Source organism: Cornus florida, unplaced genomic scaffold (genome assembly GCF_030987335.1).
Source record: "Cornus florida cultivar Cherokee Brave unplaced genomic scaffold, ASM3098733v1 CherokeeBrave_3.0.0_Hap2_Chr05, whole genome shotgun sequence".
NCBI lineage: Eukaryota > Viridiplantae > Streptophyta > Magnoliopsida > Cornales > Cornaceae > Cornus > Cornus florida.
In genome coordinates, this window is record NW_026775575.1 from 70,262,117 (window position 1) to 70,334,205 (window position 72,089).

Here is a 72,089-nt window from a genome sequence, read left to right on the forward strand (position 1 = left end):
TTTAATCTATATTTTTTAAGTAGAAATGGAATGATCATTCCTTTTATTGAGAAGTGGAATGATTTTGATGGAATGACCATTCTTGGGGAATGGTAAGAAATAATGATTCCAACTTTAAAATTACTCACCAAGCACAAGAATGGAAATAAGGGCATTCCATTGCATTTTATTTGATTCCATTCTCACCCACCAAACATAGCCTCAGTTGAATTGAAAAATAAGTGCCATAAATGCCTTAGAAATGCAGTCATATTTCAAAAATTAAGCTCTAAAACACCCAAAGTTCTCTCAGACTTAGGTTTACACACTTAATCTAACCTAATCTGTTTTGGCACTTTGGTTGGACATAGAAGGGTCTGACAAAAATATCTTCTAAAAACCTGGTTCATTTTATTGATGATGTCTTGGAAGGAAGAATGAGTAGATTTGTCCAAAAATAATGTATGTTACATAGGACCTTAATTATCTTAATTAAGAGGGCTCTATCACACCAATTTTTAATTAATCCTACCAAGAATTTTAACAACGAGGGATTGTATTCGAAGGCTGATAGTTTTAAAGCGATCAATGGAATTCTAGGATATCTGATAGGGAGATTTCTAAGGGTAAAACAAAGAAGATGAATGATGGATTATTTGGGTGACTCATTAGCACCTGTGAAGAACACAAGACTTTTAGATGAATTTGGATAAAGGCAAGAAAGAACTCAGAAGGAATCTAATAAAGGTATTTTATAAGGTTTGGATGTACTAGGAACCAGCATCAGGAAAAAAGGAATATATCATCAATAAAGATGAGATGAAGAATTTTTAAGGATTTGCATTTGGGTTGAAATCTGAAAAGATAATAATTTTTGGGAAAACTGATTGACTATGGAAAAGAAAACCTCTATAGCTAAGACAAAGAGGTAGGGGATACAAGATCTATTGATGCATAATTCAGTACAAGGAGTATTGGATGACTTTCCTTACAGGAGAAGAGAAAAGGTGACCAAGGTTACCACCAATGTGGTGTCGGTCGGTTGCACGTCAAAGAAAGACTTTTTATTTAATTTCTGAAGTACTTTAGTAGTTTGACCCTTTATTTTATAAAAGATTAATGATAGAAATGTCATATCATGAAACTATTCCTTTCTTCTCCATCACGAATTAGAGAGTTAGTGGTAGTCATTATCATACCATTTGAATTTTCATGTCAGCTAGACTTCTTTCCAAGCTAGTCCAATATTCCATATCAAGATCTCTACCTTAAGCTTTTAAAACTTTTAAAGAATGTTCCCACATAAATCACCATTAATAGACACACAAAGAGAAACTATAGAAATGCAGTAGGAAGAAATCTCTTCAATTCAAGCACAAGTAAGAATGGCAACATAGGGTATCATAAGTCTTTCTACTCTAAAAGCTGAAGTTGTTAGAGAGGCTGCAATTGTAATATTTAAATCCTTTAACACGCCCCTTAACGTGTGGCCTCCTTTGGTTCAACACATGTTTCGATTTTAATTATCAAGGTGACTGTGAGTGTAATGTCCCTGATTTTTCCAAATTTTTGGTATTTTATTTTTATATTTATTTTATTATTTTTTGTACCTCAATTTGCGCACCACGTGGGTCTCAGGGATTTCCACTCGTTTAATTATTGATCTTATGCATTTATATACGTGTGTGTGTGTGTGTGTGTGTGTGTGGTTAGTGGGAAGAGATATTTTATGGCTTATATGTAATTAGTGTGGAGAAGAAGGTTAATTTGGTAAATTGAAGGGTCAAAGTGGAAGACTAAGTTTGGACTACTCATTTGGAAAGAAACTTAAGGCCAATGTTAGGCCTCATTTTTATCATCTCTTTCTATATCTCTCTTCCTTCTCTCTAGATTTTCCCTAAGTTAGAGGAGGATTTGATCTAGGCTGTTTTTAGAAAGTTGTTCTACTCGACGAAGACTAAGATTTGATACCAGTCTTGCATGCATTTGATGAGGTTCAAGTTCAAGATCTAAGGCTTTGGAGTTGCTTTGTGAGGTAGGGGTATTTAAATCATTAAGTTTTAACTTTTGTTGAGTTTTCTTATTTGATTTCTTACTAAGCATGTTTATAATGATAGATCTTAAAGTGAAGATGTTGATTATGTATTTATGTGGGAGAAAGCATGTTCAAAGAGGATGTTGGTTGTGTATACATATACTTGGTTGCAAAATTGTTAAAGAGCATACTTTTGTGATAACTTATTTTCTTGAGATTATATATATACATATATATATATATATATATATATATATATATATATATACACACATACATGATGATGAAGATGATGAGCATGTTTGGTTAAATTGATAGAATTGTAAAGCATGTATATATGTTTATTTTAAAGATGCATGATTTCATTCATGGTAGGGACATGGTTGGGAAATTGGTGTGAAATTATCACATGAATTGCATTGGAAAGTTTTTCGAAAAGAAGAATATCTTAAAGCTTTGAAAAGGAAAAGGTTTGTGAAAAAATGGTTTTGTGAAAAGAATCGGATTTCCCGAATCTGGGGCTAACTTGATCTAGTAGGAGTGTGTGCCGGATTTGGACGTGTAATATTGATTACTAGGGCCCAAATGGTTACCGGATTTGGAACTAGAGAAAGTTAATCAATATCGTCTCAGTAAAGTCGGTTAGCGATTTTCGGTGTGAGCTGGGATGGATTGGGACTATGTTAGGATAATGTCTCATTCATGTCATTGTTGCATTCATGTGCATGTTATAGTTTGATGTAGAATGTTGTTAAGAATGAATTATGTTGATTACGGTCCAGAGCCGGTGCTTTAGGCATTTCCTATTGAGTTGTTGAGCTCACCTCTTATCTTTAAAATTTTTAGGAAACCGGAGAAGATATGGCGAAAAACTTGCATCCACGGACTTAAACATAGTTAAGATTTTCATTTGTATTAAGATATTGTATTAAAGGCCAATTAGGCCTTAGAATTGTAATCAAACTCTTTTGCATTTGTCTATAACGAACATATATGATTTGGTCTTCAAATGATGTATAAACGGCTTATTTTGATGGATTTATGCATTACTTTGACGAGATATAATTTTCATAAACTTGTCTCTTCATGTTCTTTGAGTTTGGGATGCATATGAACGGGCTGGAAGGTTATCTATTCGATCACATTGCATTTGGGCATAATTTGATCGGTTAGATGGCGTCATCTAACCGATCAGATCTGGATCTTGTTTAATTAATTAAATGTCCTTATCTAACCGGTTAGATGACATTCACAGAGATTTTTCCACACTAGTTCCCTCATTTGATCGATTAGATAAGGTCATCTAATCGGTTAGATGACCATCTGATTGATCAGATCCCTCATCTGATCGGTTAGATGATTTCGCAGATCTTTGAGCATTCTGGAAAGGCCATCTGGGGGCATTTGATCGGTTAGATGAGCTTGATATTGCATTTTGACCCCAAACTTGATATAATGACATATTTACCCATGAACTTCACTTTAATCATTTGACGGCCATAGAAAAGGACTACTTTACCCTTTATGGGTTTTAAACCATTAAAAATTATACTAAATGGCTATTTTACCCTTGTTGAGGCCTAAAGTAGAAGAATAATATGAAATGACCATAATACCCTTGTATGTCCTCAGGTCCAGGTAAGGATTTGGTTAGCGATTCGGATCCAGCGGATTTGGGTCGTTATAGATTTGATATTAAAGCATTAGGTTCGAAAACCTAAGGACGACGGGTAGGCTTGACCTAGGTGGGGTCGGAGTTAACTTGGCAGTGCTATATGCTTAAGTGTTTAAATGTTATTATTTTTATTACATGGCTATGATTATAAAATGTTGATGTATTCACTGTTCATTGAGTTTACTATTTTTTGAATAAGAAAACATGCCTAACTGCTATATGCTAAGTGCTTATGTTCAAATTGGATTATATGTTAAATGAAGTAGTCAGTTTTCTAAAACATGTTTACTATGCTACGTGCTTAATTGTTCAGTTGGTTATTGATAATGAAAGTTTGATGTGCAAGGTAATGTGATGGGTAGTTGAGCATGGTTTATGCAAGCATGTTATACATGGAAAGTATGTTGATCGTATGGGGCATGATAATTAATTTTATATGATGGGAGTCATGCATGTGCCCAGTTATATGTAATGATTGTTATATATATATATATATATGTTGATCATGGTTTATGCAAGCATGTTATACATGGAAAGTATGTTGATCGTATGGGGCATGATAATTAATTTTATATGATAGGAGTCATGCATGTGCCCAGTTATATGTAATGATTGTTATATATATATATATATATATATATATATATATATATATATATATAGGGGCGAGCATGTGGTAGTCATTGTTATAGTTGGGCACTTGGTATGATGTTGTCCATTGTGTGGGTTGTGACTTGAGTAGATGGGGAGTTTATCGTCCTTAAGTTATATGTGATCTAGTTCACATCAAATGAATTGTGTGAGTGCCCTAGCTCGCGGATTGAGCTACTTATTGTGTTGTCATTTTGATCATCTTCTTACTTTTATAGTAATGTGTTGAGGACGACATGGAGAAATAGATCTGGGTGGAGTTGAAAGGCGAGTAGAGCAAGGGCAGTCCCTATAGGACGGGGTCAACGTAGAGGTATGGCTGTTAACCCACATAAGATGACGGATGAGTTTTACCAGCAAGGATTGTGACCTTAGTTTCTCAGGGTTAGCGTGTACTACTATTCTATAAGTGGTACCATAATTAATCCTTCAGCAGCAAGAGACGGAAATGGTTAGAAATCTCTGGTACATGGTCCTGTTTGATGAGTTTTTGCTGGAGATATCTGAGGGAGGTTTGGACCCATTGGTTGCAGGCAATTGGTTAGAACAAGTTGAGGAAAATTTCAGGGTAATGGCAGTGCCCAGTGATCGGTTAAAGTTCACCTTAGCCAGGTGTAAGTTCACTAATGATGCAGAGACGTGGTGGGGGACCATGACCCGTGTATACGACATTGTTAGTATGAGATAGAGTACTTTTAAGGATCTCTTCCTTGGTAGTTATTTTTTGATGAATAAGAGATGGGGGTTGAGGATGCAGTTTGATAGTCTCAAGTAAGGTGACATGACGCTGACGGAGTATAAGAATAAGTTCACTTCTCTTTCACGTTTCCTTATAGATATGCCGAGGAATGAGGATAAAAGGACTTGGAGGTTTGTGTATGGCCTAAACGATTCCATTAGGCCAGGTGTGACGTCGCTGGGATTAAAAAAGTATTCAGAGGTAGTGATAGAAGCACTTATAGTGGAGGCTGAGGCCAAAGACAGGTAAGAAATGTGAGGTATTTGGGTTCTCTAGTGCAAGACTTAAGTGTGGGCACTTCTTTTAAGAGTCGAGGAAGGAAAAAAATACATAGGTGATTCTTCCTCCTCATAGGGATAACAGGTGACACGTTTTGCAACCACTACTTCCTTACCTTTAGGGTCTTGTAGGACTAAGAAGGTGTGTTATTAGTGTAAGCAGCCATGATATTTCAAGAACGAGTGTATTCAGAATTTGCCAAATTCGGGGATTTGTTTTGGTTGTGGCCAGTCGGGTCATGTGAAGAAGGATTGTCTGTTGAGAGGTAGTAGCCAGTAAGGCAGAGGACTTGAATTGCTAGTTGTGAAAGGTACATTACTGTTTCAGACTTGAGTTCACGTTTTGACCTATTTTATTGTTCCTCACCTTATGATTTGAGAGTGTGTTGTATTGTGTCACATTGAATCTTTTCTATGTGTCAGATGGACGTGGATCATGCATATGGAATGTTGTGTGGAATTATGATAAGAGCAGAGGTGTCTGTAGTAGCATGTATATGTTGATAATGTATTGCAATGGATGGTAGAAGAGTGTAGACAATGGTCTTTGAAAGTCATTGTTTCTCCAGGCTTTAACCGAAATGTCATGGGATAGATTGTGGGATTGCAGATGACAAGCGGTTAAGTTATGACAGTTCTTTTAGTTGATATTGTTCTAAGTAGAGTTCTATGGTTGATTTGGTGAAACAAATAAGCGTTTGATAAGGTGATTGTGGATCAATATTTTTTCTTGGGGTCGGTTAAGACTATGTTGACTCGTGAGCATGCCATTCTGTGATGAGTTGGTGGATTATCATGGCAGATGAAGTGGGTGTTATGTGCATTGTGGGTATGGTTATGTTGATAGGATTAAGTAACGATGTGTTGTTCATTGCGAGATTGGGGATGTCACTTGGGGATAATTCTTCTCTGTGTAGAGTAAGACACGGTGTCCGGGAGGCGTTGGTTGCTCCTTAGTATTATTGTACAAGGCGTAGCGGTGTTCTTACATAGGAGTATTAGTGCAGGAAGTGTTTTGGCACTCGGGGTGCATATATTGCGTATTAGTTCCCTTTCATTCTGCATGGGCAGTGCAGTGTTCCATGTGCGAAGTCTTAGTGTTGGATTCTTTATAAGATTTTTGGTATGCATTGAGTGTATGATATTATTGATTTGGGACGGAGTCTTACTATGATGAGTCAGGGATTTACGTAATTTGGAGGCATGTGTGCATTGTCATGAGTTATTCTCTTTCCTTCTCCTGGTGTGCAAAGAGTTCAGTTTCACCTTGCGTGAGGGTGAATGTTCACGGTTGGACACTTGACAAGTAGTATGTGACAGAGTGCTAGGTATAACCAACCACAAGCTGTTAGTTTTTTCAGAGAACAGGGTTTACGTCCCTTTTGTTTGATTTGGTACTGACAAGGACATTGTTATGTGTGAGTTCCTTTTTTCCATGTAGAGGGTGGTGTATGTGTCAGCGAGCGGGCGGACATTCATAGTCCTCTCCGTACTGGGAGCCTTTGGTAAGGATTCGATTGGGATTGGCGGACTTACTTCTGTGGAGGGAGGTGTAGTTCTTGGTTTTAGTAGTGTTTGTTCAGAGAATGGTTATGATAGATGGGGTATAAAGTGTGAGTCGTTGACTGATGATTTTGTTTTTTCTAGAATTTGGTTACCAGTAGTGATGGCAAGAAGGTGTGAAGCAAATCGTATGTTAGAGGATGGTTAGGCGTCGTGATATGAGTCATGTACTCAGAGGTTTTCGTAAAAGGTATGGTTTGACAGTGTCGTGAGGACAAGTGTCAGTGTTTTTTATATAATTTGTGGTTAGTGATATGTGTGTGAGATTCCTTAGGGAAGAAAATGTGATTATTAATCTACATTTTGAAGTTTCAGGTATGATGTATTTTTATAGAGTTGTTTTGGATATGGTAAGAGTTGGTTCGGATGATATTGTGGGTTGTTGGAAATAGAGCGGAGAGCTTTGATGCGTGGTCAATGGATTATGGTATTGTGTGTAGTGGCATCTGGTGCCACATCGTATGTTATCTGATTTAGATGTTGATGGAATTCGTAGCATAATGTGTGTGTGCATAGTTATTGAGGTTCCTTAGTGTGATATTTGGATAGTGGAAGGACTATTAAGGTCATTTAGGGGATTATGTGAGACTGTATTTGAGGTTTAGACCTGATAACGTACAATAACGGCATTGGTGTTGAGGTTAGATTGATGATGGGAATGGTCTGGCCAACCATTTCTCCTGAATCAATCCTTCTTCAAAGGTCAATGATTATTTTAAATGATTAGTGACAGCAAGAGTGTGATATTATGTGACTCGTAGGTATGGTTGGAAGGGTTTTGTTTGGAATGAGTTTCATTCGAAAATGATAGTGTTTCCTTAAGGTATGGGTGGTTTATCATTGGTAATTATGTGTTTAATGCGGGGCTATGTACCCAACGAGCTTTAGGGGTTTGACCTTTTGATTCTTAAGTTGTATTTGGGATACATGTATCTTGAGTATCTGATTGTACATTTGACGGTGTGGGTGACTTTTCTTGTCACAGTCAATAGAGGGTTTGTTTTCCCTTAGCCCTTAGCTTTTTGTGGGTCGATAAGTATTATAGATTGCTTGATTGTGTGGTTAGTGACCGCTTGTGCGATCATAGATATTTGTGTAGCCATGTGATAAGTGTTGTGAGTAGTGTTTGTTGAGAGCGGTTTGCCAGGATTCGTGGCGTACCGTGTGGTAGTGGGACTTATTATTTTAGATCGTGTGTATCCTTTGGATAGTGAGTCGAGGTTGGATGTCATTGTGTTCGATGGTGTTATGACCATTTTCTATGTGAGTATTGGGGTACGTTGTGCTGTAGTGTAGGGTAGGTGGGTATTGGATCCAATCCTAGTGCGGGATCCAACAGCCTTGTGGTGAGACGTCGTGTGATGAGCACTTATATAGGGTGGTGAGCATTTGGTTGCTAGTAATGGTGGGATGAGAGTGTTTCTTGACTTTCGGTGTGGTGGGCTATTGGGGCCAGGTGCTGACATCTTTATGAGTTTTGTGATATGTTCATTCACGGAGTGTTTGTAAGGTCTGCTCTTTAAGGAGGGTAGATTTTGGGGACAAAATCCTTTAAGGAGGGTATATTGTAATATCCCAGATTTTTCTAGATTTTTGGTATTTTATTTTTAATTTATTATTTTTCATACCTCGATTTGCACACCACGTGGGTCTCGGGGATTTTCATTCATTTAATTATTGTGTATCTTATGCATTTATATATATGTATGTATGGTTAGTAGGAAGAGATATTTTATGGCTTATATGTAGTTAGTGTGGAGAAGAAGGTTATTTTAGTAATTTGGAGAGTCAAAGTGGAAGGCTAAGTTTGGACCACTCATTTGGAAAGAGAGTTAAGGCCAATCTTAGGCCTCATTTTCATCATCTCTTCCGGTTGCATCTTTTTCTCTACATTTATTTTTCTCTCTCTAGATTTTCTCTAAGTTAGAGGATGTAATAACCCTAATTTCTGGAGATTTATTTAAGTGTTTTAATTGCATTTTTATTTAATTATGTAGCTATTTAATTATTTTCTTTTATATTTAATTATGTGAATATTTGATTATTTGCTTTATTTAATTGTTTTATTTGGTTTTAATTTAAATTAATTAATTTGGCTAAATGTGTATGTGCATTCTTTTAACTGATTTCATGTGTGATGTGTTTATTTAATTAAATGGCTTTAAAATGCTTAATTGTTTAGTTAAATAGTTTGTTTATTTTATTTTAAATGGTTATGGATTTGGGTTATAGTCCTTGGACCAACTAGATTGGTCTTGGACTATTTGGAAGGGATCCTAAATGGGTTGGATATTGACCCATGGGGTTTAGTTGTGAGTGTGTGTGTGTGTATATATATATATATATATATATAATGTTTTATTATAATAATTATTTATTACTATAATTAGTTTTATTTTATGTTTTGTTAGACGTGTGTTAGGACTAGGGTTATATGTAGTGTGTGTGTATGTGTGTGTGTATATATATATATATATATATACACACACATATATGTATTCTGGGAAAAAGAAAAGAGAAAGAAAGGAAGAAAGAGGCGAGAGAAAGAGAGAGGGGCGAGAGAGAGAAAATGTGATAGAGGCAGACGAAGAGATCCATTCGTGGGCAGATCGGATCAACGGAGTGGATGGCGGTAACCTGAAGGCTGCCGATGTTAGAGAAGAAGAATAAGGAAAAAAGGGTTTAGCTTTCGATCCGGAAGCTTAAGACAAGTTCTTCGTTCTACACTTTTCCCTTAGATCTCATGTTCTATATGTCTCTAGTATGGCTTTAGGATTTTATTAAAGAATTGTTAAATCTGAATTCATGTGTAGATCAGGCTATAACAAGGTTTTATGTTTATATATATGTATGTTTGTATGTTCATGTTGAATTTGTGATCTGATCTATGCTAAACTTGGTTTCTAGGTAATATAATTGGTTATGATTAGTCAATAAATGTTTATAGGATTTAGAAACATGTTTAGGACCCGAAAATAATGAATTTTTGACCTAAAAGTCGTCCTCTTGTCACAGGGCTCAAGCACTGTTTACAGAGCTCGAGCGCTGATTTTGGGAGAACAGTGCTCGAGCGCTGTTTGACAGGGCTCGAGCGCTGGGCGTCCTGGTGTGGTTCAAAACACCTTGAATGACCCCAATTTGATTTGTTAAGGCTCCGAACACACAATAGGGACCTAATAACTATTGTATGTGAATTTAAGGGCATGAACTTTATGTATACATGTTAATTCAGATTTTATTCAATTGTTAAGTTGTAAATTGAATACTTTAAATTGTTCAAATATTGGAACTTAAATGTTTAGTATGGTATATGATTTTAATCATTGTAATTGCTGAGATTATATGACATTTGATTGTTGCATAGCTGGATTTAGTATTGTTATGGTTGATGTAAAGGACTTTATTAAATTAAAAGTTATTCATGTGATTTAATAAAGTTAAATTGCCACATTAATTGTAATATTAGATAATGTGATTTAAATCAAATCCATGGTTGTGTTGTAAGATCTAATATGTGATCTATCTTTGTTGTATTAGAGGTCATTGTTAGGATATGGTTATGCTATATTGTATGCCATTGTCAAGATATGGCTTTGTTATTATTTGTGCCATTGTTGGGATATGGTTATGTTGTCTGTTGGCCATTGTCAAGATCTGGTTATGTTGTCTGTTGGCCATTGTCAAGATATGGTTACAATATTTTAAATTTTGTCCTTGCCATTGTCAGGACATGGTTACAGTGATTTATATGGGGTTGTGCCATTGTTAGGATATGGCTATATATATTTATATATTATTTTATATGCCATGATACGGGCTTGAGGTATCGTGATTGATGGTTAGGATGAAGGCGTATATTGCCAATTAAGATGGGTAACTGGATACAAGGATGTGTGTGCCCTGGTAGAAAGAGGACTCGTGACCACCTTTGTGTGCGCTTTGCATGAGACACTCACTATCCGGTTGAGTCTGCCTTAGTCCAGTAAAAGTCTTTAGTGTGTTTATTATATACTTATTGACTATATAGTTATAACATGAGTTAGCTAGAGGTGTATTGTTTATCAGGTCTCTGTTTGGGTTATTATAGAAAGGACTTGTAGTGGGGTTTTGACCCACCTTTGTTATATCTTTCAAATCCTCGTCAATAGTAGGATTAGAGATTGCTAGTGCAGATCAGAGACTTGTCTTCATCATTCTTTCAGTGTCATCGACGTAGGACTCTATTTCATGATTATTTATTTCAGTATTAGACAGTTATATTTATTTCAGTTATGGGATTTTTATTAGGGGTCCATGTTGAGGATTCTCGAGATGTAATTTGGATAATTAATTATATTTGGGACTTAATGGATTCACTTAGAGAATTTATTATTTATTCGTTTATTAGTTAGTTTTCCTTCGGCGATTATTTCTTTATTATTAATCTTTTTTGTATTCTATACTTGTTTAATATTAACTGTATGATATCCCCTGTTTTTGGGCGTGTACTTGATCAACCTATGGCCTGAAAATTAGGCGGTATCACAGAGGAAGATTTGATCTAGGCTGTCGTTAGCAAAGTTGTTCTACTCGACGAGGGCTACGATTTGATACCAGTCTTGTATGCATTTGGTGAGGTTCGGGTTCGGGATATAAGGCTTTAGAGTTACTTTGTGAGATAGGGGTGTCTAAATCATTAAGTTTTGACTTTTGTTGAGCTCTCTTATTTGATTTCTTGCTAAGCATGTTTAGAATGATAGATCTTGAGGTGAAGATGTTGGTTATCTGTTTATGTGAAAGAAAACATGTTCGAAGATGATGTTGGATGTGTATATATATACTTGGTTGCAAAATTGTTGAAGAGCATGCTTTTGTGATAACTTGTTTTCTTGAGATTATATATATATATATATATACACACACACACACACACATGAAGATGATGATGATGATGATGAGCATGTTTGGTTAAATTGATAGAATTGCAAAGCATGTATATATGTTGATTTTAAAAATGCATGATTTCATTCATGGTATGGACATGGTTGGAAATTTAGGGTTAAATTATATATGAATTGCGTTGAAATTTTTTTCGGAAAGAAGAATTTTTTTAAAGCTTTGAAAAGGAAAAGGTTTGTGAAAAAATGATTTTTTTAAAAGAATCGGATTTCGCGAGTCTGGGACTAACTCGATCTAGAGGGAGCGCGTGCTGGATTTGTACATGTAATATTGACTACTAGGCCCTAAATGGTTGCCAGATTTGGAACCAATAATAGTTAATCAATCTTGCCATGGTAAAGTCGGTTAGTGGTTTTCGCTGTGAGTTAAGATGGATTGAGACTATGTCGGGATGGTATCTCATTCATGTCATTGTTGCATTCATGTGCTTGGTATAATTTGTTGTAGAATGTTGTTAAGAATGAATTATGTTGATTGTGATTCTTGACATTCCCATGTATGATCCTGACTTCTCCTTTCCATAATCTTTGCTTGTCGACTCAAGAGAGTCCAAAACGATGCTTTAGGCATTTCTTACTGTGCTATTGAGCTCACCCCTTATCTTTAACATTTTAAGGAAACTGAAGAAAATATGGCGAAAGACTTGCATCCACGGACTTAAACGTAGTTAGGATTTTCATTTGTATTGAGATATTGTATTAAGGCCAATTAGGCCTTAGAATTGTAATCAAACTCTTTTGGATTTGTATGTAACGAATATGTATGATTTGGTATTCAAATGATGTATAAACATCTTATTTTGAGGGACGTATGCATTACGTTTACGAGATATGATGTTCATAAACTTGTCTCTCCATGTTCTTTGAGTTTGGGATGCATATGGACGGGCTAGGAGGTGATCTATTCGATCACATTGCATTTGGGCACAATCTAATCGGTTACATAGGGTCATCTAACCTGTTAGATGACCTGATCTAACCAGTTAGATGGCCTTTATAGAGATTTTTCCACACTGGTTCCCTCATTTGATTGATCAGGTGAGGCCATCTGACCAGTTAGATGACCATCTGATCGATCAGATCCCTCATCTGATCGGTTAGATGGTTCTGCAGATCTTCAAGCATTCTGGAAAGGCCATCTGATCGGTCAGATGCCCCCATTTGATTGGTTAGATGAGCCTGATATTGCATTTTGACCACAAACATTGATATAATGACATATTTACCTATGGACTTCACTTTAATCATTAGATGGTCATAGAAAATAACTATTTTACCCTTTATGGGTCTTGAACCATTAAAAATTGTACTAAATGACTATTTTAACTTTGTTGAGACCAAAAGTAGGAGAATAATATGAAATGATCATAGTACCCTTGTATGTCCTCGGGTCCGGGTAAGAACCCGATTAACGATTTGGATTCAGCGGATTTGGGTCGTTACAATGAGGTTCGAACACAGGATATTGTCTGTTTTAATAACATATTAACAATTATCTACTCCAAAAGTTTCTGCTGTTAGAAAGGGTACTCCCTTCACATATGCCCTTTTTTTGGTCCAACACGTGTTTCATTTTTAATTATTAGGGTGACGGTGAGGTTCGAAGAAAAAACCTTATCTGTTCTAATACCATGTTAACAACCATCTACTCTAAAAGTTTAAACTGTTAGAGAGTGTACCCTCTCACGTATGGCCTTCTTTTGGTTCTGTTAATGTGTTAACGACCATCTAATTCAAAAACTTAAACTATTAAAAATGGTACAATTTTAATATTTAAATCCTTTATAATCTATTATACTATTTTAATAACCCTTGTGCTAGCTTGGCAATATTCCCCATCTACCACCCTTCTGATTTCAACAAATGCATTAATAATTTTGGGAGAATGGATTTTTATATTAGCAAACAATTTGAAAATACATTTATACAATAAATTGCAATAAAAATTAGGCTATAATCATTTGGAAAGGAGGGGCTAGGCACCTTTGGTGATAGGGAAACCATCAATTCTTTAATAATTTTCCATTAGTGAAAAAGTCTTCCATTGCTAAAGTTGTTCTCTCTAATTCACCTACTTGGCAAATACAGTCTCTCGGGCATGTGATGTTGATGCATATCCTGCTTTTCTGATAGAGATAGAAGTTATGAGCCGGCTCGAATTGCTTTCAAATATCTCACTTTTTGTTCTTATGTACATCAATTAGCATAGATTATTTGCGTTCCTTACCTAATTTGATCTATTCCTCGTTTTTCTTTTGTTATCAATATTTCAACAGATATGGTAAATGCTTATATCCATTGGAATTAGATAGTTGATTGTTTGAAGTTATATATATTACCTCTTTTCTGTATATATAAGATGAAACTGTAACAACAACACGCACGCAGTAACGTGTGGTGGAACAAATTGCAAAATAAGTAAAATAGTTTTTTTTTTTTTTTTTTTTTTTTTTTAAAAAAAAAAAAAAAAAAACAAGAATTAATTTCGTACGTAAAAATGAAATGGTACAAGTTGGTAATATTTCCATACCGTGCAAGCTTATTTTGAAAGTGTCAACAGTGAAGAGGGTTACATAGATATCTATGCAATTCATGATATGTGTAAGCCTGGCAAAAATTCGAGTACAGATTAAAAATTAGTACTAGTACTCTTTATATGGAAATCATATATATATATATATTTGCTATATATAATGTAATACCTAGTTCGGCTAGTAGTACTGTAGTAGTGAGTGTTACCACTCCTCCTAATGCGGGCTGACCATCAGGAACATAAGGTTTAAGTATAAGGTTGAAGTTCACCTGACACTATTAATTGATCTGTTATTGATTAGTAACAATAATATGTTGAATACTACAACTCATGGTTTGTCGTATTATCTGAAACGTGACGTATCGGTCGATTTTTTAAGTCAGATACGTACTTGTATTTGTTAATTTATATTGACTTTTTTGAATTCGTTACACTACCACTACGACCATGACCGATAATGCGAGCCATGCTACAATTACTATTTATGTACACAGAAATCCTTAAAACAAATCAATTTGGCACTATTTCTAAGAATTGTTAAAAAAAAAAAAACATAGGGATAAAATTTTAATGACTGAATTATGATAGCTATCAAAATCTATAACAATCGGAGTTCGTTCTGAACTACAACAAAATCTCAAAAAAATTCTATAACTATCACATTGGGTTGGACATCTTGTACCAGAACCCTGGACCATCAGTTGGCTAACTTTGCATCAGGCTCAATAAAACAATTTACCAAACAAAAAAAATGAAAAATGAAAAAGTAAAAAACAGTGCCCTAAGTGATGGAATAAGGCCCAAAAGCTAACATAATTGGTAGAACCGATCGTTGGACCATTCCTGATCGGAAATGGATCTCCGCAAACGAGTCAAAACAGACAAGTCAAAATTGCACTAAAACTTGTGTTAGTGGACAACTCTACAACAAAGTTCTTTTATTATTATCTGGAGGTGACAGGTTAAAAGATTATTTCATTATGGTCTGGAGGTGATAGGTTTTAAATAAGAAACAATTTCTCTTCATATGAATGTAGGATTAGGTACATCAAAATTTTCTCATTTTCTCATACTCAATATACCACAGTAACAAAAGTCTAGTGCGCGTAATTCACCTTAACCCATTTTAAGGACCTACAATAAAAATAAAAGAACCATTATGAGCCTTTTTGTCACATGGGTTTTAAGCATTTCCCTTAATTGCCTAGTGCAAGAGTTGTCCTAGTCTAGCATGCATTTTTCGTTGAAAACCCAAACTTTTTCAAAACAAAATAGTGCTCCCACGCTGGTAAAAATGATATTAATTAAACGAAGAAATTTTAATGTGAATACTATTAGAACTTAGAAGGTTAGTTTGGTCGACTGATAAAGGGGTATTTTAGACATTATGTAAAAGACAGGAATGTAATGTCATTCAACAGTATATTCATTGAAGATGTGAAGAAAAGTTCCTGGATGTAAAGAAAGAAAGAGTCCACATCTTGTGCAATAAGCTTCTAATAAAGATGATTTTTTAGTATATATTTCTGTGTGGAGATATATGGAGAGAGAAAGAGAGAGAGTGAGAGAGAGAGAGAGAATTCTGCCGTTAACGAGGGATTAGAAAAAATTAAAAACAATAACAAGTGTTGCTGAAGGAACGTGCCTGTCAACTCCCCAGCAAATCATATGATAAAGAATAAAACACTAAAGTATATCATGAGTTGATTTTTGTGACACCCATTTCAAAAGAAATAACAAGAAACATCATAGAATGCCACGTGGGTCCCAATCAGCTAATACTGCTGACTTGGTAACAACTAAGTGGATGTGAAACAATACTGTAGTTAACTTCCTAGGTACTTGCAGAACCAAGGTAATATAAGTGTTTAACCAGTCCACGAAACTCCCAACCTTTAGAGTGTGGAGAAAATTATATGAACGCAGTTTTAATTAATTAGCATATGAAGTTGGCTCTCTTATTTTAAACAAGTGACGTCTATTATGGAAAGGCTATTTCCCAATTTAAACTGTGACCTCACAATAAAATGACCTTATAATTACATCAAACTCCAATCCTAAGAGGAGTATATATAATATAAATGTATAAAAAAATATTGATTGCTATATAAACATATATTCTATATCACATAGAAAGTGAATGGTGAGATTGATATATGAAGTTAGGGCCCCAATGTCCCCATAAAGAGCCCATAACTTATGGAAGTGAATTAAGTAAATGGACACTTGGAAAGGGGATAAATTATTGGCTCTAGAAATGGGTATATCAAGCCGTCACTCTTTCTTCAACATCATACACCACCTAACAAAAATAACCACCTAACAAAAATAGATTCTAACTCTAGATTGCACATTCATTGCCATGGGTAAAATAGTCATAAATTATACTATGTCGGGCCCGATAATCGACACGTCACACGGTAATGACTTGTGCCATTGATGTTCTAATTGAGGCATCGCATCAAATACATTCTCATAGTAACCTTGATGTAGATTTTAGTATTATTCTATGTGATTTAGTTAAGCTTGAAAATAATGTATAATGATTTATAATAGATCTTTAGATTTAGGGTTGGATAAATTATAGTACAATATATGTGATTCTTTTTGGAAAGAGATATGTGATTGGTACTGCATGAATAAATATATTATCAAAATCCTATAGAACCAGGAACCAATTAGGTCATGACTTGGCTTGTCTGAAACTATTTCAGAACTTGATGCATTATTTCCTCCTCCTTTTTTTATTTTTTATTTTTTATTTTTTATTTTTTTATTTTTTTATGCATTATTAGTTATAAAGCTAGCCATACCAGAATCAATTGATCAAGAAATCTTAATCATTCGTTTAACTCATGTATATTCATGCATTATGTGCGTGTGTGAAACAAAAATTTAAAGACAATTTATGTTAGGTCAAGATATATTAGCAGTTGAATCAAGTAATTGAGGACTGTAAAATGTATCAATCCCATTTTGCTTCATAAAAATATGCTTCCACAACACTATTTAGTTTTGCTTGTCCTAGTTTTTCTATTCATAGAATTAATTGAATTATAATTAACCATATATTTCCATGATTAATGTGCTCCAATTCCAGCTAATTAAGGCAGACAATGTCTGAGACAATGGCAAAAAATGTCGGAAATTGAATGGTTAATCTTGGATTTTTATAAGATATATGAAATCTTATTGTTCTTCTGTCACACTCAATTAAACAGGTAAAAAAATTGAGCAATATTATTTCCATCTTTGGGTGCTAGCTATATAAACTTCATTAATGGACCCATTCATTTCATGATCTAAGATATACAATTCCAATTATTATCATTAAATGATACATGTTGTGACAAATATATTTTTGTCTTCATTTTCATTATTATTGCATTGTCAACAACACTTAACAAAAGTTCACAAAATTCATGTGGACATTTTTTTCAATTTATGATGGACCATGTGTCTTCCATCATTAGTAGACCCCATATGAAAGACAATCTGCCTCAATCCATCCAAATTATTCTTCTCAGATTTAGGGTTGGAACAGATATAATTCTCTATCCCTGACTGAATGATTAGCATTCTAAATCAAGCTGTTTCATTTGATTTCTTTAACTTGTCCAAGTTTTTGAAGATGTGAACAAATGTCCCACTGCAACACTGACCCTACCCCAATAATTTAATAGCATATATAGAGAACCCTAGCTTATAGGTTTAATTATAAATCCATGGTAGACATCTGATCTATTAATTAGCTAATTATTATCAATATGATTAATTACCCTTTTGCTCCAATGTCACAGATCAAAGTTTTTTTACCTTACAAATTAACATAGTTTTACTCATGGATGATGACATTAGATATAGGAAGATAATTTATATTACCATGCATGTGGTTAATTGGCTTGTGTCTCACGTAATTTTTATGTTTAATATATACGTATATATAAAACAAGTTAACTTTTCTTAATCACAATTTTCATTTTTTTTGTAATAAATTAATCATAGTCACTAATGATCTAGATTCTAGCTATGGTAATAAAATATTAGGCTATTTTTTTTCCTTTCTTCTCCATTGAAGGGTCACAATCTAATATATAGCCTCATTGATCAGTTAACCCTAACCGTTGGATCATGACAAGGAATCTTTTACACACTTTAAAAAGTGAGAGGAATGGTTGGTAAAAGACTAAATACATTGGATGAATGTTTATACTGGATTGTGATATAAATTATTTCAATTTGTCTTCTTATATATGTTTGTTTATGTTTAACCCCTAAAAAAGGTTATAAAGTATACAGACAATTGCATTATATTTGCAATACAATTTTTTTTAAAAAGGGGCAATTTGGAGGTTTTCTGTAAGTATATGATTTGGATTTTACTCATTCAATGCGTTAAGTTTTCTCCCATTATGGCCCCCTAAGAAGATTTCTTGTGACTTGGGGTTTTTCTTGAAAGTTCCTTCTATGACCATAAAAAACCATACAAGCATTTATATATAAACAGTTAGAATATTGTAAGAAATTGTAGCAGGCAAAGGTACCTATCAACCTCTCTCTCTCTCTCTATATATATATATATACACATATACATACCTTTCTTCTCTATATATATATTATTTCAGCTCTCAAACATAGGGTTTAAAGCTTCTTTTAGACCACCCATATTAATATTTCATCTCCTATATATCAGTATGCCTAGCTAACCGGATTTTGCCTTTAGAATCTCAAACTCATAGTTTATTTCTTTGCCACCAACCCTTAATTTTATTTAATTCCTTCCCAAAAAAACCAACTAGAATGGGTCTTAGAGACATTGGAGCCACACTGCCTCCAGGGTTTAGGTTTTACCCTAGTGATGAGGAATTGGTCTGCCATTATCTCCACAAAAAGATCGCAAACGAAGAAGTTCTCAAGGGTACTCTGATGGAAATTGATTTGCATACATGTGAGCCATGGCAGCTTCCTGGTAAGCATCTTTTACTTTCCATGGCATCTTCTCTTTTTTCTATGTGGGAATACTTATATTCTCACTATATATTGTCCTTTTGTGACAGTTTCGAGGTGTTTTTTGCGTAGTTTTTCTGAGAAATTTCACCATATATAATTGATTGATATATTCTTATTTTTTCACCATGAATGAATTGAAGACACTATGGTAGTCTCTACTTGTTTTTTTGTTAGTGTTTTGGCAGGGTTTGTATACATATACAGGACAATAAAAAAATCTCTTGGATTCTTATGAGCAGACATAACATGTTAGGGCATGTTCTTGACTGCTATAATTTGCAATCAAACATGGAGCAACAAATGCTTCCAAGGACTGTAAGGGATGTGTAGGAGAGGCACATGTTGGGCAAAAATTTCCTGAACTAATTTTTAATTAATTTATTTTGAGCAGTGACTTTTTTTTTTATTTTTTATTATCAAAACATTAACACTAGTATAAAGCTAGGGATGTTAAAGAAAACTTTTGATGTTTCAAAAGTTATACAATTAAAGTGCAATTGTGTTATCCTTCTATCTTTAATAGTCTGCCTTTCCATATTTACCTTAAAGCCGAAATTAAAGGACTCAGAAAATATCTCTTGTTCTTTCAGGAGTGGTGTGTATTCGGTTCATTAAACTTAACTATAATCGGTTCATGATGATGAGCTATGATTCAACCAAAAGATAGAACCTTTTTTTTTCTTTCCTTGAAACCTTTTTCAAAATCACTTTTTCATATATATATATATATTGATGAATTTACATTTAACCCAACAAAGAATACTTTATTTAGGATTTTGGTCGCAACTTCAAAAAAAGAATGATTTACATCTAATGGTGTGAGGGTTTGTTTATTTATTTGAGCTGATAATTACTGAATTTCTTGCTACTATAAGTACTCTTCAAAGGAAGCATTGGAAGGTTTTGAGTTTGAAACTAATCACTTTATATAAAATAATATCAAAACGCGTAAACCTTTTTTTCATTCTTGTTTGGACTCTTAACGCGCTTCCCGTGACCTCTTAGATAGAGTCTAGGTTGCATGTTTTTCAAGAGAGGCTAGCTTGCGTAAGTGAAGTATGACTGTAGCGCTTTTTGGTTTGATATATTATTGTTGATTTAACTCTTATGATAAGCATATTCATCATTTTTTTTTTTTGTTTTCTTGCACATGATGTTTCTAAACAATAATTCAAGCAATTTTAATTGTTTAAGTAAATCCTAACGGACTTGGTGGCTTTTATGGAACTAGTTCGAAAAAACAGTACGTTTAGTGGATAATATCGAATATTTTCACCATTAGTTTGTGTGTGTGTGTGTGTGTGTGTATAGAATATAGATAGATTTGACAACTAAAACAGGATGCAGCAGATTTCAAAGATTTTTCTTCTTCCTCCCTTTTTTGGTGGGTAAAGACTTTGCTTCCTTAGGTACCATTTGCTGACGTGTAATGCGTGTGTGAGTTGCAATTCTTAAGCGAGAGAGAGAGAGAGTGTGTGTGTGTGAGAGAGATATAATACTAAAGGATTAGAGTTGATCAACCATGTTTTTCCACTCTTAAATGTGCAGTTTTTTTTTTTTTTTTTTTTTCAAATTGTAAGCAAAATGTGAAATGTTTCATGGAATAGAATTTAAAATTTTCTTTTAAACAAGGAATAGATGAAATAATAAGAAAAGATTTTATTGAAGAAGAGATTGAGAATCTTTTTCAATTAGTAGTATAGATAAAGTGTAAGGTGATATAGACTTTCTACCATTTAATCAATTTCAACGTACTAGGGACATTTCACATGAGCCCGTCCTCTCTCTAAAACCTAGCGTGGAGCATAATCAAGTAATGGCCACCATCAATGTGACCTGTACCCAACTTTATCTTTATCACCTAAATCCGTGTATTATTCATATTTATGTACTCAACATAATCATACTAATTCATGTATTATGTACACATATAACTATATAAAGTTCCTGTACTTTAATTTAGTTTCCGTATATATATACATGTTGCTAATTGATTTATTATTTTTATTTTATCTGCTTAAATTAACCAAATTAATCACATGTTTATGTTGTGAAGAGATGGCGAAGCTCAATTCAAATGAGTGGTACTTCTTCAGTTTCCGTGACCGGAAGTATGCGACCGGTTACCGGACAAATCGTGCTACGACGACCGGATACTGGAAAGCCACCGGAAAGGATCGTACGGTGCATGATCCGAGGACTCGTGCCGTTGTGGGGATGAGGAAGACACTGGTTTTCTACAGGAACAGAGCTCCAAATGGGATCAAAACTGGCTGGATCATGCATGAGTTTCGCCTTGAGAATCCCCATATGCCTCCTAAGGTTTGTTCGTACCACCTCTTTGTGTGTGTGTGTGAGAGAGAGAGAGAGAGAGCTCAAAATTTTTTAAAAACTACAACACCTACACGTGAGTTTTTGGTTTCAATAATATGATGGAGACTGTACTACGAGTGCCGATATTACAATTCATATTTTATCATAAATTCCCATCAGTCCTTTTTATGAAAAGAAGAGGAGAATCCTCCTCTTTATTATAACACAATGATAGAATGATAAATTCATTTTGAATTAAAAATATAAAAAGGAAAAATTCAATTAATTAATAATTGCAGTCTTGAATATATGTCCAACTGTCACGAGTAATGTTACAAAAAAATATTTATTTTTAAACGCAACTCCAATAGATAGAATCTTTCTCTAGATATTTATTTCAGTAGTGGATTATTACGTACATCATAACAAAAATTGATCATCAAATTTATCGTTTTCCCTTTTATATATGCATTTTTATGAAAACTTGTCCACCCTGTCGATAACAATCCTCTTTTTATATATACAAGTGTACGTACATTAACATGTTTATATATAACTTCTAATATATTCATATTTCATTTACAGGAAGACTGGGTGTTATGCAGAGTATTTCACAAAGGCAAAGGAGAGAACAGCAACATACTTAGCCCACAAAATATGTCTGAAACCACAGCAGGTGTCACTTCTCCAAATTTGGCTGCATCTCCTCCCACTGACCAAACCTTACATTATGGGTGTTATCACCAAATCCCACCATTCTCCCCCAGTCCACATTATCAAAACCACAACCCTAGCACTCTCCCAAATTTAGTCTCCTTAAACCCTAACTTTCTGCATCCATCAGAGCTGACGAACAATGCTCCAGTTGATGGACTAAACCCTAAATGCAACGATGATCAGTACAGGTTTTTATTCGATATGAGTTTCGAAGAAAGCAGCATGGGAGATGGAGTGATGAAATTTGATGATGATAACGGTTTAGTTTTCCTATAAATTGTGTTTGAATGTTAGGGAGCTATAGTCTATTGTTCATTTGTGATTATATATGTTAATTGGGGTATTTGGTTTTAGGTATAATTCAATGTTTTATTGATGTTTATAAGATTTGTTACATATAATTATATAGATGGGAGATGTATACAGTACTGTTGGTAACTTTGTAATTCTATACAATATTGGCTTTGTTTAATTAATTTCATTCCAAGGATATTATTTTTTCCTAGAAATCAAATCATCAATCAAATTCTCCTTTTGAGCTCGTGAAAAGATTACATACAGTAGACAAGACTTAATTTATCAGTTATGATATGACGATAGAGGAAGCTTCTTGGACAAAACTTTTGACCTTAACCACAACAATTATCTTGAAAATTAACATTGTCCATGTGAGAAAATGACTGATGTCACTTTTATCTTTTTTGCTTTTCCTTTTATGAGGATTGATAATTGATTGTCATTTGTTCCTTGTTTACCAAGTTTTTGTCTCGACACTAAAGATACTTTTAGGAAGATTAAAATTAATTTTAATTCATGCATCTATAAAAAGATATCGATTCCTGTTGATGGAGCTAGGGAGGCACTTTTTTTATATCTATCTAATGTAGGTTCTCTAGGCATAAGAAAAGAGTGTCGGGGTGAAGATGGTATTCAAATTCTTCTTAAACCTAAACAGCCCTTTATTTGACACTTTGTCTATGTTTATTTCAATGCTGGAATTGATTTCATGGCAAAATTTTCATTAAAATATTCTTTCATGTATTCACTTTCCTTGATTTGCATGCAAATTGTTTATAACTAACTAAGAACATTTCCTCGAGATAATTTTTTTTTTTAATTGTAGGTTGTTTGGATCTTTGAAGGTAGGATTTTGACTTCCTAAAAAAATAAAAAAATAAAAAAATAAAGCTTCTTTTTCTCTATAATTTGAAAAGAAAAAGAATCTTTAGAAAAGAAAAGAGGTGCAAAAGTTGCTTGGGTTTCTGTCAGCAGACCTAGATGTTATGGAGGTTTGGGTTTTCCTGACATTGGTATGGTCATTCTCATTTTTAATCTCAAGCATATCTGGAAGTTGTGCTCAGGGAAGGACAGTTTTTGGGTTGCATGGACCAAGAGGTATCTTATTAAAGCTAAGTCACTATGGACTGTCAAGCCCTCTGCCCTAAGTTCAAGGTTTTGGAAAAGATTGCTTAAGCTAAGAGGGATGGCAAGGGGGCTCGTCAAGCACAGAGTTGGGAATGGCTCTGACGCCAGTTTGTGGCTTGACTATCAGTTTCCAAATGGCCCATTATGTGACCAGCTTCACCTTACTGATATGGACATTCTTCAGCTCAATCCAAAGATTAGAATTGATAGCCTTATTTCCACTAATCAGTGGGTGGTACCACCTATGCTGCAGCATCTACAATTCTTTCAATCCATTGTGTATACAGGCCAACTACCTGACATTGCCACTCCCTCAGTAGAAAATGATAGTATTGTTTGGATACCAAGCCCTACAAACCAATTCTCTTTCTCCCACACAACCAAATAATTAACCCCTCCATCAATCTTATTCACTTGGTCTCATTTACTTTGGTTCAAAACCAGGATTTCAAAGCATCGTTGTATTACATGGCTTGCATGTAGGGGAAGTTTGTACACATTGGACTCTAAACCTATGAGGAAGAAACAATACACTAATGCATGTTATCTTTGCCTCTCTGATGGAGAAACACTGGATCATCTTTTCTTCAATTGTTGTTTTAGCACTCATATATGGAGGTTCATCCAACATGTGGCAGGCTTTTATGTTGTGCCGAAGACATGGAGGGAGTTAGTCACTTGGTGCTATAATACATGGATTTCAGGAAGGTTTGACATCCACAAGCTCCTCTTTAATGCTGCAATCTACTTCATTTGGTCTAAAAAAAATGCTAGAGCATTTAGGAATAGAGCTTCATCACCACAGCACATCATTCGTCTCATTAAGAGTTGTATCAGAGTTAAGCTCCCATCACTAAAGTTAAAGAATGGTGCTCAGCTGAGACTTATGATTGAGCAGGAAGACTTGCTATAATTATTCTTGCAAGGGTGTGCTTTTGCAGGGAATCAGACATGGTGTGCAATTGCATTCTCATGACCTCCATGAGGTGGCTGCTATGTCTTTTGGGTAGGATCCTGTTGTGTTTGTTTCTATTTTGGCACTGACCTTGTAATTGTTTGCTGCCCTATTGTGGGCCACTGTATTGTACATTCTCTTCTTTTTTTCTTTATAAAGCTTACCTTTTAACCAAAAAAAAAAAAAAAAGAATCTTTAGAATGTCTTAAGAAGATTAAGGTGGATTATGATGAGCAGTGTAAAGTTTGTTGAATATTGTACACCTTAGTTCAACTTTGCGGATCTAAATTTTTTTGGAGAATATTTTAATATATTTTGCACTTGTTATGTTGTCCTAACGTGAGGCTAATGGTATTATTTTTTGGTAATTAATCACTTTATTCAAAGAAATCAAGAGATACAGCCATAAGAAGGGCATCCTAATCAAAAGGAAACAAACCAACTCCAAAAGGAAAGTAAGAAACCAACCAAAACCAACAAATGCCTAACATAGGCAAGAAACCAAACAGGATACCATAACCCCAAATAAAAGAATCACCCATTCGAGAAAGGCCGGTATCAGACAAAGTTGCTAAAATTAGAAAAGGTAGATCTTCAGCCTAATAGTACTGTATACCAAGAGAGCAACAGAGTTTTCATCAAAGGAGACATTAGAGTATCTTCTAGCATTCCTTTCACCCCAAATCACATACACATAGCTCGCTAAAGACACTTTGTGCAATAGGTGATTCCAATTCTTTCTATAAAAGCAATTAACATTTGTCCAAGCTATAATATCATTTAGGTTGGACTGAGCAGGCCAAATAAGAAAAGCTGCCCTAGCAACAGACTGCCAAACTTTACAAGAAAATGCAAAGTTAAAGAAAAGATGGTGAGTTGTCTTTGTAATAGCCTTGTAGAGGATATATAGATCAGAATGAGCTATACCCCATTCAATAAGAAGACTCATAGTTTTTAACTTGTTCTTGACTGCGAGCAAAAGAATAAAACAGTGTTTGGGAATACCATTAGGAAACCATATAACTTTGTGAGTGTAACGACTCCAAAACTAATGCTAAGAATTTTTTTTTTTTTTTTTTAAAATTCGGCATAACCTCCCCTAAAAATGGGCTTACCGCAACCTGTTTAAATGCATATTTAACCTGTCATGCAACTAATTTCCGAATTCACAGCAACAAAAGATAATGATACAACCTACTAATCTAGACAATGCTTCAAGCTAGGATTATCCTTCCATTCATCAACAAGTTACATATCATCAAGTTCGCATTCCATATGTCATCAAGTATCATAAGTGTATTACATGATCATGGTTCTTCAAAAGAAATTTACATCATTACACCTTTGGAATTTTACAAAAAATGAGGGATGAACAAAGGAGTAGTCTATTACAAAATAACAAGGAAAATGCTCCTTTAGCAACTTTCAAAGTTGGGGTGGATTGTCGTCCACCGGTTCTATTCCAAGACCTGAAAAAAATATATATAGATATAAGGGTGAGCATATAGCTCAGCAGAGACACTTAAGACACAATTCTTGCATCCTAGTGAATCCAATCAAAGCATAGGCCAATGGGAGATAGGGATCATACAACATAGGGGATCAAATACAACATACAAGTCAATTCCAAGTATAAACAATGCAATGCAATGCAATGAAATGCAATGCATGTCAATGACACTCCCCATTTTCATTCTCAAAACCATCACTTTCAAACGTTAATACAGCCCGCCCTTTGGTAACCCCGCCGCCACACGAGAGGAGGATTGGCTAGTGTCCCTGACCCTTGGTAACCCCGCGGCGTCATTATGGGGCCCAGCTAGCTCAACCACACTAGGGCGACTCCCTAGTCCCCTCTAGGCTATATTAACCTCCGACTCGTTGGTAACCCCGCAGCGACCGGGTTTATCAAAACCAATTTTTCCAAACACATCACCCAAAATTCCCATTTTTCTTTTCAAACACCAACATCCCTTCCTATGCAACCCAATAAAATGTATGTATCTTACATGATGTCAATACAATGATAAATGGGAATTTAACACTCTACAAGAAGTACCATTTCATATAACATTATAGCATGCTTGTAAAATAATAATCATGATAGAAACTCACTATATAAACATGCTATCCATTCAATCAAGTAACACATATTCACATAACATGGCATATTCTCAAATATCTAAGTTTAAACAAGAATCAAAGCAATCAAACATGCTGTAACACAATTAGAAGAGCATGATTCAATATGGAACAAGATTCCATGGCTTAAGATGTCCCTACCTCAAGATTACACCAAAACCCTAGAAAATGGGTCCTCAAATTCGAGCTCCCAAAGAGGACCAAAAGCTGGAATTTCTGATACTGGCACGTAGGGCTCGTCGTGCTCGTCGTTTTGCCTCAAACGGCACCTAAATCCGGCAAGGATTGAGAGAGTAATCAAGGGTTAAAGCTTGAAGTGAAAAAAAAGAAAAAAGAATAAAAAAGAAGGAGCCGAGAGACAAACAGAGAGATGGACGCGAGAGAGAGAAGATGAGGTTACAGTGAAAAAAAAAAAAAAAAACATGGTCTTAATATTTGTGGGTTCCACTTTTCTTTTTTTATATTTCTTTTCTCTTTTTCTTTTTTTTTCTTAATACACACTGCACACAGACATATATATATATAAAGGCACAAACATTACACTCTCCCCAACTTTAAAAGATTTCGTCCCCGAAATCAAGACATACCTGAGGAAGAAAACAACTCTGGATACTTGGAGCGAACCTCCTATTCAAGCTTCCAAGTAGCTTCCTCGACTCCGTGGTGTCTCCAAAGGACTTTCACCATTGGTATCGTCTTGTTCCTCAACACCTTCTGTTGTGTGTCAAGAATCTGAACTGGTCCTTCCTCGTAGGAAACATCCTCATCAATGTCCACATCTACCCAACTCAAAATGTGAGATGGATCCGGTTCGTACTTCCGTAACATCGATACATGGAAAACATTGTGGACCCTATCCAACTGTGGTGGCAAAGCAAGCTTGTAGGCAACCTCTCCTACTCGGTCCAAAATCTCAAACGGTCCAATAAATCGTGGCGACAACTTGCCACTTTTCCCGAATCTCATCAATCCCTTCCGTGGAGAAACCTGTAGAAAAACGTGGTCTCCCACCTCAAAGGATAACGGTCGTCTCCGCTTATCCGCATAGCTCTTCTGTATGCTCTGAGCTGTAAGTAACCTCTGTCTTATCAACTTAATCTTCTCAATAGTCTCGAGTACAATGTCGGGTCCTAAGGCGGCTGTCTCACCTACCTCAGTCCAACAAACAGGAGACCTACAAGGTCTACCATACAACGCCTCAAATGGAGCCATCTAGATACTCGCTTGATAACTGTTGTTGTAGGCAAACTCAATAAGTGGAAGGTGATCCTCCCAACTACCACCCAAGTCAAGCACACATGCCCGAAGCATATCCTCCAAAATCTGGATAGTACGCTCCGACTGACCGTTCGTCTGTGGATGGAATGCCGTACTAAGATGCAATGCTGAACCAAACACTACTTGAAGTCCTTCCCAGAACTTCGAAGTGAACTTAGCATCCCTATCTGACACAATGGTTACAGGAACTCCATGCAACCTTACAATCTCCTTCACATAAAGAACACCAAGCTTCTCTGCATCATTTGTTGCCTTAATAGGCAAAAAGTGAGCCGTCTTGGTCAATCTGTCAATGATGACCCATACGGCCTCATTGCCCCTTCTTGACCTTGGAAAACCTGTCACAAAATCCATAGCAATATGCTCCCATTTCCATTGCGCTACAGGTAATGGTTGCAACAAACCAGCTGGCCTCTGATGCTCGGCCTTCACCTGCTGACAGGTAAGGCATCTAGCCATAAACTGTGCAACATCATTCTTCATCCCTCTCCACCAATACTGACGTCTCAAATTGTGATACATTTTAGTACCACCTGGATGAACTGTAAAGCGGGAAGTGTGAAACTCCCGTAGGACGTCCTCACGACAACATGTGGGAACCACCAACAAACCCCTGAACCGTAGACCCTCATCTGCATGCAAGGCCCAATCTTTCATTGTCTCACCACTAGAGATCAAAGCGTGGATGGCATCTAAGTCCGGGTCCTGTCTCTGTGACTCAATCACTCGTACAACAAGAGTAGGCTGAGCCACAAGACTAAATAAGAATGCCGACTCACTGCAAGCATCATCATCACAACACTGTTATCCCATCTCTGCCAGATCTTCAAGCATCTTCCACTTCCGAATAGCTAAACTGGCCAAAGTTTCACGAGATTTCCGGCTTAAGGCATCCGCTACCACATTCGCCTTGCCCGGATGATACTACAAGTCAAAATTGTAGTCCTCCAAGAATTCGACCCATCGCCTCTGTCTGTTATTCAAGTCCTTTTGGGAGAAAAGGTACTTGAGACTTTTGTGATCTGAAAATACCTCGAATCTCTCACCATACAAGTAATGTCTCCAACATTTCAAGGCAAATACAACTGCCGCTAACTCCAGGTCATGAGTAGGGTAGTTGTACTCGTGAGTCTTCAACTGTCGAGACCCATAAGCCACTACTCTACCATCCTGCATCAACACACATCCTAACCCGTCACATGAAGCATCACAATAGATCACATAACCCAAGCCACGCTCAGGTATCACCAACACTGGCGCTGTAGTCAATCTCGTCTTCAACTCCTGAAAAGATGAATCACAGGTCTCATTCCAGACAAACTTGACCCCTTTCCGGGTCAAACGGGTCATAGGAGCTGCCAAACGGGAGAAATCCTTCACAAATCTCCGATAGTAACCCGCTAAACCAAGGAAACTGCGGATCTCAAACACATTCTTGGGTTGCTCCCAAGTCAAAACTGCTTCAACCTTTGATGGACCAACTGATACTCCACCTTCTGAAACAACATGCCCCAAAAACTTCACCTCCTGTAGCCAAAACTCACATTTCTCGTATTTGGCATACAATCGGTGCTCCCGCAAAATCTGTAAAACAATACTCAAATGAACCTCGTGATCTTCCCGAGTCCGTGAGTACACAAGAATGTCATCCACGAAAACTACCACAAACTGGTCCAAGTAATCGTAAAAGACGCGGTTCATCAAGTCCATGAATGCCGTTGGCGCATTAGTCAAGCCAAAAGGCATAACAAGGAACTCATGGTGTCCATATCGTGTACGGAATGCTGTCTTCGGAATATCCTCATCCCTAACCCGCAACTGATAATAGCTAGACCTCAAGTCAATCTTCGAGAAACAAATGGCTCCCCTCAACTGATCAAATAAATCATCTATCCTTGGCAAAGGATACTTGTTCTTGATGGTGGCATGATTCAACTTCCGGTAATCAATGCATAACCTCAAAGATCCATCTTTCTTCTTAGCAAACAAGACCGGTGCGCCCCATGGTGACACACTCGGTCGGATGAAACCTTTCATCCTCAAATCATCAAGCTGTCTTTTCAATTCCTCCAATTCAACTGGTGCCATACGATACGGTGCCATAGAAATCGGCGCGGTACTTGGCATTAAATCAATAGAGAACTCCATTCCTCGGTGTGGAGGCAACTCTGTCAAATCCTCCGGAAACACGTCCAGAAAATCACAAACAACCGCAGGATAATCCTCTTTCCCAACATCATCTTCTTCGGCTATAAGGCTAGCCAAGAAGTAATCACCATGACTTCGTCCACGAACTCCATAAAACGATAAAATTTGGGAATCACTCCGATCTCCCACGAAAAAGAAATAGTCTCCTTCTGGAGTACAAACTGTAATTCTCCCTTTGAGACAATCGATCGTGGCATGAAAGAAGGCCAACCAATCCATCCCGAGAATGACATCTAAGCTAGTCATCTCCAGGAGGATAAGGTCAAACACGAAAGTCCGCCCGACTATCACAATGGGACACTCCCGCACAATTCGACTCAAAGACACTGAAACCCCAACTGGCGTATCAACACATAACGCCCGATCCATGAAACTAACCTCTAACCCCGATGCAAGTGCAAATGATGATGAAATGAAAGAATGAGATGCACCAGAGTCAAAAAAAACACGGGCCCAACAACCAAACACTGGAAATATACCTCGAAGAACTGACGGTCCAGAAGATGCATCGGTCTGAACCAGTGCAAAAACACGTCCCTGTGGTACCTGTGCCTGAGGACTGCCAACCTGAACACCTGACTGCTGCACTGACATAATAGGAGTATCCCTCCTAACTGACCGTGAACCCTGTGAAGACATGGCAGGCTGTGGTGGTGGCGGTCTGAAACCTGACTGAACTATAGCCGACTGAGACAGCCTCTGTTGTAACCCTCTGTCACTAATGGTGCCTGCTCTCTGACTCGGACAATCACGAATCAAGTGACCCTGCTGGCCACACCCATAACAAGCCTCGGAGCTGACGAAACTGAAGACGATCTCATCGGACAACTGGACTTGTAATGTCCGGGCTGCTGACACTGATAACAAACAACTGCACTCCTGTCAGATCCAGCTGGCATAGGAGTGGTAGGAGCAGATCTTGTAGACTGTTGCCCCTGAAACTGAGATGGACTGCCCCTGTTCCTTTTCCAAGAAGATCCCTCTGAGGATGGCCCTGCACCCCTCTTTTGCTTCAATTGCTCTCTTCTTGCATCCTTCTCTCTATTGTCAGCCTCCAGCATCAAAGCCCTTTCCACTGCTTCAGAGTAAACCTTAATAAACTGTGCCGTGATCAACGGCCTCATTCGATCATTAAGACCCGAGACAAACTTCCGAGTCTTATTAGCTTCATCTTTCACCACTTCTGGAGCAAAATAGGAGAGTGAGGTGAACTTGTTCTCATACTCCACCACTGACATGTTCCCTTGAATAAGATTATGAAACTGGTCTTATAACTCCCATCTTTTGGAAAGCGGAAAGTACTTCTCATAAAACAGTTCCTTGAACCTGTCCCAACTCATCTCTCCAATCTTGTACTGGTTAGTGATCGACTTCCACCAAACCTTGGCATCCATAGCAAACTTGTAAGTTGCTAGGAAGATCTTCAAGTGATCCTCTGTCACATCCATTGAGGTCAACTGAGTTTCGACTTGATCCATGTAGTTGTCGGCTACCATTGGGTCCGCACCGCCCTCAAACATAACCGGCATCAGCTGAGAAAACCCCTTAATGATCTTGAGACGCTTCTGAGCTGGAGTCTCCTCAACTCGAACTGTAGGTTGTGGTACCAACTGCGGCTGAGCAACAATAGTTGCTCTCACGGCATTTTGCAACAATCGATTCAACTCTAGTGCCACAAAACCTTCACCCACTTCTACGGGTACGGGTGTTTCAACATTCTTTCTTCTTGGGGGAACAGCTCTTGGGGGAATCAAGTCCCTAAGAAGCATGTTCTCATCAACTGGCTCCACCGGTTGGAGCTAGAGCTCTCACCAATATCGCCCCTTGTTGGCCTAGGGCCAACTTCTCTAGGTTCCTCACGCCGTGACATCGTTCTATAAAACGAGAAAACGATTCAGAAACATGACACTAAGGTCCACTGTGGACGACTCAACAAGAATTAATACCGTACAACACTTAGCATGCAAGACTATGCAAGAAACATTTTAACATAAATAAGTAAGTAAGTAAGCACATAGGCAGTTAAGCATGCTCATTTAAATAAGATACCACGTAGCAAGTAGTCAAGTAAACAATATAAACAACATCCCATGCGACTCTATGTAGGCCTCTACCCGTCGTCCTAAAGGTTTTCGAACCTTTGCTCTGATACCAAATTTGTAACGACTCCAAAACTAATGCCAAGAATTTTTATTTTTTTTCAAAAAAATTCGGCATAACCTCCCCTAAAAATGGGCCTACCGCAACCTGTTTAAATGCATATTTAACCTGTCATGCAACTAATTTCCGAATTCACGGCAACAAAAGATAATGATACAACATACTAATCTAGACAATGCTTCAAGCTAGGATTATCCTTCCATTCATCAACAAGTTACATATCATCAAGTTCGCATCCCATATGTCATCAAGTATCATAAGTGTATTACATGATCATGGTTCTTCAAAAGAAATTTACATCATTACACATTTAGAATTTTACAAAAAATGAGGGATGAACAAAGGAGTAGTCTATTACAAAATAACAAGGAAAATGCTCCTCTAGCAACTTTCAAAGTTGGGGTGGATTGTCGTCCACCGGTTCTTTTCCAAGACCTGAAAAATATATATATAGATATAGGGGTGAGCATATAACTCAGCAGAGACACTTAAGACACAATTCTTGTGTCCTAGTGAATCCAATCAAAGCATAGGCCAATGGGAGATAGGGATCATACAACATAGAGGATCAAATACAACATACAAGTCAATTCCAAGTATAAACAATGCAATGCAATGCATGTCAATGACACTCCCCATTTTCATTCTCAAAACCATCACTTTCAAACGTTAATACAGCCCGCCCTTTGGTAACCCCGCCGCCACACGAGAGGAGGATTGGCTAGTGTCCCTGACCCTTGGTAACCCCGCGGCGTCATTATGGGGCCCAGCTAGCTCAACCACGCTAGGGCGACTCCCTAGTCCCCTCTAGGCTATATTAACCTCCGGCCCGTTGGTAACCCCGCAGCGACCGGGTTTATCAAAACCAATTTTTCCAAACACATCACCCAAAATTCCCATTTTTCTTTTCAAACACCAACATCCCTTCCTATGCAACCCAATAAAATGTATGTATCTTACATGATGTCAATACAATGATAAATGGGAATTTAACACTCTACAACAAGTACCATTTCATATAACATTATAGCATGCTTGTAAAATAATAATCATAATAGAAACTCACTATATAAACATGCTATCCATTCAATCAAGTAACACATATTCACATAACATTGCATATTCTTAAATATCTCAGTTTAAACAAGAATCAAAGCAATCAAACATGCTGTAACACAATTAGAAGAGCATGATTCAATATGGAACAAGATTCCATGGCTTAAGATGTCCCTACCTCAAGATTACACCAAAACCCTAGAAAATGGGTCCTCAAATTCGAGCTCCCAAAGAGGACCAAAAGCTGGAATTTCTGATACTGGCACGTAGGGCTCATCGTGCTCATCGTTTTGCCTCAAACGGCACCTAAATCCGGCAAGGATTGAGAGAGTAATCAAGGGTTAAAGCTTGAAGTGAAAAAAAAGAAAAAAGAAAAAAAAAGAAGGAGCCGAGAGACAAACAGAGAGATGGACGCGAGAGAGAGAAGATGAGGTTACAGTGAAAAAAAAAAAAAAAAAAAACATGGTCTTAATATTTGTGGGTTCCACTTTTCTTTTTTTATATTTCTTTTCTCTTTTTCTTTTTTTTTCTTAATACACACCGCACACAGACATATATATATATAAAGGCACAAACATTACACTCTCCCCAACTTTAAAAGATTTCGTCCCCGAAATCAAGACATACCTGAGGAAGAAAATAACTCTGGATACTTGGAGCGAACCTCCTGTTCAAGCTTCCGAGTAGCTTCCTCGACTCCGGGGTGTCTCCAAAGGACTTTCATCATTGGTATCGTCTTGTTCCTCAACACCTTCTGTTGTGTATCAAGAATCTGAACTGGTCCTTCCTCGTAGGAAACATCCTCATCAATGTCCACATCTACCCAACTCAAAATGTGAGATGGATCCGGTTCGTACTTCCGTAACATCGATACATGGAAAACATTATGGACCCTATCCAACTGTGGTGGCAAAGCAAGCCTGTAGGCAACCTCTCCTACTCGGTTCAAGCTAGGATTATCCTTCCATTCATCAACAAGTTACATATCATCAAGTTCGCATCCCATATGTCATCAAGTATCATAAGTGTATTACATGATCATGGTTCTTCAAAAGAAATTTACATCATTACACCTTTGGAATTTTACAAAAAATGAGGGATGAACAAAGGAGTAGTCTATTACAAAATAACAAGGAAAATGCTCCTCTAGCAACTTTCAAAGTTGGGGTGGATTGTCGTCCACCGGTTCTTTTCCAAGACCTGAAAAATATATATATAGATATAGGGGTGAGCATATAACTCAGCAGAGACACTTAAGACACAATTCTTGTGTCCTAGTGAATCCAATCAAAGCATAGGCCAATGGGAGATAGGGATCATACAACATAAGGGATCAAATACAACATACAAGTCAATTCCAAGTATAAACAATGCAATGCAATGCATGTCAATGACACTCCCCATTCTCATTCTCAAAACCATCACTTTCAAACGTTAATACAGCCCGCCCTTTGGTAACCCCGCCGCCACACAAGAAGAGGATTGGCTAGTGTCCCTGACCCTTGGTAACCCCGCGGCGTCATTATGGGGCTCAGCTAGCTCAACCACGCTAGGGCGACTCCCTAGTCCCCTCTAGGCTATATTAACCTCCGGCCCGTTGGTAACCCCGCAGCGACCGGGTTTATCAAAACCAATTTTTCCAAACACATCACCCAAAATTCCCATTTTTCTTTTCAAACACCAACATCCCTTCCTATGCAACCCAATAAAATGTATGTATCTTACATGATGTCAATACAATGATAAATGGGAATTTAACACTCTACAACAAGTACCATTTCATATAACATTATAGCATGCTTGTAAAATAATAATCATGATAGAAACTCACTATATAAACATGATATCCATTCAATCAAGTAACACATATTCACATAACATGGCATATTCTCAAATATCTCAGTTTAAACAAGAATCAAAGCAATCAAACATGCTGTAACACAATTAGAGGAGCATGATTCAATATGGAACAAGATTCCATGGCTTAAGATGTTCCTACCTCAAGATTACACCAAAACCCTAGAAAATGGGTCCTCAAATTCGAGCTCCCAAAGAGGACCAAAAGCTGGAATTTCTGATACTGGCACGTAGGGCTCGTCGTGCTCGTCGTTTTGCCTCAAACGGCACCTAAATCCGGCAAGGATTGAGAGAGTAATCAAGGGTTAAAGCTTGAAGTGAAAAAAAAAAGAAAAAAGAAAAAAAAAAAGAAGGAGCCGAGAGACAAACAGAGAGATGGACGCGAGAGAGAGAAGATGAGGTTACAGTGAAAAAAAAAAAAAAAAAACATGGTCTTAATATTTGTGGGTTCCACTTTTCTTTTTTTATATTTCTTTTCTCTTTTTTTTTTTTTTTTTTTCTTAATACACACCGCACACAGACATATATATATATAAAGGCACAAACATTACAGTAAGGGCTAGCTCTAATAATTATTGTGAGATCTGAACTCTTCATAAGCATCTTTAACAGTAAAAAAACCTGTTAGAGGAGGCCCAAACAACTAAATCCACACCAAACCTAGGAGGGATAGGGTTTTGAGCTGTCAAACTGCCCAAGGGAATTTAACTGAAAGACATGCCATTCCCAGCCATTATGACAAAGAATATCAGCAGCTTTAAAATCTTTAGGAAGACCAGGTTCATAAACCAATTTATGCCTTTTAGAATTAACAAAAGACCCAAAAGGTAGCCAATGGTCATACCATAAAGAAGTGTTACAATTAGAATTAATCACATGCTTGAATTTATATTTCAAATGCTCACTAAGCAGCAACATCTGTCTCCAGCACCAAGAAGCAGAGTTGGCCGGGTATCTTCACCATCCAAATTTTTTAATAATTGAATAGATATATGGCAACCCACTTACACCAGATAGAAGTAGATTTTGAATTGATACCAGAGAGCAGGTACCAAATATTCTTGCTGAAAATAACTTTATTCCACACTCGAATATCCTTAACACTTAGCCCATGCACCTTCAGAGAAGGGAGTACACATGTCAACCCATGCAATATTACAACCACCCTTCTCCAAATATGATCATTTCCACATAAATTTCATCAAAGTTCGATTGATGGCATCCACAATCTTCTTAGGCAGAATGAACATGGCAAACCCGTAAACTTAAATGGAGAAGGGGATAAACTTGAGGAAGACGAGCCTACTAGCATAGGACTACCAATTAATAGTCCAACTTCTTGCCCTTGTAGTGATTTTTTCCACATACTCTCTGCAATCATTGATTTTGATCCTAGTAGAAAGAAGAGGAACCCCAAGTACTTAATTGGGATGACACATTCAGAAAACCCCAAGAGCCTTAGCATCCTTAGAAACCCCATAGAAAAAGCTTTACTCTTGGATACATTGGAACATATATAAGCCAGAAACTTCACTAAAAAGGGATAAGATTCTCTTGGCAATTCTAACAGAATGAGGAGATCCATCAGTAAAAACAAAAAGATCATCTAGAAAACACAGGTGAGTGAGTTTCACTTCTTCACATCTCCAATGAAAACCATAATTACCTTTGTTAACTTGTTGAGAGAAAATACTATATAAGCATTCCATGCATATAACAATTAAGTAGGGAAATAAAGAATTACCCTGCTTGATGCATCTACTGTTGTTAAAAAACCACACAGTTCACCATTAATAGCCACAAAAAAAGCTGGGGTAGAAATACACACATGGATCCACTCAATGAACTTTTGAGGAAACTCGAGAGCATGTAAACAAGCAATGATGTAACTCTAGTTAATAGTATCATAGGTTTTCCTAATGTCAACTTTGAAGGGGGATCTAGCAAAAGCAAGATGCCTATGGTAATTTCTACGCAACTCTTGCAGTAATAGAACATTATCATCAATTCTTTTCTTAGGAATAAAAGTTATCTGATTAGGAAAGATAAAACTTTCCGGCACTTTCGTGATCATATTGGTAAGTACTTTGGACATGCATTTGTACTAGGTGTTGCAGCAAGCTATGGGCCTGAAATCAGAGACCAAAGATGCATTTAGACTTTTTGGGGCCAATTCCAGAAAGGTGGTGTTCATCTGTTTAAGAATACATTTCTCCTTAAAGCTAGATTAAATAGCTAGAGTGACTTCAGGACCCATAATTTGCCAACATTTCTTAAAGAATAGAGGGGTACACCTATATGGCCTAGGGCTTTTCCCATCCTTCATGGAGAATAGAGTAGTCATAATCTCATCAGCCCTTATATCTTCTTCTAGAATAATGTGATGATTTCTATATAACTTCTTAGGAAACCAGTTATTAACATTAAGAGGATGCATGAAATTTTCCTCCACTGAAAAGCCTATTATCATAATCAACTGCCTCAGTCTTGATATCTTGAATATCATAGGCTATGCTCCCATCTTATCTGTCAAAGATCATGTGATTTTAAGCTCTTTCAACATTTATAGACTTGGGGAAGAACATGGTATTCTGATCTCCAAGTTGAAGCCAATGAATTCTCGGATTTTATTTTAGACTCCTCAGCACTCATCAACTTAGAGTAACTTTTGAATAGTTCATTCTCTTTACTCTTGAACTCAAAGGAGGTGAGATTAACTTGTAGGAGGTGCTGAATGAAGTGAAGGTCTTCCCAAGCTTTGATCATTCTATTGGAGAGATCACTATAATTCTTCCTCTGAATTTTTTTAGAGCAACCTTAATCAACTTAATCTTCTTCTAGACACTGTACATAGAACAATCTTCAATCTTCATAGCTTAAATATTGATGATAGTGGGAAGGAAGAGATCATCTTCAGCTATGAAGTTGAAGAATTTGAAAGACTTTTTAGATCTAAAAAGAGGCAAGCCACGAGATGTGGTTATGAAAGAGTTAAGAAAAGACTGGGACCAATCATCATTGATCAAAACTCTGTCTACTTTCCTAAAGATAATATCATTATTCCAAGTGAACTGGACCTTTGTAGGTTAGGTCCAAAAGTTTAGTGTCTTATAAGTAGTTCTAAAAATCAAACATAGCATATCTTCAGCTCCACTAAACCTTTCAGAGGAAGTCAGGATGGCAATGAATTCTCCAAACATAACCCACGTCAAATGCATATCCATCATTTAACATATCTTAAGTCATTCCATAAACTTCTTATTAAGGCATGGGCATACTCCTGAAACGAACCAAATCCACTCGATCCGGATCGCTAATCGGGTCCTTACCCGACCTGAAGTTATCCAAGGATAACACGGTCATTTCGCATTAAATAGTCTTTTAACACACACACACATATATATATATAATGGATGGTTTAAAACCCAAAAAGGGTAAAACGGTCATTTACTAAGGTAATCCAATGATTAGGGAGAAGTCTAAGGATATTATGGTCATTCCCGTGGTTAAAATGCAATTATTGTATTTTATTAGGTCACATGGTGTGTAATAATATCCTTTAGTGAGTGGGAGAGGGCAAAAATGAAAAATAATTTATCAGGGAAAAAATAACAATGGCTAACACTTACACGTCGACTTGTTTGGGTGAACCTGTCGACGTAATAAATACATTCAAGCCGACTGGTTTGTGCCGTGTACAGTAGAAATGCCTACTGTCCAAAATATTGAGATATACTCACACGTCGACCGAGAATTTATTTTTTTGTTTCTTTAGTTACTCCAACATTGGTAACTAAAACACCACTCCAATACCAACAAAACACCATTGTACGTACGTGTATGCATATGTACACTCTTACACTTACATGAAAACATCCCAATAATACCAATTTTTCATACACACTCAACAAAACAATGTTAACCTGATTTTAGGATAATCCACAAACACGTTCTATAAAATACACAACTATTTTATGTGAGATTTTAATAAAAAAATTAATTTAATTACATTCCCAAAATATACAAAATATTTTCAAATGAGTGCAATTACAAATTTGAGACCTTTAAGGTCATAAATATAATGTTTTTTACAAAATAGATGAATTAGTCAGTTTACAAAAATAATTGTCCCAACTAAGTATTGATTACAAAAGATCTACAAAAAGGTACATCCATTGACCCTAACTACATATGTGAGGGTCCATCATCAACCACGTCCTTACTGTGACCTGAAAAATATTAATAATAGGGTGAGCACTATGGCTCAGTAGGTGAAACCTAAGACGCACTTCTTCCAATCCCGCGAGTCACACCCTATGAAGAATGGAAAAAGGAAATGGGATCATACAAGTTTATAGTGACCACAAGAAAATGATACAAGTCCTCATCATCATATCAATGTTCAACATAACAAATATACATGCAATGTAATGCCATATAATGCATATGTCTGTCCCAAAACCCTTGTATCCTCAACCACAAATCATACACACACCGAACTCGTTAATCCAACCCGGTACTAGGCGACTCCCCGTTACCACGAGAGAAGGATTGGCTGTCTATCCTTGACCTAGGGCAACTCCCTAACGTCACTTGTGGCCTAGGCGACTCAACCACGCTTGAGGTATTCACCCCACGTTCCCTCTAAATTATATTAACCCCACGGACACAAGGCAACTCCCAAGGACGGAGCCATGATTTCAAGGAGGGGGTCACGGTGCAATATATATATATATATATATATATATATATATATATATATATATATATATAATTCAAAAGAAGAAAAAGAAGAAGATTATTCAAATATGCACGTTAAACAAAAAAAGAATTTTAAGAACTAGAAGTAGAAAAAGAAAAATGAGAGAACTTTAAAAGGAAAAAAGTTAAGTGTTTCAATTGAGGAAGGAAATTTTGACTTTTTATTTTAAGGAATTTGAAGAGTAAAAGAGAAAATAAAGAGATAAATTAGAAACCACAAAATTTAGGGGGTGCACTATATAATTTTTTTTTTTTATAAAAAAAACCACATATATTATAAAGTGCGGGCCAGCTCAGGGGGGGCATGTGCCCCCCAGGCCTTCATTATCTCCGTCCCTGGCAACTCCTTATCGTCCGATTTTCGTAAACTTTTTCTTTTAAAAGTTTTTTGAAAATAAGTTTCTAACTTTAATGTATGTCATATGCCAATGTTTCATATTCAATTTAGTGACAATTTATATAATGGGGGTATATGATAACATACATAGCAACTATCACAATCATGGCATGTCAAAGCTTATAAATTTCATCATATAACTATGTAAGCACACACATTTAATCACATAGGCATGCCAATTTACACTTCTTGACTAACTTTGACATGAAATTTATTCTTGAAAGTTATACCACATACACATCATTCATAGAACATCATTATATACATATACTTTAGCATGTTTTTACAACAATATACTCACAAAAGACCAAAGGATGTGAGATTTAGAAATCCCTACCTCAAGGATGCAAGCTAAACAAGCCCTTATCTAGTCCTAATTTTGAATTTCCTCCAAACTCTAGTAATGGTGGCCTCAAAAAATAGCCCTTGCCAAGTGGAACAAGACTCCCTTCTTGCTCTTCCTCAATCTCCTACTCTAAACTCCTCAAATTGAAGCATGAAACATAGAAGACATATTTGTGTATATAGATATATAGAGAGAAATGGAAGAATTACATACAGAGAGAGAGAGGAGAATGTCGAATGAGGAGGAAGAATGGGTGTCGGATTGTCTTCAATTAGGTCTTGTGGTCCAAATAATGCCACGTGTCAACACATTGTGGATTAATTATATCTTTAAGCAAACTTACTATATTGCCCTCCCTCTTATATTACAATAACATGCTTGCCCCCAAAATATCTCCTCTAATATATATATACATGTATATGTGTATATGAGTGGAATGTCTATAATGTAAATGGCAAAATCGAGAGAGGTTCCCGATCCCGAAAGTCGTCCCGATTTCAAAAATTTCTAAAAATAATCATGTCACTAGCAATTGGCATAAAATAATTAAAAATTCATTTCTAAAACTCTCAGTTCAACAGCCCCCAGGGCCCGCGTGGCACGCAAAATGAGGCACAAAAAATATATATATAATTCAAAAAAAAATCCAGGACATTACAGCTCCCCATAAATATAAGAGACAAATAAGTGAGTGTCACTAATAGTATCATAAACAAAATAATGTATAAATTGAATGAAAAAAAACTAAATAGAGTAAGGGTCACTTTAACAGTGTCCCAACAAAGCCAAATTCTACTTAATCGAGAGTGGTTATAGTTATCAATCATCTAATTCTAACCTTTAGGGAGAAGAACTTTCCTAATTTTATCAACATTTGGAGGTCAAAAATATTACCGTATTATGGAAACATTATGCTCCTTAATGATATTCCTATTTTCAAGTTGTTTATTAGGATTGTTGAGCCATTTATGTTCCATCAAGAAAACATAAAGACTAGGAAGATGAGATAATCACCCCTGCAGAGGGAGTAAGAACTCCCTTGCCTAATTAGCCTATTTTCTCCCATTCTTTTGATCATTTTTCTAATGATTCGTCTAAGTATCTTGTTCAATTGATGCCTGGGATTTCCCTTGAATATCATTCTGAGCCTAAGTCTGGGGAGCTTTATTCGTATTCCTCTTTTATTGCTAGGTCATTTACTCTCAATACTAGTAGCATGAGAGGTACCTTTACAGACCAAATTAACATATTGTTCAGCTGAGCCAAGCTAATGTCATTATCCAAAAGCTCAAAATTATTTGGTCAGGGATGGATTCCGTTTGAATAGGCAAAGGGAGGATGAGTCTTAGGTCTTGACTGTCAACAATTTCTTCAGAGTGAACCTCAACCACCGGGAAAAGGAACCGCTCCCTAATCAGAGACGTATCTTAAACATTATATATCCAATCAACTTACCAAGCGTAACTTCTTACTAAGTAATGGAGTACTCACCTTTATAACCAGTTAAAGCAGAGGCATGGCTCATTTTTTCCCTCTCTTATTGGAAACTTCTTCCCATTCATTGTTGATAAGATTAGGGGTAGTGGTCTTAGAAACCTTAGAAGGGAAAACAACATGCTTAAAAACACTAAAATTTGTTACATCATAACTGAATGTCTTGTAATGATTGCAAGAAAGAAAAACTGACTGAAACTCAGTCATGATGATTATAACCTATTTTTCACTGATCTTTAGGTCAAATTATGATGCTAAGGGAAATGATGCATCAATTTCCACATAGACCCTGGCGTAACTTAGCCTTTTCTTTGATTTTGTCATTGCATATGCATACAGAAGCTTGCCAATAACACTAGTTTTATAGCTTAGACCCAACTCAGTCCAATACTCAAGCGGGACATTGTATAACTTTATCCAAACAGGCAATTTATGAAGAGAATCCTTACTAAAATTCTTTTATTTTTTATTTTTTTTATTATTATTATTTTTTTTTGATGACGTGGGAACCCTCTCCACTACCTCCCTTCGAGCTGAAGCTACAAGGTAAAACCCCAGCTGCCAACCCCAGCCCCACAGTGAAAGCAGCAGATGAGTCAGGAGAATAATGGGGATGGACGGGTTCGAACCTAGGACCTTGAGGAACATAAGCCGTGACCTTACCAACTCTACCAAGCCCCTGGGGGCAAGTCATACTTTTTTTCCTACTTCTTAAACATAAGTAATCTACTACGAAAGTGCCAAGGGCTGCGATCAAAAACAGCATCCCGACTCTCAGATAAGTCAAACCGAAAAAAGAAGAACCCCTTTTCATTGCCAAGCACATCAATCAGACCCTCATTCGTCCAAATTTTTTGAGCAATAGATTTGACTGTATTGAATGGGAGTTTTTTGTCAAGGAAATAACCAACTAAACAATTTACTCATTCCTTTGTGTCCCTCTCAACAATAGATATAGGGGGATTTACCTCCAACTAAACTACAGCTTTGGTAGGCTTAAAAAAACCTCAAATTAATTCAAGATTTAGGTTTTTCCTTTGAGGGTTTGACAATTGAGACCCATTTCACTTTGGGTTCCTCTCTTTAGGAGGAAAATACCACCTGATTCACTTTTTTTACTAGCAACCAAGTTAGGATACGACACCTCTAGGTTTTCCTCACGGGACAGAGTGTGTGACCCATGTCAACGAGATCGAGAGGTGCTCATCCCGTTGGTTGAACTGCCTCTGCTAGCTTTAGACCTAGATCGGGGTTTCCAGTTGTTTCGCCCAACCCCCTGACCTCCAAAACCACCACCTCTGCCACCCCCTCTTTGAGCAACCATAGGTTTAAATCACTTCAAATCCACGATCTCATCTCTCAAATGAACATTCTCCAGCAATAGTTGTGCTATAGACCTAGGTTACAACTCTGGATCATCCAAAAGGGATTTGTCAACTTTCGATTCAGTGAAGCCTTCAATCGGATCATCATTTGAGGTTGGATGAGAAGCACAGACCGATACAAAGGCCTCAGATGCTCTCATATAGTGAAATCCCTACAACCAGTAAACGTAGTCTTAATTTTTTTGGGTGAACCACATAAAATCTATGTGTTCTTGCTTGTTTGTTTGATTTGCTTTTCTATTAATTTTCGCAACAGGTTAATATTATTGTTAAGTATCAGGTGTATGTGGTGTGCAATTGCATGATTAAAACAAATACCTTTATATATAAACAAATATAGAGAGAGATCGAGCATGGAGCATTCAGCTCAAGTATTTTTCTCCTGATACCTTTTTTGGTAACAAAATTCAAATACTCAAATGATTGAACTCCTCAATCTCCTCTCTGAATTAAAATTAGAGGAGAACAAATATAGAGGAGATTGAGGGTTTCATGAATACAAATATAAATCTTTTAGAGGGTTTAATTCATAGAGGGGATTGAGGGTTTCATCCATAAAAATCGAGGGTTCAAGTTGATCACTTTAAGAGGCAATGGGTGGGTGTTTACTTAAGTGATGGAGACCAAATGTTTTGTTCTCTAGTTCTTGATAAAAGCTGTATCAAGTTTTTGTTGCAAAATACTTGTTTTGGTGACAGAAATTTGGATTTGTTGCAAATACATATTTTGAAAAATTAAAATTTGCTGCAGATACTTTAGACAACATATAGTTTCATTTTTTTTTTTTTTTTTTCCTAGTTGGTAATCACACACACGTCTCTACTGAGACTTGAACCCCTAACCTCCCTTTGGGAAGTAAAAGGCTGATACCGCTAGACCACTGGCCCGTTGGTCATGTAGTTTCATTTCAAATATTCAAAAGTCACGTTTTGGAGCACTGAATCAGCGTCTCAGTGCCATGTATTTGGAAATAGAACAAATTTAATTTAAAATTTTAACTAAATTTTCTTCAATTCTAAATCCAAGTCACCGACTCGGTGCTCCCAAACATAGCAAATTTTCATCTAAAAGAATTAAATAAAAAATAGATTCCCCCAAAACATGACTGTATTTTCATTGCAAATACTCTGTTCTGTGACAAAACAGGAAAAGATTGAAGGAAGAAAAGCGAATTGGAAAGTGGCATCCAGATTAACTAGAGGTCACTGACATATTTTTCAACTTAAATTGGGCTTTTTCTACTGACTGAGTCCAGCCCAAATTGATCATTTCATTTCTAGAAAATGGGGTAGCATTGTTGTCATGGCTGTTTGATTGTTACTATTCAATCAAAATCTGATTTGACTTGACCTTCACGTGAAGATTTTGATTGGTGTTCCAATCAAATAGCTTGAATTGAAATGTTTTTTCTTTTAAATAATTCTAAAAACGCTATAAAACATGGTTTTTTTTTTTTTGTGTGTGTTTTTTTTTGCACCTGTAAAACATGATTTAACATTATGTTTTGAAGACATTTTCATTCCCATCAAACAGTCTGATTTAATATGTTTTTCATATTAAATAAATTTAAAAGCCTTTAAAACATGATTTAACATTTATTTTTGAAGACTTTTTTTATTCCAATCAAATGTCTTGAATTGGTATATTTTTCCTTCTCTATAATGGAACTTGCTCCCCAAAAAAATATTAAATTTACCACAATGGCGAAATGATATTATTGTCTTTAATTTAATTCATGATAATCAAGTATGAGGGGTATTTATGTCATTTAGTATAAAAATAAAAAAAAATAAAAAAATAAAAAGGAGTGACTTATAAAGAAGTATAGTATATTTATTATTCTCCTTTTACTAAGAAGACAAGATTTTTTTTTTTTTTTTTTTTCAACAGAGAAGACAATATATAATTGTATTCTTATTTTTGTTCTCTAGACTCTAGCTAACATATAAATAATGTGAACAAAACAATTGGCTTGTGAAAATGAGAATCAACATATAAGTATACTTACATGAAAATGGATGTTGCATGGAAACTTCATCAAAGAATTTGCTTAACCACTAAGATCAACTAAAGTGAACTTCAAAACCATACCTCAATACTACAATAAAATAATAATGACTTAAAGAGTGGCTTGAGATTTATCGTTTTCCAAGCATTGTTAAGTATACTTTTTACAAAAATAGTTTTTAAAGTAAATAGTCACATCCAATAATCTGACCGAATCAATTATAACTTTCAAATTGATTAGAATCTGTCTTTAGCATAATCCACTTTGAAACATCTATGGGTGGTAATTAATTAGGGCATAGGTCAAGCTATAACACATCTTATGTGGCATTTACAAATAGTTATCATACCAAAAAAAAAAAAAGGCTTGGCCTTTTGATTAAAATAATAATAATAATCATAAAAATGGGGCCATCCTTTTATTTTTTTACTTTTTTCCCCCTAGTAAATTCAAATCAAAACTATATAATGAAGAAAATTGTACATGAACTGTTAAGGCTTCAAATAGGGGACATTCATTTTTAAAATTAAACTGAAAATTTTCAAATGTATGCAAATCTACAAGCCCAGTGTGTATTTGGACCCAAGAGTGAGAGAACTTATAAGATGGCCCAAAAAGTAATTGCACATTTTATACAATAATAGAAGTTTCATGTCAAAATTCAATAATAACATGCAAGCCGAAACGAACATCAAGTATTTTATCTTGTTTTTCCTTTAATTGAAGTTGTTTAATCAAATCTCTTCGCTCTATGTTTGACAGGATGATGGTTGCTGAGATTCAGCATCAGAATTCTTAATACAGTATATCCTTGGATGTGGGACCTATTGAATCACATCATCTATTCAATTCTCACTAGTCTACAGTGACTTGGCACTTACATATGACATGACATATCATACGATTACTTACCAGACAAAAAATTAAAATGACATGACATTTTATCTTTATTTTAAAAAACATATAACATATATAAAATAATTCATATTAGACAAAATCGATGAGTGTCCGTATGAAAAGAAAAAGGTAATTTCATTGCATTCGAATGGAAAAAAGTAGAACCCACGACATTCTTTTGGATCCCCTAAAAACGTTAAGTGAACAAAAATACATACAATTTTAAAATTACAGTAATTATAATTTTTAAAAATAAAGAACATTATCATTCTTGAAATTTATCATTATTAGTGTATAAACTAAATGCATTATTTATTAAAAAAATTATCAATTAGTTTAACTAGTGGGTTAAAAAAAAAAAAAAAAAAAATCTACTTTACCGTAATAATCAAAATAATAAAGTTCTATTTTTTAATATGTCTTCAATTTAATTCAGAATTAATTAGTAATTAAATTTTTTATAGTTTTGTCATTACTCATTGAATATCTTAAATATATTTATATTAAGGTTAATGATCATAATAGGATAATATTAAATTTTGTAACTATTAGTATAAAATTTACGTAAAATTTTTTTTTTCAAAAATAAAAATTAATAGTCTTAAATTAATTGAAATTTTTATGTTCGGTCTGGTTAGATGAAAATTAGTAATGGTTAATGAATGAAAGGAAAATAATTTTTTTATTGTATATTTATTTAGTATGAAAATTTTTCACAGAATTTATGAAAATTACCGTAAAAGATATGAGTATATTCATAAAACAATGTATATTTTTTTTAAATGGTAAAAAAGTTTAAACAAAGTACAATAGGTTTTATTATAAATAGTAAAGTTATAATGATAAGTTAATTATTTTAGAAAAAGGTAGTTACAATTTTATTTTTTTTTTCACTTTTATGATAAATGGATATTAATAATAAAATTAAGGTAAATGATGTAATTAATATTTAGATAAGATAAAAAATAATAAAAATAATTTAATGAAAAATGAAAAAATGATTGAAAATGATAAAATAATTTTACGTGATGATTTTTTCTTTAATTGTAATAAAATATTAATTTAAATGATAATTTGTAATTTATAAAGATTATAAGGGCAATATTTCGAGAATTATTTACTGACTCACTGCTGAGCTTACGAGAAAAATGGAGGATATAATCATTGAAAACTAAAACAGGGTAGAAAGAATTGTACCTAAAGTGAAGGCTTTTAAATGCTGGTTCACTGTTACCCGACATGAGTGACAGGGATGCACGTGGACTCAATGGGCCCACTTGATTCAAATAGCTGTCCCGTCTTATTGACCGTAGAATGCGGGATTCTCGCACCAGTTCACATTTTAGTCTATTTTACTACCTCGGTCCTACTTTAATCGTTACCTTAAAAAATTTATGAGTTACAGACATATGAGCCAATTCCTGAGAGCAATAATTAAAATGGAACAAAAAAAAAGTACTATTTATTAATTTTTTTATAATTTTTTTTATTTTTTTTTTAAGAAATTTGATTAAGTGTATGTTTTTATTTTACCCGGTAAATTGCACTTACTACTCCTACTCCAGAGGTCATGATTACTGTCATTGCAACTATATATATATATATATATATATATATATATATTTTTTTTTTGGGACAGTAACGTCTCATGAGGTTTTAAATGTTATTTTTATTCTTGATTATTTAATTTAAGTAATTCATAAAATATCAATCATGTTAATCGATAAAAATACCATTCATTATAAAACCTTGAAAATTGCAGCAACCAAGATAATAGATTAACTTAACTCTTTGACATATAACCAAAGATATTAAGTACCTTTGGTCAACTTTTATCATTATTATAAACTAATACTGATAATTATTGTTTAAATGGGTACTTATCGAAGTTAAATGATTCTTATTGTGCTAATAAAATTTCAATATTGATGTTCATATTTGAGTATGTTTTTATTAACACATGTACCCTTCATGCATTTTATTGGATGTCATAAATTTTCTGCATCATCCATCTGGTTGACAAGAAAGTAGACTAAAAAGGAAATAAGACATTTTGTGACATTTGTTTTATGTGTTTTGATTGTTTTCAAAAAAAAAATTGTATTGATCATTAACACTCACATAGTGAAAATATTTCAAAAAAGTTGAGTTATGATAATCCCTACCCAATTAATTCGTGGTCAATATATGTGTGTGTATAATAACTGCTCCATCTTAAAGGACTAAAATAACTGCTCCATATATATATATATATATATATATATGAACATATATAAGTGAAACAAATAATAGAGGAAAGAAGAGGTGGTGGCAGCAGCAGTAACATTGTGGGTATTAGCTTGAGATGGAGCAGTTATTTTAGTCCTTTAAAATTAGTTTAAAAGAGTTATATCGGTAAATTTACACTTTTTATGTATATATATATATATGAACATATATAAGTGAAACAAATAATAGAGGAAAGAAGAGGTGGTGGCAGCAGCAGTAACATTGTGGGTATTAGCTTGAGATGGAGCAGTTATTTTAGTCCTTTAAAATTAGTTTAAAAGAGTTATATGGGTAAATTTACACTTTTTATGTGATTGCTGATTAGTCAAAGGGTTAAATGGTCATTTAATCATGTGGAGGGGTGTGTCTACAAACTTTTTAAACCTCAGGAGTGTTATTGTCCAAAAATTATTGACCTGCCTGAGTAACATTGACCGAAACTTAAGTAGATATTAGTGCAATTTACCCTTTTTTATTTTTCTTTTTCAATAATGTTAGTAGTTAGTAATTAGTTGTTAGAGGAGAATGGAAGGATGCAAACTGGAATAGAGATTCCAAACATGAAAAGCAACTCAACTACTCAGACAACACAACACTTACCAAATTGCTAGTATGTATGGTTAATTCTTTCTAAAAATTATTTTTTAAAACAAATTGGATTTCATGAACAGTTTTTTTTTTTTAATTTCTAAAAATTCTGTTTTCTGAATTATTTATTTTGTAAAAATGAATTAAAACATTTAAATATTTTATATATGCATACATATACAAGCAATTAATTTATCTGTATCTTTTAATCTAATTAATTTGTATTTATTAGTTAACAATTGTACTTAACATATATAGATTTTCTTACACTTTTAATAATTTTTTATATGTGTCATCAACTAATTGTATCTTATCATGTTAGAAAAAATATTTTATTTTAATAAATTTTATCAATATCTAATATATCATATCACCTGACAAGCAGGGCAATTAAATTTTTTTCAAGCCATAATATATCTAGCGCGTATGTAACGCGCCTTCGAGGGTGTATATTTCTCTCTCATACTCACCATCAATGTATTATTTTTATTCCACCAAAAACAATAATGAAGCAACGCGCTTTCTATCTGTAGATACGAAAGGGACAAGAATAATCAAAATCCTCTTCGATATGTCTATGTATTTTCAATTTTCAACAGTGAAATATCATGAATGGTAAATTTCATCCCTATAATAGTGAAAATTTATCTATTTTTTTCTCACCTCAAAAATTCTAGTACCATTTGAATTGTACTAATTATATATATATATATTTTTTTTATTTTTTCTTTTCAGGGTTAGGGATGTAAAATGTGTAATTATAGTCTACTAGTGTCTCGCACTAATCTACGAACACCACCCATAAAATTGTGGCAAAAAAAAATTACTAAAAAGAGTAACGGAAGTTAGTTCGATAGTTGGATAAATTTAATATAAGTTTTATATAAGTAGAAACTAACTTTTAAAATATTAATAATATTATAACCTCGTTAGTTCCGGCCATACACATAAATCAGTAAAAATTATCCTAAGTCTAAATTATTCCCCGATATAAAATGATTCGGATAGCCCTACTACCAATATAGACAACTTGCCTCTAAATTCTCTTAGATTTATTAAAATTATCCTACAAACATTTTGAAAAAGATTCCGACACTTTCTGTAAGTTTCTCAGAAAATTAACTTCTATTGTAATAATATTAAAATACCCTCACTTATTATTTTATAACAAATAAAATACTAAATTGCTAATAAATTAGCAACCATTTTCCGAATGACCATTGTATCCTCATCGATTCTATCTCCTCTTCTTCCTCACAGCCACCTCTCTGTGTGTCTTTTCTTCGACATTAATTGCTTCCACCACCTTTTATAATCAGCACACCTTCCTCCTCCACTACCACCGTTTTTCTCTCCCGTCATTTTCACTCCACCACCACCACCACTGCCACCACCTTCTTTCTCTCGCAGCCTTTTCGCGTGTGTTAGAATTCTAACAGTTTCCTGTCATATCACTTAATTGCAATAAACCAACTGTACCATAGTTGTTTTTTCATTTTTTTTTTTTTTTTTTTTTTTTTTTTTTGACATATACTACCTCTGTCATATATATTAATTGTTCATATTTCTATTTTTAGTTATCCCAATAGTAGTCCCATTTCAAAACACAATATACTATATATTATTATAAACCCAATTTACCTTCGTTATTTTGAAAAGAATGAACATTATTGTGAAACCCCACAATTCAAACAAAGGATAAATTTAAAAATTCATTCATTACAATACAATAAAAAAATATTAAAGGACAATTCCTTAAAAAATTTAACCGTCAAATATGGACAACTAAAATGAAAAAGAGGGAGTGCCCTTCTAAACCATTATATATGATGCTCCATGGTGACTTCATCTCTCTCTGTGCCATGCTATTTGATCAAATTTAAAATTAAGTACTAAAAATTTGAAGAGATGAATTTTTAGTGTTTAAGGTTAAAATAATAATTGCAAATTAAGATTTTTTTTGGATTTTTTTTTATTTTAAATTATCAGCATTTAGTGATGTCATTGTTGTTTATAATTTTATCTCATTTTAAGTGGTATTTATTTTTTTTAATAAAAGGATATTTAAATTTTGTTATCAAATACACATAATGGGATAAACACTTCTCTAATTTTGTCACTTTTAGTTTTCGAATGATTTACAAACTCGAGATGCATGAACGCACTCGCTTGCAAACTAGGTGCATAATTTAAATCAAGATCTCACCTTCAGACTAAGGGAATCAAAGTACCCCAAAGACCTTACCAGTTGACCTGCTTGTGCAGGTCTCGCTTAGTTTCACTTTGTGGGAAAGCCATATTCTATCCATATGTAACTAATTTAGTCATTGAACTCGAAATTGAATCTCCAGCCCCGAAATGACTGGATGCACTTGGTAGTTCTTGCCAAATGATCATATAAAGAGCAAAATAATAATTAACAAAAAAGAAGAAAGTAAATAAATTAAAGAAGAGACCCCAAGAGGTTGCTCAAGTGGTTAAGAATTTGGTGGGGCCTGGTGCCTCAAAAAATATCAAGTTTAACATTAGTCTCTTCTTAGACGCAAACAATTCGAGCTAATTAAACAGATATATGATGATCATGACAATATAACAACAATTAAATTTTCAGTATACTGATAGGCTGATAGCATGAAAACTTACAGGAACTCTCAAAATATAATAATGGTCTGAATAATGGGTGTTACCAGAGTGGTAAAGAAAAAATAGTGGCAAAGAAAGAGATGACATATAAAAGCATTAACTTAGCAGTAACAGAATATCTCCAAGCCTTGGTGCCAATCTTTGTACCGTAGACTTACACCTATGCATATAGTAATTCATTTTCTTCACAACCAGACACTTAAATGTACAGATATTTACATGCAGACGGAGATAACACATACAAAAGGATGAATAAAACCCGTAGAAACTAATGAACCTAAATATTGCAAATACTACTATATAGGGAAGATCAAGATATATATATATATATACACCCACACATGAATGGCTTCTCTATTTCATCATATTTGGGATAATTATATGCTGTTGTGGAAATAAATTCAAACTGATCGAGCAAGGAAATTCAAGCAAATTAAGCCATTTATACAATAAGATGGCATATACAAGAGAGTTGTGGAAGTCAATGTTTGAAATATATATAAAGAGAAGATCTGATTCACCAAATTAAGCATCAAATAATTCAATCATATTAATAAGTAGATTGTAAATGCATGACTACAATAGTCCTCCTTCAAATCTTCAATGTAATATATATCATAATCAAATAGAGGTGAACCAAAGAAACATTGAGACTAATTAGAATTCTAGTTACATGCACCTAGCTTTGTGGTTATATATGCTAGCTGAAATATCATCAGCTTTGTTATAATTCAAATTAATTTACTTCTTTGTGGTTATCCCCCCACCCCTCCCCCCCCCCCCACCCCCCCCCCCCCCCCCCCCAACACACACACACACACAAAAGAACATTCATGATAGATAGAGACAATGAAAAATAACAACACAACAGAAACAAAAAGATAGAAATCATAGAAGAAAGATATCATTTCCAAGCATATATATGTGTGTGTGTGTGTATAGTTGAAAAAAAAAGTCTCTAATTAAATACTAATAAATTTTAATCATAGCTACAATCAGGCCATTGTCAATAATTAAATATATGTTTCATGTCATGAGAAGAAAATGCTTTGATTATTTATGACTTCTTTTCATTATAGGGTTACTCTTCATCAAATTAGAACACTTTAAATGACCAACAATGAATCATAATGATTAGTACTGCGAATAGATGCTTTATTTTTCAAAGTGGTAGTCTCACACCCCACTAGAATTGCTTAAAGGGAAACAAAGTTCCCTAGCTAACATATATCCTATGTACTATTAGATATTTCCTTTAAGTCCAAATCCACATAAAATGAGCACTTTTTTTAAAAAAAAGTATAGAAGAATAGTTGATGTTTCACCTTAATTTAACCAAATAAAGTTCAGAAAAATGAAAGGGATTCATCAACATTAGCCAATCATAAAAGTGTTGTCGGCTAGAATGATTGAAAAAATTGCCCTTAAAACTCTATCCCTAGGAAAAATATTTCAATGAACTATATATTGATGGTATTGTATCACCATCATATCGATTTAATGCTGACACATATTGATAGGACCCGCTCATTCACAGATTGCTTCTTCAATCACTTCATCACCTATGTACTTAGTAACCTATTAGCTAGCATACATGTTTTCATATTTAGCATCAATTATGAAAACAAATGGATTTGAATATATTATCTTTTTCCAACTATATATTTTTTTCCATTACTTTACCTAGCTAGCTAGAAAAATTATGCTTTTAACATTTGATACTAGTATGACATCAAGAAGAAAGGGAAATAAACTGTAAAAGTAAATGAGGGTAAGAGTTTTTACCAAAGACTGTAGCCAAGTGATATCTCCTCTATCTCTTGAAGTGGAAGGTTGACAATTCAAGTCAGGGAAAATGTGTTATTTGCTAATTATAAGAGAATAAAGGGGGTCAGAATGTCCAATTTGAGTTAATTTCCAAGGATTTTGAAGCTAGAAAGAAAAAAATAACAAGATTATCTGCCACTTTTTTTTTTTTTTTTTTTTTTTTGCATTATCTTATCCTCCAAAGCATAAAATAATACTACACCAATAATCAATCTTTTTAATTAATTAATTGAGAACATTCAAAAGCACTTCTGCGATTTCATTAGCATAATATCAAAATTAGCATCTACAAACCATTTCTAAAATTGAACCTTTATTTATGGTGTTTTAATTTCAATACACATAATATGTCTTCAAACAGTAGAAAAGGTGGAAATATATAAATACCACCAACAAACATGTGTAGTGTTGAACATTTATAACAAACAAATGACACCTTCACAAGTTCTCAATATACCTTCACATCTAAAATTCAAATCCTCCACATCCAATAATAAAAACCCCAAAAAAAAGAAAATCTACAATAATTTGCCAATACAATATTTAATCGGCATATACAATCATATATATATATATATATAGACATGCATACATACGAATATTAATTCAAATATCGGTATGTGAGCAATTGGCTCACTTCCACATAAAAAATGACTGCAAGTACTCCTGCAACTTCAGAACCAAACTACCACTACACCATTGCTACAACAAGTAGTGCTTCTAGCTAATGCAAGTACTGTTTGTATCAAAAGCAGAATTTTCACTCACACACACACACAGAGACACACACACAGAAATATAAATATTAATGTAAGCCAGATCTGGGCAAATTATTCTCTGAAACTAAACAGAAGATCACATGCAGTTTTATAGTTGCCACTACAAATCTAGTAAAATAACTAACAAAACAAAAATAAAAACACTGATCAGACATTAAATAAAACAAGTTGTACCCATTTATCTAAATTAAGCAATTACACTAGACAGATAGAGAGAGAGAGATAGATATATATATAGATATATAGAGGCCTCATATGATGTTCAAGTTGCACCTGGTGGTGGCAGTGCTTGAGGCAAGTGTTGTGGTGGCCTCTTCCTCTTCTTCTTGTCATAGCTGACCCCTCTCGCCTTCGACTGCAAGTCACGGACGTCGCGGAGGTAGAGTCTGACAGCTCGAGCTCCGAAGGGGTTGGTCTCCGGCATGCCTCCGTTCTCTTCGTAGGCGGCTCTGAGGCGGCCGATGAGGGCGTCGAGGCTGCCCCAAGCTTGGCGGAGCGGGCACGGACACGGGGCAGGAGGGTTAGGGTTACCAAAAAAGGGACAGATTGGGGTGTGGACTTTGGTCTTGCCGAATTGGTCCAGGTACCGGAGGAATTCGAGCACGTGGGCACCGCTGCACCGGGGGAGAGAGAGCGGCGGCCGGTGGTTCTTGAGGTACTGCTGGAAGGTGTTCCAGTCGCGGCGCTTCTGGTTTTCGTAGCGGCTAGGGGTGCTGCTGCTGCTGCTGGCGGTGGTGGTGGAAGGTGGTGATAATGTTGCAGCTGACGAGCTGATGGTGGTGTTAGTGTTTTCAGAGTTGGAGATTTCTATTTCTTGGATTGAATCCATGAATGGGATTTAATGTTGATTTGGGGTTTTCTGCAACTCTTTTTTTTTGGGGTTTTGGGATGATGTTGTTGGAGATTAATTTTAGGGTTTGATTTTGTAAGGAAATGGTGTTGAATTGATGGAGTGTTCTAGCTACCTATTCTAGAGCTCTTACTATTTCTACTTCTACTCTCTCACCCAAGATAGAGAGAAAAATTACAAGAGGAGAGAGAGAGTCCCTATGGGGCTTCTAGCATTTGATGAGCCTGAATTTCAGATGTTGATGTTGTGAAAAGGAAGACTATCTCACTCAAAGAAGAAAAAAAATACACTTTGTCTGAGATGGGGAATGGAAATGAAAGTGATGAGGAGAAGTAATTGTTTCTGATTTAGGAGTTTTGTGTAAGGAGAAATGGAAGAAAAAGGGATTTCAGAAGGAGCCACTATTTTCCTCAGGAGAGGAAATCCTCATTTTCTCTCCTGAAGGGGATACTTAATTCTTTTAGAGTATTATTATTATTATTTTTTCCCTGTTCTCTGTTTAAAACTACAGTGTGCAAGGTAAAAAACAAAAAAAATAAACTCAGGTGGCTATTGATTGATTGACACCACAAGATTATCATAATAGTCATGGATGTTGATGCATGCCTGAATATGAGTGGGGTGATGAGATTGATGGAGAGTGAAAGGACTCTTTTTCTGTGGTCTTGTAGCCTCTTTGAGGAATACTAGAAAATCTTTGGAGACCTCAATGCTAGTGCATTTATCGGCTTAATTTGTTTTCTGGAAATATAATGAGATATTTTTTATATGTTTTTTTTTTTTTTACTCTATAAAATATAAAAAATAATAATAAAAAACTTTAATATGTCAAGAATAACTATATGAGATGGTGACTAATAAATATAATATAACTAATAAAATATTGAAAATCATAGAGGCTTCGATGCTCGTGCATTTATATACTTTGTTTTCTTAAAATATCGTGAGAGATTTTTTTTCCTTTTTTTTCTTACATCGCCCGTTGGCAGGAGAATAATTTGAATGCTTCAAAGACACCGATGACATGATATAACTAAAAAAAAGGATATAATTAATAAAATTGACAATTTTTAGGCTCACACCAATTGTCCCGTTGGCAGGAGAAAAACTTTAATGCGCCAGAAATACATATGACTATATGAGACTATAGAACTAATAAAATACTAAAAATATTTGAGGCTCCAATGCTGGTGCATTTATAAGCTTTGTTTTCTAAAAATATAGTATAACCTCTATAAATTAATACTCGATAAATTAATAATCTCTTTTAAATTATAAATTACCTCAAACCCGAATTGGGACAAGGTACTAAATTAATAATTTCAATAAATTTATAACATAATACATTTCAGAATTTCTCTTATAGGTCTTTATTGGTCCCACTTACTACATAAATTAATAATTTGATAAGAAATACATATATGGCTGATCATGATGTTTTCTTGAAATATGAATCTAGTGTTGCTTGTGTTTTCTTGAAATTTAAGTCCAGTTGGATCTCATCTCTAATTTTTCATAATGCACTCAAAAATTATGAAAAAAAATAATATTTGGTAAATGTTTTGAAAAAAATAAATAATGTACAAAAAATCTTGTTAAATTAATAACTTATTAATTTATTGATAAATTAATATATCACTTAATTAATAGAATTTATGTGGTCCCAACTCTATTAATTTATAGAGGTTATATTGTATTATGAGATTTTTTTTTTCTTACACCGATTACGATTACCCCGTTGGTAAGAGAAAAACTTTAATGCGCCAGAAGTACTGATTACATAATATAACTAATAAAATGCTGCAAATATTTGGAGGCACTGGTGCATTTATTAGCTTTGTTTTTTGAAAATTATATAAGATTTTTTCTTTTTTCTCACAATGAATCCGCTAAGAGTACATAGTAATGACATGATATAACTAATTAAATCTTGACATGTCACATTTATAGGACCCACTGAAATCGATGTATGGTAACAAAATATAGTCGGTTAAAATGACACCGATTACATGGTACTCCGAGTGCAAAACAAAATAATAATAATAAAATTCTCCTTGGCAAAATCTCTTCTCCTAAAAAAAAGAGATTTGAGAGTTCCAACTCTAGAAGCTTGTGCCAAAAGAATTTTTTTTTTTACTCTTATTTGCTAATGAATTATGGCATGTTTGCTAAAATTTGCACTCCATTTTCTTTACTTGCATTCACTTAATTTTATATATATATAAGGATAAATTACACTAATCTCTCCTGAAGTTTGAACAAATTATATACTAGCAAGCGATTCAAAGTTACTTGGACTTCCCCTAAGATTTGGCAGGACCCATATTGACCAAATTTTATAAAATGACAATTTTGCCCTTCCCTTGTATAAAATTAATATAATATTTTTTTCTTAATTAAAAATATTAATAAAATATTATTATAATATAAGAGCATTACTGACTTTTCACATTCAACGTCACTTTTAGCCATTCTCTTATATAAAATGTAATACAATATTATTATAATATAAGGGCATTACTGAATTTCTACACTCAAAGTCACTTTTCGACATCCGACGAATGAGATTAGGGAAAATCAAAATAATAAACTCTGAACAGTCTACTCATATGTAATTTGTCCAAACTTTAGAAAGTGCAATTTACCTTTTATATAACTACCCTTCCAAAAAAAAAAAAAATCACAAAATGTACAATTTCACTTTATTTTTGAGAAGTAATATGATATTTTAACTTTAAAAAAATCAAGTTAAGTGCGTAGTGGTACAAAATGGAGTGTAAATACGGGTCGCGAGCGAAAAACACCCTTATGGTATGCATATAAAGTGTATAACCCTCTATACGTTCTAAAAAGTCCTTAACATTCAATTTTGGAGTAAATAATGACCTGAATACTGAAAAGACTAAAATACCCCTCTATAGCTGAATAAAAAAATAGGTAAAAAACTAATTAAATGTAAAATGAATAAACTATCCCTCTTTTCTTTTCTTTTTTTTGATTTTTTTTCTTTATCATCAATACTGCTGGTAATGGAACAGCTGTGACAACTTGATATGTCTGGCATCAGTTCAATGTGTGTATATATATAAGGGTATTATTAGAAGAGATAAGGGCATTTTTGAAATTTTATATCTTGATAGTGACTTCAATCCTTTCTTTATCAATTTTTCTAACTTAATGAATTTATATACACAGCATAAGTCATTCTTTGCTCATTTTTTTCAAACTTAACTGACTTATATACACAATATAAATGATAGGGTTGTTATTAGCCCAAAATGGAAATATTAGGAGCTTTACCAGTGTAAATATATATTGCAGTGTATTACTGATTCTTTTTTTCAAAAAATGGTATTACTAATTCTTGTTTTTTTGTTTGTGCGTGAGAGAGAGATGTCAATAAGGGCATTTTTGAAATTTTATATCTTAATAGTGACTTCAAGCCTTTCTTTGCCCATTTTTCAAACTTAATGAACTTATACACACAACATAAGTCATTATTTGCTTCTTTTTTTTCAAATTTAACGAACTTATATACACAATATAAATGATAGGGATATTATTTACCCAAAATATAAATATTAGGAGTATTTTTCCCACTCTACCCCATGTAAATATATACTATAGTGTATTACTGATTCTTTTTTCGAAGGATGGTATTACTGATTCTCTCCTTGCAGAGAGAAATGTGCTCGTCTAAAGATCCGTAAAAAATTATTAGCGGAATCTATTCCAAATCTCATCCAAAGTTTATGTTTTTAATGCCCCCGTTTCGAACAATCCCCCACATGAATGGAAATTTGCGTAAAATAAAAAAGATGATCATGCAGACATTAGAGAGAATATAGTCGGAAAGTTACTATATTAGGATAGGTAGTTTTTGGCTTTGAACCTTCTCCAGTGTATTGCTATTGAATTTACTGGCTAACCAGTGAATGCGATATCTTGAACTGTTCAGCCGTTTGTGTAAACTAAGACAATAACAAACACACAGTACCTTAACTCACAAAGTTGGTTTCTATTGTTTTATTCATTTTGTGCTCGAGAGAGAGATGTCAATGTGTTAGGCTTTTGTGGAAATGGAAAATAGTTGGTTGAGATGGATGACAAGGTAAAAAGTTTGAATGACAGTTCTGTTTGAGACCAAACAACACTGTCTCATAAACATAAAATAACATAAAAGAAAATAAAGATATTGTATTTATAATGTATGTCATAATCAAATTCAGATTTAAGTCTTTTTTTAAGAAATAAAACTATAATGTAGAAAATGCAGCCATAGTGTTCCTTAAACGGCCAGTAGTCATGCAATACAAGCTGCCCATCAATTATAAATTAAAAATGATATTGAGGTTGTTTTTGTTTGACCCTACATTTTGATCTATCCACAATGAAAAACACAATCATCCTTTGAGTACATGGGTATAACCGTATAGGATAGCATGAATTAGAAGAGAAAAATATAATAAATGCATATATCTTATGGTTCATTTTCGAGATCATATGCATGCTAGCTAGGCACAAGCCACAAGTTGTAACTAGATTATAAAAGGACATTCACTATCTGAGTCTACCTTCCATTTTAACACAGAATTAAATTAATTAATACTGGGTGAAAATTTTAAAATAATTTTAATTTTTAGTATTATTGAAAATAAAAGCACTGCGCGCCCTTTTGGATATATTACTTTACACAAAATAAATCTCGAACTTAAATTCGTGCTCTCACGGGTACATGTTCCAAGTTTTTTTATTATATGCCTATAAATTTTCCTGTCAAGATTGATTGATTGATTGAATTTAAATTCAAATTTAGTTCAAGAGATCTGATGCAGGTTGTTTTTGTGAAGAAAGAACGTCTTGTTAGGATGTGTCTCATATTATTGAAGATTGCACTTTTTACAACGCACTACTGCTTTCATAAAGACAAGTTATTTCTTTATAATTAAGGAATTTTATTGTAAGGCAATTCTTGACTAGGGCTACAAATGAATCGAGCCGTTCATGAACAGGTTGGGCTCGGCTCATTAAAAGATCAATTCAGGCTCATTCGTGAAGTAAACGAGCCGAGTTTGAACACATTTTTTAGGTTCATTTAATAAACAAGCCGAGCTTGAGCAATGTTGAGCTCGGCTCATTAGGCTCATAAACAAGTTCGTTTAAGAAACCCATTATATTCTTATTTTTATATTGAAGATGCTAGCCCATATATATTAGAAGTGTGGCCCAAAGTTCCTTATGTTTTAAACATACTTGTTAAAGCCCATAAAACTAATACCATATGAGTCATTAGATTAAATTAAAATCCAATGGCCCTAAACAAACTTTAGGACAACAAATACCCGATTCACTTCACTATCACTTGAAACCCTAATTGTCGCATCCACACTTCACCTCCTCTCACACTGGTTATGGATTATTTCTCTCAAATATCTCTCCATCTTCTCACTATTTCTCTTTCATCTTTCTCTCAAATATCTCTCTATTTTCTCACTCTCTCTCTTTCATCCTAGTCTCAACTTTGAAGAAGACCAATAAGTGCCATACACATCACCAGCCCAGATCATAGACGATGGTTGAGAATCAAGCGCTGACGGAGATCGACGGCCATGGGACTTTCATCTTCTAAGTATGTGTGTACATATATAAACAAATCTTGAGATGTTTTTGTGTGTATATACGCATGTGGTTGTTTATATATATATATATATATATATATATATATATATATATATATAAACGAGCTTGAGCCGAGCCGAGCCGAGCCCGAACATAAGCCAAGCTCGTCCGAGCGTGAGCCAAGCCTGAGCAAGTCTTTGATTTTGGTAAGCCGAGGCCGAACAACCCCAAGCTTGGCTCAACTCATTTGCAGCCCTAGTCTTGGCCAACAAGGAATGTGTTGAAGACTGTATAAATCTAGGTGGAATTGAGTGGAGAAAGTAGAGAAGAAAAGAAAAAAAAGTTTGAGTAAGTGAGGAAAGAAGATGGTGGGTATAGATCTAGAGATATGTAGTCTCATAGAAAATAGGTTTGCTCTTAACCCGAAGTCAAGAGTAAACCCTAAAAGAACCAGTGAGGTTGGTTCATAGACTTCCCATGTGTTAATAATTGAGTGAATAAACAAATGAATGGGTGAGTGAATGATTGTTTGAGTGGGTGACCATTCTCAATAATTGTATGTTCTCTTTTTTATTAATAGTGAATTTCTTCTCTCTGTGGACGCAACCCTAGAGGTAAGGTAGATCACGTAAAATATTGTGTTTGTGATGTGTATTAATTGTTATGTGATTGGATCTCCATGCATGATTATTGTTGATGTGATTTGTTCCTACTGTGTCAAACGAAATGGATTTAATTCATAACCACTAGTACATAGCTGATGGTTTGTCTTCGAAGGTTCAGCCCTTTATCAGAGCTGAAGAATGGTTCTTCCTCAGCCTCTATCAAATCCAAAGGTTGATCATGGGAAGTTTGTCAAAGCTAAAGGTTTGTCTTGGAGATTTAATCAGAGTAAAAGATTTGCCATTGTTGGTTCATTATGGAGATAGGGTGTGCGCACAATAAGCCCATAAGGAACAAAAAGCTAGAAAGAGAAAGCTAATTCCCAATAATGGGTGAGTCTAACGTATCTCATCCACATGAAAAAGATGATGATGTGTTGAAGATGAAAAAAATAAAAAAGGAGACAATTGATTAGAAATCTGCAATTAAGTGCAGTTATGGAGGAGAGTGAGGATTGATCTAATAAATTTGAGCCAATGTGGAGATTGTCAAGATGTGTCTCAAATCCTTGAAGATTGCAGAGTTTTGAAAAAGTCCGATCGGTCGCACTTTTGCATGTGAGATATATATTTGTAATTAGTAAATTTCGTTGTCAAAACGAGTCCGATCGATCAAGTTGTAAATTTTTAGTTCAATTTGTCAAGAATCAAGATTGGAAGCGGAATTGAAGAAGTTCCGGTGTTCATACTTCAATACACTCCGGAATGATGAAAAAAACGTTTTAGGAAGGTAAAAGAGTGTATGAGAACACTTCAAATTTGGTGTTTTTCAAGTATGGCCAACTTGAACCGATTCAACCACCTTGAATCGGTTCAAGTGTCAACGTTGTTTTCCTCGAAAACTTACTGGCGAACTTGAACCGGTTTAACCACCCTGAACCGGTTCAAGATCTGCAGACAGTTTTGGTAACTTAGTTTCCTGATCTGTTTTGGCTTCCTGTTTTGCATAGACTTTTACCAAATTAATTATGCATGAAATTAACTTGTTTTCCAAGTTAAATTGGTTTTCAAAAGTCTATAAAAATATGTTCTCTCACTTAGGATTTTACAGCTTTTTGCATTCAAAATTCTGATTTAATTGAGAACCATATTTGTGAGATTTTTATTCAAAAAATCAATCTAATTTTTATGATTTTATTTTTGAGAGCACACACATAAACACAAGAGTGATTTAGGAGCGTTGTTCTCTATATCATCGGAATTGGAGCATAATTGAAGATTCAAAGATTTTGAAAAGTAGAATTCATTCCTTCTACAACAAATTCATATTTGAAGAAAAAAAGGTGTTTAGATCACACTTTGAAGGGGTCAAGGCACTTTGTGAAGTGTTGTTGATATACCAGCAATCATTCTACAAGGTTCAAGGAGTAAGTCTGAAGTCGAGAATTGTTAGACGGGGGAGTGGCAAAGCCAAAGGTATTCAGCAAGTTGGGTCTTGGTAAAGTGAAGGGGTGTGAGTTTAAGTCAAAGTTTGGTGTACTTTGCTTCACACGTAGTGGATCGTTTTATACTTGGGATAGCGCACAAAACCTCGAGGTTTTCCAATTGGTTTCCTCGCTAAAATCCAGTGTCACTCTAACTTTACTTGCATTTATTTTTGCTTTGTGGTTTAATTAATTTACTTTTCTTTCAGTAAATTTAATTTAAGAAAAAATCAGATAAAAGAGCACTTTAAACCTATTCACCCATCTAAATGATTTATCCATATTATATTCCACAACCATTCCATATTGTGCAACTCATAATTGGTATCAGAGCCATCATCTACACATTGAGTTGATCCTTGTGGAAGTTTTTTTTTTTAAATAAAATTATTTTTGTTTTCAAAAATTCATGATGGAAAATCCTATGAATAAAGGTGAATTGGATCTTGTTTTTGATGGTTTAAGCTCTGATGAAACTTTTTCTAAAAGATATGAAAGACTCCTTAAAAATATAAAGAATAAAAATTGTGTTAAAGGAAATTCTTCTAAATTCAAAGATAAGAAAAATAAGAAATATGCTTCTAGTGCTTTTCTTGCTTATGTTGATAATGATATTGCTAATAATTTTTCTTCTTGTGTAGAAGATTCTACCAAATTTGGGACATTGAGCAAGGTTGGTTCTTATGATTCGGATGATAAAAAATTGATGAAGAATCAAGTGAAAACAATATGCTTAAATTTTTTGAGGCAATGTTAAAGGCTAGTCAGAAGCAGTATGAGGAACTAGAGCTGATGAAAAAGGAGAATGATACCATGAAGAAGGAGAATAAGGAAAAACAGAAATTGTTTGAGGAGAACCAATTTGAAATTCAGAATCTTTAAGGTAAAGTAAAAATTCTTGAGAACGAGATAAGTCAAGCTAATTGTGCTAGAGAATCTCTTGTTGCCAAATTTAATTTTCTTGAGCTTGAATTGAAAAAATTACAAGAGAAATTGATTGGATTTAATTCTGGGCAGATTAAACTTGATGAGATGATTAATGTCGGCAAGAGTGTGAATGATAAAACTGACTTATGTTTTAATGAGGCTTCATATAGTAATTAGGGTAAAACTATTTTTGTGAAACCTAATAACTTGAATGTGCCTAATAATAAATGTAAGGTTGTTGATTGTTTACATACTCATATGCCTTATGTGCCTACTATTTTGCATTGTATTTATTGTGGTAGGAATACACATAGCCAATATTATTGCTATAGGAAGAGAAGAGAAACTCTTTTCTGAATTTCATGCTCATGGTTCTTATCCTAAGAATAGGGTTCATGCTAAAAAGCAAAATTATGTGAATCAACCCAAAAATTCTCATGCTAAGAATTATCCAAACAAGAAAAATGTTGGAATTGAAAAATCTCTTCAAAAGTTGAATGTAAAGACAATGTGGATCAGAAAAGAAGACTTGGTTAATTATGTGTCTGTTGATGCCATGTGACTTGTTTTTATTAGGTTTATGGGTGCAAACCCCCTAACTAAGTCTTGAAAAGGTTTTATGGTCATGAACTATGCTTTGATGAATATCTCGTTTCCATTGGACCATATCTTGTAGTTTAGGATTTGGGTTTTGTTTTATTGTTTTGTTTTCATCAAAAAGTGATGATCATGTTTTTCTCGTCAATACATGAGTGATATATAATTATTTCTCTTGAATTCATTCATTTTGAATACAAATTGGGGTCACATCATTATTTGATGAAAAAAGTTCTTGATGTGTAATCTATATGTTGAAAGATAATATGCTTTATTTATTTCTTTTTAAATATGAGTCTCCTGAGTTCATATTTTTTCATGTGCACTAGTCCAATCTGAGAAAATTTAATTGAAAATCATTGTGAAGTTGAATAGGCCATATTGCTTATAAAAGCTATAAAGATTATTGTTAAAATATATATATATATATATATATATATGCTGAAAATCTTTGCTAAAGAAAAGGTTACTTATTGAGATTAGATCGAAAGCTCCTACTAGAATTTGAAGATGAGCTAATTGAGTAAAAAGAAAGGAGGAGACAAGTCGAAATAGGGAATTATTGTCTACTCTTTAGAGTGAAAGCCGACTTGTTTAGTAAAATTTGTTCAAAACAATTTTATCTTGATATTTTTTTATCAATATGGTTTAGACAGTTAATCAATGTGATTTGATTGAAATTTGATGAACATATGAACTTGCTAGACAAATTTCTAAATCTTTATAAAAATTGCAAGTTGAATTTCATGCTTGAGGATTGATTTGATTCAATAATTTGTGGTGTCCAAAAATTTCATTTCTTTTTTAAATTCTTCAAAAGTTTTTGAATCTCATGTATACTTGAAATTCATGGAAATTACTATCTCATAATTTTTGTTCAAATATCGAAAAAAAAAAAATATATATATATATATATATATATAAATTGAAAAATCCAAAAGGATTTTCCTTTTAGTTTTTATTAGGAATTTTCATTTTTAACTGGATAGTGATATTCTCTCTCAATTTATTCTTTTCTTCTTTTTATGCATGGTTTATTAAATTCTTACAAAAAGGGGGAGAAGAGGTACTTCATGTTTAAGGAGGAGATATCATGTGTGATTTTGAGCATGATTGGTCTTATTTATCTTGTGGATGGAACATATGTTATCATGTTATTGTGCTTATTGATATATCTTATGCTTGGATTATAGTTTTGATCTCTCTTCTTGTTAATTCTCCTATATTATTTATTTTCCTTCTTTGTTGAGCTTTATTTGTCAATTTGTAACCGCCGGCCGGGGGGGGGGGGGGGGGGGGGGGGGAGTTTCTAGAATTTAGGGGGAGACATACACATTGATATATTCATATATGTTGTTTATCTTTCTTGATTAAGATTCACATGTTGTTTTATTGAGTTGGTGTGCAGATTACTTAATATGTCGTTTTTGTCATTCCTATTCAGTTGGTGAAAGTTTGTACTTATAGCGGTACCCGGTAAAATTTTTGCCATTTGTTGATGATATTAAGACATTTCTACGTATTTCGGATTTGATCCCCTATTATCAACTAGTTGTAACCGCATTTGATTTCAAACTGGTCAAATGTAATTAAACTTCCTTATCTGGTCAGTCTCTTGAGTGACCATCTCAATTTTCCTTATCAGTTACCAAGGCCAATTAAAGTATGAACTAACAAAATATTCCATATAAATTTTCTTTGATGGAGAAGCTTAGAATCGAAAAATGTGGTCATTTGTAAGATAAAAAATTGACTTCAACAAGGGTTTTTGCATTTTCTTTATTTTTATTTTTGTCTCGAGTCATACAATCAAGCATCCTAAAGAAAGACAATCGCAAAGTCCATGGTTTCACTACATTAAGTCACTCTTCTTTTAGGTGTGCCCTGATTGTGTGTACGGAAGGACGAAAATAAGGCTAAAGTGATCAATTCCCAAGGCCTTCAACCCTTTGTTTATGAGGCAGTAATATTGGACCTATTGCTATGCTGCCCGACAATAAATGGAGGCACCATAAATCACTAGTTTTATTTTTGTCTTGTAAAAGTTCCCTCCTCTGTTTTTTTTTTGTTTATGTCATGGTGTCTCCAACTTATTTTTAAATAGAAATTCTCAAATCACATGTATTGCGTGAGCTTAATTTATTTGATAAAATAAAATAATGGGCAGGTGATTGGAGTATGTCCAAAAGGAAATAGGCAAGGATAATCCACTTTCCCTTGATTAGTGTTTTTCACAGGAGGGAAGAGAAAAGAAATGGGGTGATGGTGATCATATTGTCAAAACCCCCTTTTCTTCTCTCTCAAAATGATAGGGATTATTGCCCAATTTAATTTAGTTTTGATTTTTATAACAGTTTATTTTCTAGTTTTATCATTTTGTAAGATCAAAATATACATTCCTTTCTTTTATTTTTGTTTTTTCCTCTTTACAAGCCTTGATGGAGAAGAACCATTTCCTTTCTTTTCTCTCTTTTAAAAGTCTAAAACCCCTCAATCAAGGAGAAATCATCATTTTCTATTAACTTAATGACCAGGGTATATCTATTTATCTATTATCATTATTCTTGTCTTTATCCTATATGAATGGATTAGTCATGTGTCCGTTGATGGGTTAGTCATGTGTCATCTGATGGGCTATGTTGTCTATCACTCAGACTTGATCACCGCTATGTTTTCTGTCCATCAAACTTCATCACCACAATCCATTTGCAGGGGACACTAATCTCTCGAAGTTACAAAGCTATTTTGCCAAGTTCTTTATAAGGAATGGTCTCTGGCCCTTCCAATATTCTTTGTCAGTCGCATATACAAAGGAATAACCACAAGATAAAATTCTCAACTCATATCTTGAAGTTACGTTCGGAGTTCAAAGCATCTTGAACTATCTCCCAAAAAGTTTATTAGTATTGCTTAGTCTATATCTTTGATGGTGAATCATGAGGTGCTCTAAAGGACTTAACACTAGTTACACTACTTTCGTCAGGGAAAAAAAAAAAAACTTATAGTAGGAGTATATTCATGTACTTGTCATTATCGTGGTCTAAACAGATTCAACCTTGTTGAAAATGCAGGTTATTAAAATAATTCAACTTGACAATTGTAAAAGGTTTAGTTCCTTTTACATATCAAAAGAAATACTTTTTTAATTACTTTTTCTCATGATTCAACCAAAATATTGATGTTGGGTAAAAGAAGAATTTGTAATCTCAAATGATATTTTAAGAATTTGCAATTATTGTGAAAACTCCATTTTCTCTACAATTAGTATATCTTATCAATTGAGGATACTGGCGGAAGTCTAGGACTCTAAAATTTGAGAGAGACACTAATTTACTGAATTACGAGACAACAGTATTGATTTAGGACACATATAAGGCTTATATTATATTATTCATTTTAAATTCTGATCCTGTTTCCCAAATCCAGTTTGGGCAGCGGGCAAAGGTGGGAAAAGCTGCCCGAATTTTCTATTCCCTTTCTTGAGATATCCTGTCTCATGCTTTTGAATGTTGGATATTAGTATCTTAAGAAACCCTTGTTTGTTATAGATGGATTCTGTTGTATGTAATGACTGTATGACATCTATCCGTGTGTATGTGTGTGTGTGTATATATATGTATGTATGTATGTATGCATAGAGAGAGAAAGTGATGGACAGTAGAGGGAGAGAGAGGGTCTCCAAAATGGCAAGCATTGGTTTTTCCTGATTTGTCGAAACAAAGTATAGAGCTTCAGAAAAACAGCCCATGGTACACAATGATTTAGATTAAATAGTCATGTGAAGACTTGATTAATAGATAACCCCCAATGGAATCTTTGTCTAAGAATGTGTTTTATGTATAAATAAAAAATAAATATTACAAGTCTAATACATAATCTTTAATTAATAGCGTGTGCCGTGCACACACTTGGTGTTGTTAGACATTGCATGTGCTTATCCAAATAATTATAAAATAAAAAAAATGGTATAATCTCTGTAGTTGCAAATATATATATAATATATAAATGCATGTTATGGTTGATAAAGAATTTTTTTTTTTTTAACTAGAAAGTGTTGGCTCAAGTAGTAAGTCACTTGGCTCTGATGCCTCCTAAAGTATTAAATCTAAAATTCGACTCTTCTTATGAACAAATAATTCACTAGGGATGTGTGAGTCAATTAGGAAATTTTTTTTTTTTTTTTTTTTTTTTACAATAATATAAAAGGTTAATAAGTATGCATTATGAGAGTCGATATTCTCAAAAAGGCCACTTGCACTAAATTTCCCCTTATATGATATTTGAGACATGTTTTTTTGAGTCTCATAAATTTGTGTTTAGTGACAAGTGATTTTCTTCTTCTTCTTCTTTTCTCTTTTTTTCTTTTTCTTTTTTTTTTTTTCACCTTGTCAAGAATGAAGAAACACATTTACATACTCCTGTGGATGTGGGGGGTCTGAACCCTCCGCCTTTCACTTTGGAAAATGAAATGAAGAAATACCATTAAACTACATGGTCCTTGATTTTTCATAACAAGTATTGCATAAAACATTAATTTTTAGTATTTTTTAAGTTTTTAACATTTATAAGTTTGAATCTATTAAATTCAAAAAGAGAAAATTTAAAAGCCCGAAGACAACCCCTTTGGGTCAAACTTAAGCAGAGGACCCTGTACTAGGCCTGAGAGTACCATGGGCTTAGGACTGGACTCGAGCTTTGATTTTAATCTAGGCCCAGTCCAACCTGACCCAAAAAAATAATAGGAAATCAACCACACCAGCCTGAACCCAAATCCTTCTTGGGCCAGGTTACCCTACCTTCCACCTTTTTTGGGAATTCAATTTAGGCTTTTGTAATTCAATTTAGGCAAAGGCTGGTTGGTCTTATCACATGACGCCATAATGACATCATATACTGAGAACCACCACCACACTTGCATAAATTGAATTAAGTATCAAATTCTATACTTTGTTTTTGTATGTCTTTTAGCTCTGCCATCGACATTGGTTAAAAGGGCAACAATGTCCAAAGAGTACAACCATAGATATATAATTTTATTGTCAAATGGTTCTTGTATAGATATGGCCTTTTCTTATTTTGGTTTCAATATTTCTCATAGCTCCCAATCCGCACCTTAGAATTGGAATTGACAAAAAAAATAATAATAAAAAAAAAAATAAAGTTCAAATTTAATTTCTTTAGACTCTAATTCCAAGGCACCGATTCAGCACTCTCCCAAACAAAGGAAATTTTTTGTACCAAGAAGCATGCTCGGCAGGCGTTCCAACTTGAAATGAGTCTCAAATGCATCAGCCAAAACAAAACATTACATGACACTATTCTGTTAATCAAGAAAATACATCACTTTACAAAACCAACCTGGACTACAATCCTACAAGAAAAATCAGTAGATAATTTGTCTGTACAAAAGTGGAAAACTTCTTCTACAACTCATTTAGCCTAAACCCAGATGGATCACATCCTTTCAGCAAGCTTCAATCAATGGAGCAAATCAATCCCAGAATCCATTTCGTCCACGCAATATTGTCTCTCCCTGTACGCAACAACACAAACCATGTGAGACACCCAATATCATTTGACATAAATAAAATGTAAGCTTTAATTAGGTAGAGGTTTACATAGTTCAGACCAAGCTACATCAGTCATGGATACAAGAAGAAAGATCAACCTAAACAAGGCTTGCCAAATATTATTCAACATAACAACTCTTCGTGTCGGAGACAGACAATTTATGAACACTCTTCAATACGTGAACGATTATACTACATGGACATGTCCATAATTTAGAAATAAATTTCATTCTCTCAACACTTCAAAACGACACATCCCCAATGCAAGTCTTGTATAACATGAACACATCTAAGAAGGTCACATCCGATAATCTTGGAAAAAGTACGAACACATTTCAAAGTGTTTTCTTGAAGGAAAATAGACGTTATACACATGATTACCACAAGTCAAGCATACAATGACATTTATATAAGAAAAATTCGTAAAGAGAAAGTAGAATAGTAGCAGCATATATAATATAATTATCTTTATGATATTTGTCAAGCATCTTCTAAAAAATGCAACTCTTAGTATGAAATTTAAAAGTAAATAGATTTCCAATACTGTCATACATAGATAAAACTTTGTATTTTCATATAGCTGCTTCCACACCGTGTCCACATCCTACAATTTATAAACACTCTTAAAATTTGTATGCTTCATGGACATGTCCATAATTTAGAAACAAGTTTCATTACCTAGACACCTAAATGACACATCCCGACTTATCTCAGACTCTGACACTTTCCCAACACATCTTATATAACACAAACACATCTAAGAGTCGCATAAACAAATCTAAGGTGTCACATCCAATAATCTTCGAAAGAATACGAACACATTTCAAAGTGTCCAACCTTTTTTGCTTGAAGGAAAATAGACGTTATACACTTGATTACCACAATTCGAGCATACAATGACATTTATTCATATAAAGACAAAACTATAATTGTAAAGAAGAAGTAATAGAGTAGAAGCATATATAATAAAATTATCTGTACGATATTTGTCCAGCTTCATCTTCTAAATAATGTAAGCCTTAGTATGGAATTTAAAAGTTAAATAAATTTGTAAAACTGTCATACATATATAAAACTTTGTATTTTCATGTAGCTGTGTCCACCACGTGTCCATGTCCTACTTTTTTAGGATTTGACGTGCCGACATCCGAGTCGCCTCACATCCATGTCTGCTAATTAGTGGGTTCAGCTACATACAGTTATGATTTGACATTTAATTGAAAAATACATAATGTAGAACAGAAAGGAAATCGGTAAAAGACTAGTGGTAATCGGTAAAAGACTAGTGGGCGACAAGGCTTCCTCTCCATCTATACCGACTTCAGCTTTTTACACAATGAATGGGGCAGCAGGTGTCAATCAAATTCCTTCCACTATCTTATTCTTATAGTTGCTCCAGATATTAAAAATTTTGGCATAAAAAAGGAAATGGAAAAATAGGAATTCAGTTACATTTGCATCTGGTTCGTTTTTATGTTAAAAATTCAGGACCAAAAACGTTGTGCAGCGGAAGAAGTGCGAACAAAGCACAATAAC

At 34.5% G+C, this 72,089-nt stretch overlaps 3 protein-coding genes across 3 annotated transcripts in view; 1 reads left to right on the top strand and 2 right to left on the bottom strand.

The window, feature by feature from the left end:
- The first annotated feature begins 18,902 nt into the window (after positions 1-18,902).
- Positions 18,903-22,920, top strand: LOC132306790 (NAC domain-containing protein 21/22-like). The gene is made up of 3 exons (XM_059804360.1): positions 18,903-19,359; positions 21,457-21,722; positions 22,299-22,920. Exons 1-3 carry the CDS (start codon positions 19,191-19,193, stop codon positions 22,704-22,706), a joined length of 843 nt encoding a protein of 280 aa, XP_059660343.1. The 5' UTR covers positions 18,903-19,190; the 3' UTR covers positions 22,707-22,920.
- A 32,105-nt stretch (positions 22,921-55,025) lies between these two features.
- On the bottom strand, positions 55,026-56,220 carry LOC132306791 (protein LIGHT-DEPENDENT SHORT HYPOCOTYLS 4-like). The gene has a single exon (XM_059804362.1). It carries the CDS (start codon positions 55,731-55,733, stop codon positions 55,167-55,169), a length of 567 nt encoding a protein of 188 aa, XP_059660345.1. The 5' UTR covers positions 55,734-56,220; the 3' UTR covers positions 55,026-55,166.
- A 13,916-nt stretch (positions 56,221-70,136) lies between these two features.
- LOC132306792 (U-box domain-containing protein 3) overlaps positions 70,137-72,089 on the bottom strand; it is a 17,509-nt gene continuing 15,556 nt past the window's right edge. Inside the window, exon 6 of the mRNA XM_059804363.1 lies at positions 70,137-70,516. The gene's annotated coding sequence lies outside the window, so the exon portion shown is untranslated. The remainder of the gene's footprint in view (positions 70,517-72,089) is intronic.

Bases quoted from the DNA above. Each gene is read 5' to 3' on its own strand.
- LOC132306790 (XM_059804360.1), top strand. From the start codon at position 19,191: ATGGGTCTTAGAGACATTGGAGCCACACTGCCTCCAGGGTTTAGGTTT. The intron at 19,360-21,456 runs GTAAGCATCTTT...TATGTTGTGAAG, and splicing joins TGAGCCATGGCAGCTTCCTG to AGATGGCGAAGCTCAATTCA. The intron at 21,723-22,298 runs GTTTGTTCGTAC...TTTCATTTACAG, and splicing joins ATCCCCATATGCCTCCTAAG to GAAGACTGGGTGTTATGCAG.
- LOC132306791 (XM_059804362.1), bottom strand. From the start codon at position 55,733: ATGGATTCAATCCAAGAAATAGAAATCTCCAACTCTGAAAACACTAAC.